The sequence below is a fragment of the Moschus berezovskii genome, chromosome 27, assembly GCF_049115385.1.
Source record: "Moschus berezovskii isolate FMDL1 chromosome 27, NW_MosBer_1.0, whole genome shotgun sequence".
Taxonomy (NCBI): domain Eukaryota; kingdom Metazoa; phylum Chordata; class Mammalia; order Artiodactyla; family Moschidae; genus Moschus; species Moschus berezovskii.
Window position 1 is genome coordinate 6,482,720 of NC_142486.1, and position 67,499 is coordinate 6,550,218.

At 53.8% G+C, this 67,499-nt stretch overlaps 5 protein-coding genes across 13 annotated transcripts; 3 read left to right on the top strand and 2 right to left on the bottom strand.

The window, feature by feature from the left end:
- Positions 1-1,183: 1,183 nt before the first annotated feature.
- Positions 1,184-10,784, top strand: SLC12A9 (solute carrier family 12 member 9). Of its 3 annotated transcripts, none has more exons than XM_055410151.2 (15): positions 1,201-1,332; positions 1,647-1,778; positions 2,072-2,294; positions 2,511-2,645; positions 3,095-3,226; positions 3,857-4,165; positions 4,994-5,101; positions 5,220-5,331; positions 5,892-6,049; positions 6,162-6,244; positions 6,410-6,534; positions 6,675-6,867; positions 7,040-7,214; positions 7,425-7,571; positions 9,502-10,784. In XM_055410151.2, the coding sequence occupies exons 3-15, from the start codon at positions 2,114-2,116 to the stop codon at positions 10,383-10,385; spliced, it is 2,742 nt and encodes a 913-aa protein (XP_055266126.2). In that variant the 5' UTR covers positions 1,201-1,332; positions 1,647-1,778; positions 2,072-2,113; the 3' UTR covers positions 10,386-10,784. The 3 variants fall into 3 exon arrangements, with proteins under 3 accessions (XP_055266124.2, XP_055266126.2, XP_055266125.2); XM_055410150.2 differs by having other exon boundaries at positions 1,647-1,703; XM_055410149.2 differs by lacking the exon at positions 1,647-1,778 and having other exon boundaries at positions 1,184-1,332.
- A 253-nt stretch (positions 10,785-11,037) lies between these two features.
- Positions 11,038-14,959, top strand: TRIP6 (thyroid hormone receptor interactor 6). The gene is made up of 9 exons (XM_055410146.2): positions 11,038-11,367; positions 11,618-11,745; positions 11,836-11,961; positions 12,213-12,599; positions 12,919-13,012; positions 13,120-13,289; positions 13,996-14,174; positions 14,432-14,552; positions 14,689-14,959. Exons 1-9 carry the CDS (start codon positions 11,079-11,081, stop codon positions 14,818-14,820), a joined length of 1,626 nt encoding a protein of 541 aa, XP_055266121.1. The 5' UTR covers positions 11,038-11,078; the 3' UTR covers positions 14,821-14,959.
- An 890-nt stretch (positions 14,960-15,849) lies between these two features.
- On the top strand, positions 15,850-31,054 carry SRRT (serrate, RNA effector molecule). Of its 2 annotated transcripts, none has more exons than XM_055410140.2 (20): positions 15,850-16,148; positions 16,414-16,553; positions 23,664-23,792; positions 24,033-24,179; positions 24,432-24,620; positions 26,448-26,617; positions 26,739-26,923; positions 27,099-27,197; positions 27,275-27,392; positions 27,583-27,740; positions 28,063-28,124; positions 28,236-28,314; positions 28,612-28,800; positions 29,160-29,333; positions 29,428-29,581; positions 29,705-29,898; positions 30,088-30,244; positions 30,430-30,519; positions 30,627-30,753; positions 30,855-31,054. In XM_055410140.2, the coding sequence occupies exons 2-20, from the start codon at positions 16,432-16,434 to the stop codon at positions 30,928-30,930; spliced, it is 2,619 nt and encodes an 872-aa protein (XP_055266115.1). In that variant the 5' UTR covers positions 15,850-16,148; positions 16,414-16,431; the 3' UTR covers positions 30,931-31,054. The 2 variants fall into 2 exon arrangements, with proteins under 2 accessions (XP_055266115.1, XP_055266114.1); XM_055410139.2 differs by having other exon boundaries at positions 15,851-16,148; positions 30,418-30,519.
- Positions 31,055-31,177: 123 nt separating this feature from the next.
- On the bottom strand, positions 31,178-32,126 carry UFSP1 (UFM1 specific peptidase 1). The gene has a single exon (XM_055410148.2). The coding sequence runs from the start codon at positions 31,852-31,854 to the stop codon at positions 31,426-31,428; it is 429 nt and encodes a 142-aa protein (XP_055266123.2). The 5' UTR covers positions 31,855-32,126; the 3' UTR covers positions 31,178-31,425.
- Positions 32,127-32,390: 264 nt separating this feature from the next.
- Positions 32,391-38,350, bottom strand: ACHE (acetylcholinesterase (Yt blood group)). Of its 6 annotated transcripts, XM_055410145.2 has the most exons (6): positions 38,217-38,350; positions 36,954-37,115; positions 35,563-36,652; positions 34,711-35,195; positions 33,769-33,938; positions 32,393-33,643 (listed from the first exon to the last, which is right to left on the bottom strand). In XM_055410145.2, exons 3-6 carry the CDS (start codon positions 36,625-36,627, stop codon positions 33,516-33,518), a joined length of 1,848 nt encoding a protein of 615 aa, XP_055266120.1. In that variant the 5' UTR covers positions 36,628-36,652; positions 36,954-37,115; positions 38,217-38,350; the 3' UTR covers positions 32,393-33,515. The 6 variants fall into 6 exon arrangements, with proteins under 6 accessions (XP_088689401.1, XP_055266120.1, XP_088689402.1 ...); XM_088833275.1 differs by having other exon boundaries at positions 32,391-33,643; positions 36,954-38,321; XM_088833276.1 differs by having other exon boundaries at positions 35,563-36,649; positions 36,954-38,321.
- Positions 38,351-67,499: the final 29,149 nt, after the last annotated feature.

Sequence of the window (67,499 nt, forward strand, 5' to 3'; positions counted from 1 at the left end):
GTAACCACAAAGGCCTCTATGAAAGTTAGGAAATTATTACTGAAGTTCTAAAAGCTTCAATTTCCTATTGTGAAAAATGGAAATCATAGCAGGATCCACCTCACGATTAAATATGCATATTTAATACAGTATGCAGATAGTTCATTGAGCATTTCAGTATTGTTCTTAAGTGCCTACTCAAGTTTATTGAACTCGAAGAGCAGTGTTATGCAGGAGGGTCTATCTATAGTTGACGGATGGGATGTTGCCAAGTAGTGCCAATCTTGACCATACCTGTAAAGACTTGAGGTGGGCGGTGGTGGTTTAGTCACTAAGTGGTGTCTGACTCTTGCAAGCCCACGGACTGTAGCCTGCCAGGCTTTTCTTGTCCATGGGATTTCCCCAGCAAGAATACTGGAATGGTTTGCCATTTTCATCTGCAGGGAATCTTCCATTTCTTTCACCAGGGGATCTTCCCGTCCCAGGGATTGAATCCGCGTCTCCGTCTCCTGCATTGCAGGCGGATTCTATATCGCTGAGCCACCTGGGAAGGCCGTAAAGAGTTAGGAGGGGAATCCTGACTCCTGAAGGTTCACAAGTTCTGTAATCCCTGCTGGAGGGGGCAACCTCGCAGGGAACCACGAGAGCGGGCGGGGGATGAGACTGAACCAAGGCCAGCGCCTCCAGGGCTCGCTCGGATCGGCAGCCAATGGCGCCCTCAGGTGGTGGAAGCGAGGAGAGCAGCCGGTGGGCTGGACCCGGCGCTGGGGGGGGCGCCGCAGGGGTGAGGGCTGGGGCTGGAACCTGGTGCCCTGGACGGGGATCCCGGAGGCTGGGAGAGGCGGGCCCCTTAAGGCTTAGGCCGAGAGGGCCCCGCCTTCCTAGCGGCGCACCTGGGCCAGGTGTCGTGGCCCCGCCCATCTGCCAGAGGCCTTCCGCCGTCGGGACACGCCCCTTTCAGCAGCGTCACCGCCCAGCTCCGAGTGGGGGCCCGCCCACGCGGCGGGCGCTCGTTTGCACCAGGGTGAGCGGTGCAATGGGAGCTGTGGCCCACACCGCGCCGGAGACGTGCGTGTGAGGGGCGACCCTTGGCAGCACCCCGATCGCACGTGGGGCGGGGAACCGCGCTGCCGGCGTGGGCCCGGTGGGGCGGCGCTTCCCCCGGGCGCGCCCACGGGGCGGGGCCGGGCTCGGGGACCAATGGGGCGCGTGTGTGCTGGTGGTGGGGGCAGGCTCCGGGCCTGGCATCCCGGTAGCCGCAGCTGTCTTTTCCGGCACCCGCGCCCCCTCAGCCAGTAGCAGACCCCTCCCGCTCTCGGGGGATCACCCCCGAGCGGCTGCGTCCTCCAGTGGGTGAGTGAGCGCGCTGCCACACCCGGGCCGTGAGGGTGCTCCTGGCCGGGGAAAAGCGAATCTCGGTCCGCTTCAACCCGCCCCGGGGAGAAAGTGGGGAGGAACCGGTGCAGGAAGGAAGACCACCTTGTGTGGCCGGCCGATGATGTTTTTGTTTTGGTCGTCGGGGCGTGGCGGGGACGGTAGAGTTTGGGGGATGCCTTGTGTGGGTGGGAGGAATCTGGTAAGGTTAGAGAGGAGGCTGAGATGGGTTGAGGGAAGAGGGTTGATGGAGGGCGGGGTTTTGGAAGATTGAGAAATTTCCTATTACCCAGGGATGAGTTGACTGCATGGAGGATCTTGGGGGGCAGCTCAGGACCCCGGAGGAACGGGTGAGGATGGCCTCCTGTCCATAACTCACTTCCCCTTTGAGGGATTTGCTTCCTCTTGTGCTGCTAGTTAAGAAGGTAGAGGATCTTTGCACCTTTCCAGAGCCGCTGCCATCCCTCCTCTCAGGGATATGGGGGAAGCTGGGAGGGGCCTTCAGTACCCAGTCCTGAGGCTTGGAGCCTGCCATTGGTGGGGCAGTGGCCAGGATCAGCCTGCCCACCCCACCCCCCCATTAACTCTTGGAGTTGCTAGTGAACGTGAGTGTGAGTGTGAGTGTGTGTTTCCTTTTGGAGGAAGTTTCTGGGTGTTTGATTAGAGGTGTTTTGTGGGGTCTCCACAGAGCTGCTTCCATTCAGCAAACTCTTTGCAGGCCTGGTAACCCGTTGGTGGCTTCCTCTGCCAGCTCTCGACCATGGCCAGTGAGAACTCTCCTCTGCTGGCCTACCGGCTCCTGGGGGAGGAGGGGGTCTCCTTCCCTGCCAATGGGGCCGGAGGCCCTGGAGGGGCACCGGCCCGGAAACTCTCCACCTTCCTGGGTGTGGTGGTGCCCACGGTCCTGTCCATGTTCAGTATAGTGGTCTTCTTGAGGATTGGTGAGTTGGTGCTGGTTTACTCAGTGGTGGGACTGGAATGAGGTTGGGGAAGGGCCCTGGGAGAAGCTGGTGAATGAAGGGCTTGGGGGAGGGGCCCCCTGTGGCCTTGGGCTTAGCTCTGCCCTGAGGTAACTGATGACCAGGTGGGGATGGGAGGGACGGGAGGGGCGGGAGGGGTGAGCCACCGTCTGACCTGCTTTGCCACTCCTGTCCCAGGGTTTGTGGTGGGTCATGCTGGTCTGCTTCAGGCTTTGGCCATGCTCCTGGTTGCCTACGTCATCCTGGCCCTCACCGTGCTCTCCGTCTGTGCCATCGCCACCAATGGAGCTGTGCGAGGGGGCGGGGCCTACTGTATCCTCAACCGTGGGTGGGTGGACGGTGGTCTGGGCTCTTCTGTCTCATGGGGGGAGGACAGGGCCCCTGCGTCTCCTGGGGGCAGGCCAGTTCTAATGAACATCCAGTGGACAGGTTGGTATGGAGGTCACCAGCGCGGCCTTACACAGAGCCACTGTCGTCGAGTCCACCAGGTGTCTCCCTGGCTGCCATTTTGGTTCTAACAGTCCTGTCAGATAGTCTTCATCTTATGAGCAAGGACATTCTAGAGTACTAGTGACTTGGACAGAGAGCCACGTGGCTTGGGAGTGGCTGCACTGGGACACACCACCTCTGGGAACAGTCCCATGTGTTCAGGGAGAGAAGGCCTGGAGGGCCAGCTGCACGGTTCTTTGTGCCTGAGCCCTGCCTCCCATTCTGGTTCAGTTTCTTTTCCCTTAACACTCACCCCCTACTTCCACTTTCAGTCATGATCAGTCGGACTCTGGGGCCTGAGGTTGGCGGCAGCATCGGCCTGATGTTCTACCTGGCTAACGTCTGTGGCTGCGCTGTCTCCCTGCTGGGGCTGGTGGAGGCCATACTTGACGTCTTCGGGGCTGGTCTGTGCGCCCCAGTCTGGTCTGGGTGGCCCTGAGGATTTGCAGGATCTGGGCTTCTGGGATCACGGCAGGGGGAGAAGCCCTCTCCCAGGAGAGACGCACTTTCTTGAGTGCCTGCTGTGTGCCCAGCCTCATGCAGACATCCTAGAGAATGTACTGTCCCACGAGGAGCTCCCCAACTAGTCGGGGGGGAGGGCAGGCTGACACTCTGGAAATGGACAAGGCAAGATTGCCGGTACCCCCCCAGGGAGGGCTAGGATGCTGGAGTACAGTTGGGTGAAGTGTTAGTCTCTCAGTCATGTCTGACTCTTTGTGACCCTGTGGACTGTAGCCCACCAGGCTCCTCTGTCCATGGGATTCTCCAGGCAAGAATACTAGAGTGGGTTGCCATGCCCTCCTCCAGGGGATATTCCTGATCCAGGGATGGAACCTGGGTCTCTTGCATTACAGGTGGATTTGTTACCATCTGAGCTACCAGGGGAGTCCAGTTGGGTGGGGGAGTGGGAAAGATGGCCTATCTTTCCCACTGGGCCATCTATGCCAAAGATGGGGTCTCTGCCTGCTCTGAGTCATGACTGGGGTCCCTCCTTGGAGGCGTGGCCATCTAACTCTCTTCCTTCCTCTCTGCAGATGCCTCGGGGTCCAGTGGCTTCCGGGTCCTGCCCCAGGGCTACGGCTGGAGCCTGCTCTATGGCTCCCTGCTGCTGGGCCTGGTGGGTGGGGTCTGTACCCTGGGGGCCGGCCTCTACGCCCGGGCCTCTTTCCTCACATTCCTGCTGGTCTCCGGTTCCCTGGCCTCTGTGCTGGTCAGCTTTGTGGCTGTAGGGCCCAGGGACATCCCGTTGGCCCCTCGGCCTGGCCCCAATGGCTCCTCCCTGCCGCCCCAGGTCGGCCACTTTACTGGCTTCAACAGCAGCACCCTGAAGGCTAATCTGGATGGTGAGCTGGGTGCAGGGGTCCTGGGGTTCTCAGGGCGAGGGGTGAGCCCATGGTGGGGGTAGCTTGAAATCTGTGGATGAGAACAGATGTCAGAGATCATCAGTGGTGAGAGGTCTGGACCTGGAGCAGCGCAGGTTGATTAGAATCTGCTGGGCATGTGTTGGCCGCTGTTTGGTCCAGCAAGAATGACCACAAGACAGTCTCTGCCTTAGAGGAACTTGTTTAATTGGAGAGATAAGATGTACATTCAGGAAACAAATTGCATATTAGGATGGGGTATGATTCATGGAGATAAGAATCACAGAGGAGTCCAGAGGAGGAAGACCTGGGTATGGGCTGGGTGGGGAGGGGGTCGGCGAGAGCCGGTGGAGCTAGAAGTGGCCTGAATGGGCCTGGGAAATTCATTTCTGTTTGTTTTGCTGTGCTGGGTCTTACTTGTGGCATGTGAGATCTAGTTCCTTGACCAAGGATTGAATCCGGGCCCCCTCTTTTGGGAGCTTGGAGTCAGTCATTGGACCAGCAGGGAAATCCCAGGGGTTGGAAAATTCAGATAGGAGGACGAGGGAAGGCAGCTAGGAAAGAGCCGAAGGTGTGGAGGGAAGAACAGAGGCACGTGGGGAGAAGGAGGAGATGAAGTCCGCTGAGCCCGGGCCAGAGATGGTGGTGGTGGGGGTATCAGGGCTGGGGTCTTGGCGAGCTGGTCAGGGTGGCGGGGAGGCAGGGGGTGTGTTTTAGAATAGGAGGGGAGGGAGGCGGGGCCAAAACGCCTGGATCCCTAGGAGGGATGCTGACATCCTTTTGTCCCTGGGAATGATCCCTGCTCCTCAGCTGGCTACGCCAAGGACTACACCACGGGGTCCATGATGACCTTTGCCAGCGTCTTTGCCGTTCTTTTTAACGGCTGCACGGGCATCATGGCTGGGGCCAACATGTCAGGTGAGTGTCCCTGGGGGAGGGGGCTACCTTGCTACCTGGTGCCCCTGCAAGGTGCTGCGGGGGCTCAGGGATGCAGGGGCTGGTGGAGGACCTACCCCCTCTGCTCCCTTTCCTCCAGGGGAGCTGAAAGACCCCAGCCGGGCCATTCCTCTGGGCACGATCGTTGCTGTTGCCTATACCTTTTTCATCTACATCCTGCTTTTCTTCCTCTCCAGCTTCACATGTGACAGGTGCCTGGGCACGGGGAGGAGTGGGGTGTAGGAATGGAATTGTCACACCTGGTTCACCAAGTGAAGCGCTGGCTGGGGGGGGGCGGGAGATGCTCACATGGTTGGGGTGCGTGGAAAACGGGGAGTGAGTACATGGTTGTGGTGTGTAGAAAACGGGGAGTGTCAGAGCTGATGCCTGAAATGGGGAGGGCTGGCGACATGGCAAGGGCCCACCGGAAGCCAGCATTTGGTTCCTGCCTGGCGCTGCTGTCAGTACTTGGCCTGGGGGTGGGGCTTGCCAGTCAAGCTGTGGCTCTATAAATATGTGGCCTCTTGTGCCTATACCGTTAGGAACGTCCACCCTGTGATTAAATCCATAGCAGCCCAATGACAACAAGTAGAATGCCCAGTCTGACCCCCAGGCCCACTGGATCTATCAGTATGATCCTTGAGGTCAGGGCTGGGGTCAGTCCAGAACACCCAGCAATGAACCTGCCTGGTGTTGAGAGCACTGTTCTCACCAGATCCCTGGGGGTGGACGCACCTTGATTTCCACCTCCTCCTCCTCTCCTTGCTTGTAGGGTGCTGCTGCAGGAGGACTATGGCTTCTTCCGAGCCATCAGCCTGTGGCCCCCGCTGGTGCTGATCGGGATCTACGCCACGTCTCTTTCCGCCTCCATGAGCTCCCTCATTGGCGCCTCCCGCATCCTCCACGCCCTGGCCCAGGACGACCTCTTCGGTGGGCTTCCCCTGCCTGGTGCGGGACTCTGAGCGCACCTTCCCGCGCCTGTCTCTGTCCCCTGCTCGGCTCCAGGCTCACCTTTCTGCCTGCCGCCTTTCTGTTTGCACAGGAGTGATCCTGGCGCCGGCCAAGGTGGTATCCCGAGGGGGGAACCCCTGGGGGGCTGTGCTGTATTCCTGGGGCCTCGTGCAGGTAAGCCTGCCTCCTCAAGCTGCCCTCACCCTCAGCCCCTCCGGTTACACTCCTGGGGCCGGGGAGGGTTGGGCATGCGGGCGGGGAGCCATGCCAGAGGAGGCAGGATGGGTTGGCGTTTGATGGGGGCGGGGGCCGATGCCCAGCCTCTTGGTCCTCATCCAGCTGGTGCTCCTGGCTGGAAAGCTGAACACGCTGGCCGCTGTGGTCACCGTCTTCTACTTGGTGGCCTACGCTGCCGTGGACCTGTCCTGTCTGAGCCTGGAGTGGGCCTCGGCCCCCAACTTCCGGTGAGAGAAGGAGCTGCCTGTGTCCCCAGAGGAAGGGCGGGAAGGCCTGGGACCAAGCGGGGAGATTTGGGGTGGGAGCGGAGGTGACGATGTAATGTCGGGGCTGCCCCGAGTGCTCTTCCTTCTCTGTTGGCCCCCAGCCCCACCTTCAACCTCTTCTCCTGGCACACCTGCTTGCTGGGGGTGGCCTCCTGCCTGCTCATGATGTTCCTCATCAGCCCCGGGGCCGCCGGTGGCTCCCTGCTCCTCATGGGCCTGCTTTCTGCCCTGCTCACAGCTCGAGGAGGGCCCAGCAGCTGGGGCTACGTCAGCCAGGCCCTGCTTTTCCACCAGGTCCGGGGAACTGGCGGTGCGGAGCGTGGGGCGGGTTGGGGAGGGGAGGAGGCGGGTTGGGAACACCCCTGCTCCAGGGAGACCTCGGGTTTGATTCCCGTCCCAGGTGATGGATGGGGGCCGCCCACCAGAGCCTTTCCTCCCCCCTCCCCCCGCCTCACCTTGACCTCAGGTGCGGAAGTACCTGCTCCGGCTGGACGTCCGGAAGGACCACGTGAAGTTCTGGCGGCCGCAGCTGCTGCTCCTGGTGGGGAACCCCCGGGGCGCCCTGCCTTTGCTGCGATTGGCCAACCAGCTCAAGAAAGGGGGTCTCTATGTGCTGGGCCACGTCACCCTGGGAGACCTCGGTCAGTCGCCCTCCACTCGCACCCCGTTTCGCCACACCCGCTCTCTCTCCCTCTGGTTTCCAGACGCTCTTTGTGTTCTCGGTGTCCCCAAGACCTCCTGCAGTCTTCCCAGATCGCCCTTCCTACCGGCTGCATCCCTGCCCACGTGGGATCTGGACTCGAGGAGAAACACGAGTCTGGCCCACACGTGCTTGCCTGCCTTCTCCGCAGACTCTCTGCCCTCGGACCCTGTGCAGCCGCAGTACGGGGCGTGGCTGAGCCTGGTGGACCGGGCCCAAGTGAAGGCCTTTGTGGACCTCACCCTCTCACCCTCCGTACGCCAGGGGGCTCAGCACTTGCTGCGGATCTCCGGTCTTGGTGAGCTACCCTCGGCCCCCACTGTGGCCCCTCTCAGTCTCTGCTCCCCTCCCCGCGAGAGTAAACCACAGATTGCAGACTCCGAAAGGAACCCACCGTCTCGTGCAGATAGGACTTGATTCTCAAAAGTGTGTGAGGAGGTCTCCGAGGCCGCCTTAGGACTAGAGATGGAAGGTCACGGCTTTTTTGGTTTCTTTCTGACCCATGATTGGGGCACAGGCTCTGAAGAGCGTGTTGTTTTCCTGGGGACGATGGGAGAAGGATTTGAGGCTGGGCGTTGCCCCCATCAAAATCCAGGGCAGATCCTTTCTAACCACTGGAGTTCAGAAAGAGGAAGACCGCGGTCACTGATGTGGTGGACAAGGTTTTGCGATGAGATAGTATCTCAGCTGAGCCTCGAGCAGAGAAGGGGGAAGTGATGTAACTAGCGAGGCCCCCAGACACGATAAAGGGTGCGAGGGTGGCCGGGGAGTGGCTGATGCTCTCCGATGGAGTGGAGTGTTCCCGGCTGTGTGACCGTGTCCTCTGGCCCAGCACCTCACCTTCCTCCGAACCCCAGCTGAGCTGCCTCCTTCTTTCTCAGTCTCGGGACTACGTTTGTGCCCTCCCTGAGTGCATGCTTCCTGTCCCATTACAGTCTGGCTAAAGTTCAGGTGTTGGACGTTGCCCTGCTCGTTTGGTTGGTTTCAATGAGAACCCTGGAAAATGCTCAGGATGGGGTGTGACTAGTTTAATTTGCAAGATTGATTGGAGTTCCCACCTGGTAAGGAGTTCTAGGGGTGTTAGCAAGCGTTATCAGATAGTATCAGATAGACCTCGCAGCATCTCCTCCAGTCCCATCTTTCGTGGGGGAGCCCGGACCTAGAGACCACTCCTTTCGTGTAATTCATCCCGCTGAAAATAACTCACATAAAAAGGGAAAGGTTTCCTTTAAGCAGTCAGTTCCCCAGCAAGGAGAATTTGATTTACTGGTAGATTTTGAGTAAACCATTTGCCCCTTGAGAATGGGTCTTAGAAGAGGTCTGAGTCTTCTGTAAACTCAACCCTGCCACAGGGGAAATGATCCCATCCCACATTGGTTGTTCAGATGCTAAAGCCCAGGAGTGTCAGCAGGGACTGGGGGCTTTGTGGTTGGCGCACCACCCAGTTAGTGGCTAAGAGAATGGGTTCTGGTGCCCAAGACATCATGGTCATTTACTGGCCCCAGTGTCTACCAGCCATGAGCCCTTGGGCTAGTGACTTCACTGCTCTGGGTCTCAGGTTCCTTATCTGTAAGAGAGGGTGAGTAATCATCTCTACTTCATAGCATTGCTTCAGGGATCTGATGAGTTAAAAATATGAAGTCCTTTCAACAGGACAGGGCCCCCGGTCAGTGTGCAGATGGTAAGCTCACTGGGGACCGTGCTTTGGACAGGCCATCATTAGGACTCTGCAGTCCTAGAAATGGATTGTAGCTCCCCCGTCCTGAGCTTTCATCCTCCAATTGCAGGGTCTTAGCATTATCTCCCTGGGAGTCGAGGCCATGAGCTTGGTTAATCGGGGGGTCCTGTCTGCCAGTGGAGTCAGACTTACCTCCCATCACGAAAAGGTGTGCGGCTTGAAGCCTGGAATGAATGCATCCTACTGCCATGGACCGATGTGCTCCTTAGTTAAAGCAAGCTTTAGGGCGCACTTTGCCTATTTTGGTGGGGGAGATTAGTCACGGAGATAAACCAAATAAATGCATGTGAAAGTGTTTGGGAACACGGAAAGTCATTATGCAAATGTACATAATGTGGCCTTAAGAGGCCAAGCACAGTGCACATGTCATGCCTGATGGCTGACACACAGCGCTGTCAGCATGGGAGTGGGCGTCCATTAGCGTGCTGTGAACTCAGCCCATCTGTCTGATTCCCCTGGGTTCCTTCCCACCTACCTCTCTGCCCTGCAGGTGGCATGAAGCCCAACACGCTGGTCCTGGGTTTCTACGATGATGCTGCACCCCAGGATCACTTTCTGACTGACCCGGCTTTCTCTGAGCCTGCAGATGGCACCCAGGAGGCTGGGGCCCCGGCCCTGAGCACCCTGTTCCCTCCACCCCGGGCTCCTGGGAGCCCCCGGGCTCTCAGTCCCCAGGACTATGTGGCCACTGTGGCAGACGCCCTGAAGATGAACAAGAACGTGGTCCTGGCCCGGGCCTGTGGGGCCCTGCCCATCGAGCGGCTGAGCCGGGGGTCTGGGGGCACCTCCCAGCCACACTGTGTGGACGTGTGGCCCCTCAACCTGCTGCGGCCGCGGGGTGGGCCTGGCTACGTGGACGTGTGTGGCCTCTTCCTGCTGCAGATGGCGACCATCTTGGGCATGGTGCCCGCCTGGCACAGTGCCCGCCTCCGGATCTTCTTGTGCTTGGGGCCTCGGGAGGCCCCGGGGGCAGCTGAGGGGCGACTGCGGGCACTGCTGAGCCAACTGAGGATCCGGGCTGAGGTGCGGGAAGTGGTGTGGGGTGAAGGGGCTGCCTCCGAGGAGCCGGAGGAGGAGGAAGGGGACTTTGTGAACGGCAGGCGGGGAGACGCCGAGGCAGAGGCCCTGGCATGCAGCGCCAACGCCCTGGTTCGGGCCCAGCAGGGGCGTGGTAGAGGAGGGCCCGGTGGGCCTGAGGAAGGGGATGGCGAGGTGGGGCCCGCCACCGCCCTCACCTTCTTGTACCTGCCGCGGCCACCTGCTGATTCTGCCCGCTACCTGCGCTACCTGGCACTCCTGGAGATTCTGAGCCGCGATCTGGGCCCCACACTGCTCGTTCATGGTGTCACCCCTGTCACTTGCACTGATCTCTGATGCCCATGCCAAGCAGAGAGAGCGTCCAGGTTGGGTGGCCCACCTTGAGTAAAGGGTGAGAAGGGGAAGTGCTGCCTTGCACCAGCCTCGCACGTGGGACTCGGCCCCTGGTGGATGTATTAGGGCATCCTGGTCTCCGGGCCCCCGGGTGCAGTTACTAACGCAGGGCAGCTGTCCCCACCACCTTCCCAGGGAAGGCGTCCACGGCCCTCCCTGCGGGCCTCCCTCCCTTCACCCGTGCCTTGAAGGGGGCTGGGTCTCCGCTTGTGACTCTAGGCTACCTCAGTCTCCCCCGCCCCACCTCGCCCAACGGACACCCCCCCACCCCTGAGGTTGTGACGTTTTTGTTCTGTTTTATTTTTCTAATTGCTCAATGTGAATAAAAGATCAAAACACTAAGTGCCGGCTGAGCATTTCTGGAAGTGGGGGTGGGTACGTGGGATGGAAAGAGGGAGAAATCTGTATGGGGGACAGAGGGGCGTTGGAGAGACTCCCAGCAGGGAGGGGGCCACGTGCGGGACCCGGGACGCCGGCCTGGGGGTTAGGGGGCGCTGCTGGAGATGCAGGCTGCCGGCAGCCCGTAGACTCGGGGCTCCCGAGGAAAGCGCGCCCTGCTCGCAGGAGGGGGCCCGACTCGGGGAGGGACGGCAGTTTAGGGCCTAGGGGGCCACGTGACCCTCCCCCAGGAATGCGATGATGTCACCGGGGGCGTGGCCATCCCCAAAATTAGGGAGGAAGGGGAAAAAAAAAAGTCAGAAAAAGTTTCTTTCCTGGAGTCCCAAGCAAGGTGTGCGACGGAAGAAGGGATCCAAGTCAGAGCCCCGGGGCTTCGTGGGGGCCCGACCCGCTGTCTGCAGTCCCCCTTTCCAGACCATGTCCGGGCCCACCTGGCTCCCCCCGAAGCAGCCGGAGCCCGCTCGAGCCCCTCAGGGGAGAGCGCTCCCCCGAGGGGCCTCGGGGCCGGCCCTGGCCCACGGAGCAGGTAAGTCAGCCCCAGTGAGGCCCAGAGGCCCCCGGGCCACCAGCGCTCTGAGCGCTGCCTTGCACCTCCGCGCCCGGCTGAGCAGGCCCCTGCCGCCCCTTCCCCTCGCAGCCCTCCCTGCCCCCGGCCCCATTCGCGGACCCCAGGTGCAGGGCGGGGCGCGAAGACGGACCCAAGACGGTGGCCTCCGCAGGCGTCGTCACTCTGCCCTTCCTCACCCCCGCCTTGGCTCTCTCTTCCCTCACCCCAGCGCTCCAGCCCCACCCCCGGGTCAATTTTTGCCCCCTCCCATCCGAGCAGTGTTACCAGACCCCCGGGGGACCGGAGGAGCGGGGGCTGGCCTGGGTGGGGTGCCACGGAGCACCCCAGCACTCACAGGTGAGCAGGGGCACGGGGGCTGGGGCGATTCGGGGCTGGAGGGGAGACCGTGTGATTTGCATTTCTCCCTGCTTTTTGCTCCCTCCCCAGGGCCTCCCCCCAGATAGGGGGGGCTTGCGCCCGGGAAGTCTGGATGCTGAGATAGACTCCCTGACCAGCATGCTGGCTGAGTTGGACGGGGGTCGAGGTCACGCCCCGCGGCGACCTGACCGGCAGGTGATTCCCCTGTCCTGCCCCTGCCCCTTCGGATCCTTGACCCCGCCCCTCCCCCCACAGCCTGGTCCCTACTCTGAATCCCCCCCAATCCCAACCCCCCCCACCCGCCCACACACCCCATGTGAGGGATGCTTACTCCAGGCCCTTGTCAAAGCTAGTTCTTACCTGGGTGCCCCAAGGGGTGGGGGGTTCCTACAGATGGGTATCCTGGAAATGGGCCCAGCTTACTCCCGCTCTGTGTCTCTCCCCAGGCATACGAGCCCCCTGAGCCCCCTGCCTACCGCTCAGGCTCAGGCCCCCTGAGGCCGAATGGAGGGGTGCTGCCTCCCCAGCCGCTCCCAGGGTCCCCCTATGGGGGCCCCACTCCGGCCTCCTATGCTACGGCCAGCACCCCTGCCGGCCCTGCCTTCCCTGTGCAAGTAAAGGTGGCCCAACCTGTGAGAGGCTGCGGCCCTCCCAGGCGGGGGGCCTCTCAGGCCTCTGGGCCCTCCCCGGGCCCCCACTTTCCTCTCCCAGGCCGAGGTGAAGTCTGGGGGGCTGGTTACAGGAGCCACCGTGAGCCAGGGCCGGGGGTTAAGGAGGAGGCCCTGGGGGTCTCTGGCCCTGCAGGCGCAAGAGGAGGCGGGTACGGGTCCCAGGTAAGCCCTGGGCCCTGGGATTTCGGGTCCATCAAAAACAACTGGATGCTGACTGGTTGGGGTGCGGTGGAGGGGGTGTTAATGTTGGAGGTCTGGGATGTTGGGCTCTGGATTCCCTGTGAATGTGGGACAGGTCAGGACTAAAAGATGGAAGGGCCTAGATCTATACCCTGGATGCCAGAGGGGCTCCCCTGGCCCCTGGGCTGGGACTTGTTTTGTGATAAGCTTTCTGGGTAGAACGGTCTGGTCACCCTCGGGACTCTCAGTGACAGCACTGGGAGCTAGAAGTAGGGCCAAACCCTTAAGTCTCATCTCCCAGGTCCCCCTGAGCCAGCCTCCCGAGGAGGAGCTTGAGAGGCTGACCAAGAAGCTGGTGCACGACATGAACCACCCGCCCAGCGAGGAGTACTTCGGTGAGCTGACCCCCGACCTCGGGGAGGTGGGACTGCAGAGTCAGATGGACAGCGGATCCGGCTTCCCAGCCTGTGAGAGGGTTGACCCTGTCCCTCCCCGTCCCCAGGCCGCTGCGGTGGCTGTGGAGAAGACGTGGTCGGGGATGGGGCCGGGGTTGTGGCCCTGGATCGCGTCTTCCACGTGGGCTGCTTTGTGTGTTCTGCGTGCCGAGCCCAGCTCCGGGGCCAGCATTTCTACGCCGTGGAGAGGAGGGCGTATTGTGAGAGCTGCTATGTGGTGAGTGGTTGGGGGCCAGGAGGGCTTCCATCCAACTAGAATAAATGAGTTGGAAACTAGAGGAATAGGGCTTGAAGCAGGGGAACTGACACTGATAAACGAGATGAAGGGATGAAAGGAGTAAGGAGCCACATGCTGCCTGCTGGAGAGGAAGGACGAAATTCCCTCATGCGTCTGAAGCATTTATTTATTTTTGGCTGCGCTGGGACTTCGTTGTTGCCAGCCGGCTTTCTCTAGCTGCGGTGCGCGGGCTTCTCATGGCAGCGGCTTCTCTTGTTGCAGACCATGGGCTCTGGAGTGTAGGCTCAGTAGTTGTGGCACATGGGGTTAGTTGTTGTGAGGCGAATGGGATCTTCCCAGACCAGGGATCGAACTCATGTCCCCTGCCTTGCAGGCAGATTCTTAACCACTGGACCGCCAGTGAAGTCCCAGGCATTTATTTTAGATTTACAGGAAGGTGCTAAGTTCCCACAATATCCCAGTGAAGCAGCTACTACTGTTGAAGGAAAATGAAGCTCAGAGAGGTTAAATAACTGGTCCAGGAAGCTGCAGGGCTGGGGTCAGTACTCAGATCTGTTCAAGGTCACCTTTCACTGAATCCCATGCAGGGGGCTGCAGAAATAAGATGGATGGGCTGGCTGGGATGCCTGTAAGGGCTCCTGTGGGTCTCCCCAGCCCCCGACCTTCCTGCCCTCTTTCCCGCCAGGCCACCCTGGAGAAGTGCTCCACGTGCTCCCAGCCCATCCTGGATCGGATTCTGCGGGCTATGGGGAAGGCCTACCACCCAGGCTGCTTCACCTGTGTGGTGTGCCACCGCGGCCTCGACGGCATTCCTTTCACTGTGGATGCCACAAGCCAGATCCACTGCATCGAGGACTTCCACAGGTCAGCTGGGTCCCCAGCTTTTCTCTCAGGGTGTCTGGGCTGGCCTTTCCCATCTTCCTCATGATTCCTTCCTATTGCAGTACGAGCCTTTCCTGTTTGGCAACCCTGGCTGTGCCTCTTTCTTTTCCTAAGATCCCAAACCCTACCTACCTTTGACCTCTCCCATCCCCTGCCTGGTCCCGCCTTCTTTGGGATCCATTGTTAGTCCCCTCCAACCCTGGGGCTTGACAGCCTCCTGGATTCCCTTCTGCCCCCAGGAAGTTTGCCCCAAGATGCTCAGTATGTGGTGGGGCCATCATGCCTGAGCCAGGTCAGGAGGAGACCGTGCGAATCGTGGCTCTGGATCGCAGTTTTCACATTGGCTGTTACAAGTGTGAGGTAGCGGGGCCTGGGTGACAGGGGGTGGGGAGGGGAAGGGTTATTGGGGTCTGGGGCGCTGGGTGTGGTAAAGCATGATGGAGAAGGATCTCAGGGGTCTGGGCCTGATGGAAAGCTATTGTTTCTTTCTGAACAGGAGTGTGGGCTGCTGCTCTCCTCTGAGGGTGAGTGTCAGGGCTGCTACCCGCTGGATGGGCACATCTTGTGCAAGGCCTGCAGTGCCTGGCGGATCCAGGAGCTCTCGGCCACCGTCACCACCGACTGCTGAGTCTCCCCAGGAACACCTGCTGTGCCCTCCCTTCCCATCCACCACCCTCCCCGACAACTGCCTTTATAACTTTGTCACCAAATTCTGTCTCCTCGTCCTCCAGTCATGAAATAACAACCCTGCCAGAGTTTACAAAACACTTTGAAGTCTGTTGTCTCATCTGATATTCTCACATCAGCCCAGCACAATTTTAGCCTGCAATTTTAGCTGAGAAGTGACTTCAGGTTGCATCGCTCCCAAATGGCAGAACCAAGATTGGAAGGGTCTTCCTAGTCCAGGGCCAGTTTTTTGCAACTCCATTGTACACTCTTTTAAAAATAGTTTCTGTAAAGACACTCCCCCCTCCCAACCCCCCCACAAGCCCTGGGAACAAGGCTACAGTATGTGCAAGAAAGGCAGCATTTCCTAAAGTCTTCACATTCAACTCACTAAACAAGGACTTTTTTGTTATCCCTGGGGTGGGGGTGCATTTAATCTGGGGCAGCCCAGATTCTGCTTGGCGGTCAGGATCACAACCTATAACCGATCTCATCAAGGTGCTGTTTTGGGGTCTAACACTTTTTACTTAAAGATGGGGTACCTTTGTGGAAGAAGAGCAGGAACAATGGGTTTTGCAGGTAGCGCATACTGACTACCAATAACGGCTGGTTCTCTGGTGGGATCACAAAATGGTGGGAAATGCTTTAAAATGGTTGCTGTATCCGCGAAAACGGAAGAGTCCCTAAACCTCTGCCCTGCGCAAAGAGAGGGGAGAACCATTCCTGATGAAGTCGGGGGGCTCCGTAATTAAACATAGGGGAAAAGCAGCGGAATGCCAACCGGTTTAGACTCCGGATACATCCGGGGAAGGGTGACCTTCGACCTCGGCGGGAGGAAGCGCTCCCTCACGGCCAGAGGCGGGAGGGGGGTGGTCTAGCGCCCTCCCGAGGCTTGGTCCCGCCCGGCTTCCGTAGCTCCTCTCGCCCGCACAGTTCTCGTTCCGCAGAACGCGCGAGACTTCTGGGTGCCCGCCCCTTCCCATCAGCCCCCGGTGCTCCCCGCCTTTCCCTCTCCGAGTTCGTTCTCCATCAGGCCCTGCTGGGTGCAGTTTGGGGTTCCGGGCGCTGTTCTGCGGGAGACGCAGGCGCACTTCGAGCTGCGCGCGCCGACCGTCCATTCTCGGCTGTCCCGGTTTCTTCGCGTTTATTCGGCCCGGTCGCAAAGAGCCCCTAGTTTCCCTCTCACCCTCCTCGCAGTCCCCGTCGCGCGCCCGAGGCAAGGGGCGGGCCCAGATCTCCCAGAGAACCTGCTGGCTGGACCGCGAGACTAACGGCCGCGACCGTTTCCAGGTAGGGGAGGGGCCTGGAGCGGGAAGAGCCGGGCTGGGGCGGGAAGCAGGGAGAGGGGCTGCGGGTGGGCGGGGAGGCCGCTGGGGGCGACTGGAGAGTCGGAGGCCTCCAGCCGCAGGGGCCGAGGCCTTATGATGGCGGGGTCGGCGGAGGGCTGGCCTTTGTGGAGGGAGGCGGGCATGCTGCTGCAAAGGGGGGTTAGGGTGGGGTCCTCTGCTCCTGCCGTCATTGTTGAACGCCCAGATTATCCCTCTCCGGATTCCAGGCCCCCTCAGCCAGCGCCATGGGTGACAGTGATGACGAGTATGATCGAAGGCGCAGGGACAAGTTTAGACGAGAGCGCAGCGACTACGACCGTTCCCGGGAGAGAGATGAAAGACGTCGAGGGGATGATTGGAATGACCGGTAAGACACAGTTTTTTTCTTAATTTCATCTCCCTGTTTTATTGTCGGGCATTCAAGTTTCATTGCATTTTTCTTAAAACTTTATTAGGTCGAGCCATATGAAATCGCTCGTTCTTGACTGTTTCATGTGGTTCGACTTCATTGCTCTATGGCTTAATGTTTGAAATGTCCGGAAGATTAGAGCAACTGAGGTAAGAGTTTGAGTAGGAAAAAGCAGTGTTTGTGTGTGCATTCTATTGTTTGTAAATCATACTCCTGGAAAGTTGACTCACAAAAAGCAATAAGACAGAGTTGGCTTGATTAGAAAGGTTATCAGACTAGTTCTCTATCAGGATATGATTAAATTTCTTGTAATAGTGTAGCCTGGAATCAGAGTTATTTGAACAGTCATCAGTTCAGTTCAGTTGCTCAGTAGGGTCTGACTCTTTGCGACCCCATGGACTGCAGCATAACAGGCTTCCGTGTCCATCACCAGCTCCTGAAGATTGCTCAAACTCTTTGAGTTGGTGATGCCATCCCTGATCCATGGATGGGATTAATTGATTAGGTTTGACATAGCTAGTGATTAGTTTTCTGGAGTAGATTAGAGTTGAGGTTTTTCCGTTAAATAGTTGCTATTTAAAGGAATTGAAGATTTTTATCTAAGGAACTTCACAAGTATCAGGTCAGTGAGTTGATATCACAGACTTGATTTGGGAACAGGTTATGAGGAAAAAAGTTTGAGATGGCTTATTGCGGTAGCGTTTATTCATTTAGTGTCATCTTGAAAAAGAAGTTCAGTAAACTGTTCAGTGTTTCACTCAATGTATCTCTTCACTGTGGAGACTGTCTGCGGCACCTTGTTTTCTTTAGTATTTTTCTAAGAAAGTCAGAAGATGCTTTTTTGGTAAGCAGCCTGGGGTGACCTCTAAAAATGGTGTGCTATTCACTTGACCCAGAAAACCCCACAAAATCATGCAGATCAAAAGGTTCATATCTTCGTGTTCACTTTAAGAACGCTCATGAAACTGCCCAGGCAGTTAAGGGTATGCGTATCTGAAAAGCCATCAAGTATCCGAAGGATGTCACTTTAAAGAAGCGATGTGTGCCATTCCACCGTAACGGTGGAGTTGGTAGGTGTGCCCAGGCCAAGCAGTGAGGCTGGACACAGGGTTGGTGGCCCAGAAAGAGTGCTGAATTTTTACTGTATATGCTCAAAAATGCAGAGAGTGATGCTGAACTTGCGGGCTTAGATGTAGATTCTGTCGTCATTGAACACATCCAGGTGAACAAAGCCCCCAGGATGCTGTGCAGGACTTACAGAGCTCATGGTTGGATCAACCTGTACATGAGCTGTCCTTGCCACGCTGAGGTGATCCTTCCTGAAAAAGAACAGCTTGTTTCTAAACCAGAAGAGGAGGCTGCCCAGAAGAAAAAGATATCCCAGAAGAAACTGAAGAAACAAAAACTTATGGCACAGGAATAAATGCCACAAAAAATTAATGCAAATAAAGGTGTAAAAAAATAAAAGTCAGAAGACAATCAAAGGCATTCTTCTGAATTCTGAAGATGGCCAAGGGATAGTTGTCTTTAAAGAGTTGACAGTCAGGGGCTTGGAGTGTGGGGCAAAATGGCCTTGGCTGTATGCTGTAAATGAATATATTTATCTATGAGAGGTCATGATGAAGAAGATGTGAAATGTTGAGGGAACAGATCTGAGGGAGGTGAGATGTGGAGATGATGTAGGGGAGGGTGACAGGAAGGGGACACTTAGCAAGGTTTGGAAAGATTAGTGGGAATTCCTCAGACACAGATGGGGTGTACAGCTTGGAGTTGGGGACATAATGTAGTTCACAGAAAAGAACATAGGTTCTAGTTTTTTTAGAGTAGTCGTTCTCAAAATCCCTCAGAGGTCTGTGAGCCTACAACTGTTTCTTATCTTTTAAAATTTTTTGTTCTTTTTTAAAAATTGTTTTTCATTATGGTTTATCACAGAGTACTAAATAGTTTCCTGTGCTATACAGTAAAACTTGTCGCTTACCAGTTCTATATATAATAGCTTGCACTTGCTAATGCCAAACTCCCACTCCATTCCTCTCCCGCCTTGGCAACCACAAGTCTGTCCTCTGTCTATGAGTATGTTTCTGTTTCATAGATATGTTCATTTATGTTATATTTTAGATTCAATATGTAAGTGATATCATATAGTATTTGTCTTTCTGAGTTACTTCACCTACTATGGTAATCTCTAGGTCCATCCATGTTGCTGCAATGGCATTATTTCATTCCTTTCTATGGCTAAGTGGTATTTCTTTGTGAATACTATACACCATGTCGGTTTATCCATCCGTCTGTAGGTGGTCATTTAGATTGTTTCCATGTCTTGGCTACTGTAAATAGTGCTGCTGTGAACATAGGGTTGCATTTATCTTTTTGAGTTACAGTTTTGTCTGAGTGATGCCCAGTAGTAGGCCTTCTCTGGTGGCTCAGACGGTAAAGAATCCGCTTGTAATGTGGGAGATCTGGGTTGGGAAGATCCTTGGAGGAGGGCATGGCAACCCAGTCCAGTATTCTTGCTTGGAGAATCCCCATGGACAGAGGAGCCTGGTGGGCTGCAGTCTGTGGGTTTGCAAAGAGTTGAACACGACTGGGTGACTAAGCAGGATTGCTAGATCATATGGCAGGTGTAATATCAGTCTTTTGAGGAACCTCCATCCTGTTTTCCGTGGTGGCTGCAGACAGGTTACATTCCTGCTAGCAGTGTAGGGGGGAGGTTCCCCTTTCTCTACACCCTTCCAAGTATTTGTTATTAGCTTGCAACTTTTTATAGCGACACTAAGGTAGTATCGCTTCTCTCATTGCATTGACAGTTGGTGCTTTAACAGTGGTGAGTGAAACCGCTGGTGCCCTGGCACAAATCAAAGCAGCAGCACCAGTTTTTAGTAAAAAGTTTCATGTACTGTCACTGATGAAGCAATAACAATTTTAAACTTCATTAAGTTAATTCTTCTTAATACAGTTTTTAATACGTGTGATGAATAGAAAGTATTTATAAAGCACTTCTGCATATAGTATCCCCTGGGCTTCCCAGGTGGCGCAGTGGTAAAGAATTGCCTGCAAGGACGGGGTTTGATCCCTGGGTTGGGAAGTTCCCCTGGAGTAGGAAATGGCAACCCACTCCAGGATTCTTATCTGGAAAATCCCATGGACAGAGGAATCGGGTGGGATACAGTCCATGGGGTGGAAAAGAATCAGACACGACTCGGCGACTAAACCTGCATGCCTGTAGTATAGTGGTTATCTCGAGGAGGAGCCTTTGTGGGATTTTGTTGCGAGCTGAATTAACAACACTGACCCCCCCTCCCCAACCTGTGAGATGCTGTTTTTGTTTTTTACTTGAATGGACGGCTGTCAAACAGCGCTTATTCATATTTGGGTTTTTGGTAGACATTTTCTTGGGAATAAAAGCTAAGAGAACTTGCTACTCTTGTTGTTTAGTCACTAGGTCATTTCTGACTCTGACCCCATGGACTGCAGTATACCAGGCTTCTCTGTCCCTCACTGTCTCCCGGAGTGTGCTCAAATTCATATCCATTGAGTTGGTGCTGTTGTCTAACCACTTGTTACTTTAGGGAAAATTGTCAGTTTTGTTGCCAATAAGAAAGTGGAACTTTCCAGTGAAAACTAAAATTCTGGAAAACTTTTGTCTACCAATGTCAATTTGTCAGCTTCCCATTGCTTTAAAGACTTTTATGGTGAGATAGGTAGTGATAGGCTTGATAAAGGACAGAAGTGGTATGGACCTAACAGAAGCAGAAGATATTAAGAAGAGGTGGCAAGAATACACAGAAGAACTGTACAAAAAAGGTCTTCATGACCAAGATAATCACAATGGCGTGATCACTGACCTAGAGCCAGACATCTTGGAATGTGAAGTCAAGTGGGCCTTAGAGAGCGTCACTACGAACAAAGCTAGTGGAGGTGATGGAATTCCAGTTGAGCTATTTCAAATCCTGAAAGATGATGCTGTGAAAGTGCTGCACTCAATATGCCAGCAAATTTGGAAAACTCAGCAGTGGCCACAGGACTGGAAAAGGTCAGTCTTCATTCCAATCCCAAAGAAAGGCAATGCCAAAGAATGCTCAAACTACCGCACAATTGCACTCATCTCACACGCTAGTAAAGTCATGCTCAAAATTCTCCAAGCCAGGCTTCAGCAATATGTGAACCGTGAACTTTCAGATGTTCAAGCAGGTTTTAGAAAAGGCAGAGGCACCAGAGATCAAATTGCCAACATCCGCTGGATCATGGAGAAAGCAAGAGAGTTTCAGAAAAACATCTATTTCTGCTTCATTGACTATACCAAAGCCTTTGACTGTGTGGATTACAATAAACTGCAACATTCTGAAAGAGATGGGAATACTAGGCAACCTGACCTGCCTCTTGAGAAACCTGTATGCAGGTCAGGGAGCAACAGTTAGAACTGGACATGGAACAACAGACTGGTTGCAAATAGGAAAGGGAGTGCGTCAAGGTTGTATATTGTCACCTTGCTTATTTAACTGATATGCAGAGTACATCATGAGGAACACTGGGCTGGAAGAAGCACAAGCTGGAATCAAGATTGCTGGGAGAAATATCAATAACCTCAGATATGCAGATGACACCACCCTTATGGCAGAAAGTGAAGAGGAACTCAAAAGCCTCTTGATGAAAGTGAAAGAGGAGAGTGAAAAGGTTGGCTTGAAGCTCAACATTCAGAAAACTAAGATCATGGCATCTGGTCCCATCACTTCATGGGAAATAGATGGGGAAACAGTGGAAACAGTGTCAGACTTTATTTTTTTGGGCTCCAAAATCACTGCAGATGCTGATTGCAGCCAGGAAATTAAAAGACGCTTACTCCTTGGAAGGAAAGTTATGACCAACCTTGATAGTATATTAAAAAGCAGAGACATTACTTTGCCAACCTGTTTAGTCAAGGCTGTGGTTTTTCCCGTGTATGGATGTGAGTTGGACTTTGAAGAAAGAAAGCTGATTGCCGAAGAATTGATGCTTTTGAACTGTGGTGCTGGAGAAGACTCTTGAGAGTCCCTTGGACTGCAAGGAGATCCAACCAGTCCATTCTAGAGGAGATCAATCCTGGGTGTTCATTGGAAGGACTGATGCTAAAGCTGAAACTCCAATACTTTGGCCACCTCATGCGACGAGTTGACTCACTGGAAAAGAGTCTGATACTGGGAGGGATTGGGGGCGGGAGGAGACTGGGACGACAGAATGAGATGGCTGGATGGCATCACCGACTCGCTGGACATGAGTTTGAGTGAACCCCAGGAGCTGGTGATGGACAGGGAGGCCTGGCGTGCTGTGATTCATGGGGTCGCAGAGAGTCGGACACGACTGAGCGACTTGAACTGAACTGAGGTAGTGATACTAAATGATTATATTTCAATACTATGTAATGAGATGTGCCAAGGTCCATAAAAGAGCAAAGTAGAACAATGAATTTTAATGTAGCAGAGTACAAAATATTCATTGATTTGGTTTCAGATTCAACATTGCAACTAGCCTTTAAGATACTATCTCTTACCAAATTTGGGGGAGTGTCAAAAACAGTGAATAGGGAATTCCCTGGCAGTCAGTGGTTGGTGACTCTGGGCTGCATTGCCGAGAGCCCAGGTTGGATTTCTGATTGGGGAACTAAGATCTCAAAAGCTGCATGGCACAGCCAAACCAAACAAACAGAATATCCCCAATAATCTGAAAAGGTTATTAAAGTACTCCCTTTTTGAAGTACGTATCACTGTGAGGCCAGATCTTCACATTTTCCAACCAAACAACATATCTTAACAGGTTGAATGGAGAAGCATATACCATGAGAATCCAGTTGTTTCCTTTAAAATTAACCAGACCTTGAAAAAATTTGTAAATAAAAAAAAAACAGTGCAACTTTTTTCATGGGTTTTTTTTTTTTTTTTTTGGAAAATAGCCATTTCTTGTACAAATATATAATTTGTATTACTGTGTAACTTAAAAGTTAATAGTATTTTTTTTCTAATTTTGAATACAGTTAAATGTTGATAAATATAACTCACATAAGTAAAAGCTCTTTAATTATTAAGAGTGTAAGGAGGTACCAAGACTGGACTACTGAGTTATCGCAGAGGATTTTCTTTCATTAAGATGGAGATGGGGTTCACTGGTGATTGGTAGAGAGTCTGGAATGGTCACCAGGAACCGAAGTGTTGAATTTAAGCAAGGGCATGACATGTTTGCATTTGTGTTTGAGAAAGAGCCCTTTGACCTTGGAGAGGAGGAATGGGAGACACCAGAGGTAGGGAATACAAACCAAGGCTACACTTAAAAGGAGAAGTGGCCAGGACCAGGGCATATGGACCTGGGCTGAGTTTATGGGAATGGCAGGGAAAAGGACAGCCTTTGTTGGGTTTGAGGCAGAGAATTAATAAGCTGATAACAAGTTAGTGGGGAGAGTGAACCTTGATAACTGGATGCGGGGCAATATGTTGGTGCAGCTGAAAGTGGGAAACTCTGAGGGCAGGGGGGCGGCAAGTTTGGGCCCATAGTGATGGAAATAACAGGTTTGATTCTGGTCACGTTGAATTGGAGGTGTCGGTAATAGGGGTTGGTAATGTTGGTCTGGAGTTCAAAAAAGGCCAAGCTGGAGGAAGAGTTGACGAGCCATCAGTTTGTGAGTAGTGGCTGCAGTGATGGAAGTGGACAAGTCTTTCCGCTTAGAGTGTTATTTTGGAATAGTTTCCAGCTTTTAGTCTGGGTGTCTCAGATCTAGTCCTTCAGCTACCTGATGCAAAGAGCCTACTCATTGGAAAAGACCCTAATGCTGGGAAAGATTCAAGGCCAAAGTAGAAGGGGCAGCAGAGGGTGAGAAGATTAGAGAGCATCATCGACTCAGTGGGCCTGGATTTGAGCAAACCAAGAGATAGTGAAGGGCAGAGGGGCACGGCGTGCTGCAGTGCGTGAGGTTGCAAAGAGTTGGACACGACTTAGCGACTGAACAACAAGTCGGATAGGATAGAAAGAGCCCATCCAGGACTGTGATCTTGGGATACCCAGCTGTGTCGTCGTGTTTACTGCCACTTCTTCTACCTCCAGAGAGTGGGACCGTGGCCGGGAGCGCCGCAGTCGGGGCGAGTATCGTGACTATGATCGGAACCGGCGAGAGCGCTTTTCCCCTCCCCGGCACGAGCTCAGCCCCCCGCAGAAGCGCATGCGGCGAGACTGGTGAGATGGCGGCGGTCTCTCTGTCTTCTCTGCGGGCCTCAGCTCTCCTCCCTCACTTCCGCTGAGAACTTTCTCAGTCATTTCCTTTGCTCAGAGTTCCCCTCAAGTCATCTCTTTTGGTTCCCTTAAGCCCTTGTGGGAGAGACCGCAGTCCACGTGCACCCCTCCCTCGGTCCCGTCCTCTGTCCTCTGGAGAGATGCTTGCCTTCTCCGCCTGACTTTTGTGTCCCCCACCCTCAGGGATGAGCACAGCTCTGACCCATACCACAGTGGCTATGAGATGCCCTATGCTGGGGGGGGTGGGGGCCCAGCTTACGGCCCCCCTCAGCCCTGGGGCCACCCAGACGTCCACATCGTGCAGCACCCTGTTCTGCCTATCCAGGCCAGGTGAGACCTGCGCTTCTGGGGGGGCCCGGGAGAAGGGGGGTCCACACTTGGGGATGGATTGGGGTGGCTGAAGCCAGGAGAATTAGGTTGGGCACATAAGAGCGCCAGTGGGTGGTGGCAGCCGTTGGTGCCTTGGGTGATGGTCTTGGTGGGTAAAGGGAGAGGGCAGCTGGCTGCCTTGGCCCCCCCATTCCCCCACCCTCTTCCTCCACATCCAAGACTTCCTGACTGATGCGTCCCCCGCCCCTGCAGGCTGGGCAGCATAGCAGAGATCGACTTGGGCGTGCCGCCCCCCGTGATGAAGACTTTCAAGGAATTCCTCCTGTCCCTGGACGACGCTGTGGATGAGACCGAGGCGGTCAAGCGCTACAACGACTACAAGCTGGACTTCCGGAGGCAGCAGATGCAGGACTTCTTCCTGGCTCACAAGGATGAGGAGTGGTGAGTGCCCCTCCTCGCCTGCCGTCCTGTCCCTGGCATGTTTCCCCTGGCCCTGCCAGCGGAGCCTGCAGCCCTGTCCTCTCCCCGTCTCCCCCAATCCAGCACTTCTGGGGGTGGGGGAGGGGAGTGTGCCAGCCCTGGCTGATGGGTCTCCTCACCTCCACGTCCGCCACAGCCCCCCCATCTCCCTTCCCCGCCATCCTCGGTGAGTGAGCCACCTCCAGGCAGCTGGCCAGAGCCACCTTTTCCTCTGGGGCGGCAGACACACCGCCTTTCCCTTGCCGTTCGGGGTCACCGCCATCCCTGATCGCTGGGACCCTGTGTGGCGGTGGCATTCTCCCAAAAGCAACGAGTGAATCCAGACAAGAAAAGCAAAGCTCTCAGGATCGTTTGACAGAAAAAGAATTTTGATTTTTTTTCCTTTTGTGGATGTTTTAATTTTAATCAACCATCTTTTCCCCCCTTCCTGCTCCTCCTCCTCCTCATCCTCTTTCTGCTCCTCCTCCTTGAAAAGAGCCAGAACTGGGAACTACACCCGCTCATCGACGGAGCTCGGAGCAAACCCACCTCCACCCCCACCATACCCAGCCCATACATGAGCCCCCTGGGCTGACCGCGCTGCCCGGGCCAGGCAGACAGGCAGGGCACCGTTGTGCACAATGCAGCGGTTTAGCTGAATGTGATTGCTCAGGCAGCTAGTCAGTCAGGGCCCCCACCGCGGAGTCCCGCGGGGGTGGGGCACCCGGGCCGGGCGCCCCAGCCAGGAGCCAGCCGGTGGCCCACCAGCCAGCATGGGCCCTGGGCGCGGCTAGTTAAATCTTGAGCTCTGTTTGACCAAGCAGCCAAGGTAAAGATCCTGGAGGTGACGCCTGCGGCTTTCCCTTCCTCTCTGCTCAACTTGTGGTTCTGTTCTGTCTCTGTCTCCTCTTTCTTCTTAACCCATGTCTGTGTCTTACTCGCTCATAAACCTGTCATTCTTTCTCTGCCCCCGTTCTTGCTCCTGTCTAACACTTCTTTCCCCTGGGTTTTTGTTTTTTCCTACTTTTCGTTTGGTCTTTAGTTTTTCTCCTTTTGTTCTGGGACTTTCTCACACTTTGCCCTTTCTTCTTTGCATATCCTAATTTCTTCTGTCCTTCCCACCCCTCCTGCCCAGGGTCCTATTTTAAGTGTTTTCTTTTTCATGCTCTAACCTAACCCTCTGTCCCTGTCCTCTCTTGACCCCTGTGGGCAGTGCCTGAGGTTATAAGGGCACTTCAGTTTCTCCCTTGGTCTCTCCTTGTCCCTTCACCAGCTGCTTATCTTCCCTAGGGGGGAGAAAGGTGTTCTGCCTTTTGTGGCTTTTCCTTTCTGGTGATTTCAGGTTTCCCTGTCTTCCACCAAGGGATGGAGGGAGCTGGTGGGAGCAGTCCTTTTAATGATTTTAGTCTGGGGTTGGCAAGGAGAGGGAGGTTCTTTGGGACCTACTGTTTCTTTAGTGTTAGTTACTCTGGGAAACTGTGGGAAACTACACTCCTTAAACTTTGTGTTTCCCAGACACTTTGGGCAGTCAGTCTGCTTCCAGCCCTGATGCCCCCTGTAGTCATACTCTTTCCAAATCCAGAGCTCTGAGTCCCTGGCTTGCCCCCAGATCTTCTCAGAGCATAACCTCTGGTTCCTTCCGGGGGGGTGGGTGGTTCAGGTGCACCCCCTCCCCCGATCTCAGCTTTTACGGCCTTCTATGGGTGTGAGAGGATGGGGGCTGTGCCCTGGCTTTCCCGGGCCCCTCCCCATGTCCTGGCTCTGGCCCCCAGTGACTGTTTGGCTCTTCCCTCCCCGCTCCTTTCTCAGGTTTCGGTCTAAGTACCACCCAGATGAGGTGGGGAAGCGTCGGCAGGAGGCCCGAGGGGCCCTGCAAAACCGACTGAGGGTGTTCCTGTCCCTCATGGAGAGTGGCTGGTTTGATAATCTTCTGCTGGACATAGACAAAGCTGACGCCATTGTCAAGATGCTGGATGCAGGTGTGTGGATTGGGAGGGGTGGACTTGTCTGGTGACCAGGGTCTTGGCTGAAGATGAAAGCTGATAGAAAGCCAGAAGGCCAGGACCCTTGGATTGTGACCTCTGCTCCCTGTGTTGGTAGCTGTGATTAAGATGGAAGGAGGTACAGAGAATGATCTGCGGATCCTGGAGCAGGAGGAGGAGGAGGAACAGGCAGGAAAGCCTGGGGAGCCCAGCAAGAAAGAGGAAGGCCGGGTTGGACCAGGCCTGGGTGATGGAGAGCGCAAGGCCAATGAAAAGGACGACAAGAAAGAAGATGGCAAACAGGTCTCAGTGCTGGGGCTTCTGGCGCTGTCTGTGAGGCCTGGGGGGTGGGAAATGGGGCCTCTTCAGGGGGTGGGCGAGAGGCGAACTTGTGGGCTGAGCTGCTGGAGGGTGGGCAGAGCCCTCTGAAAAAGGCTGAAGGAGAGAGATGTTCCTGGTGATTTGTCTCTACCTATAGGCTGAAAATGACAGTTCCAGTGATGACAAAGCTAAGAAATCTGAAGGCGATGGGGACAAAGAAGAGAAGAAGGAAGACTCTGAGAAAGAAGCCAAAAAGGTAGCTTCTCGCTTGGATAAGGTTGCAGTCGGGGCTGGGTCCTGGTACCTGACTCCCCTTTGCTGTGGGTCTCACAGAGCAGCAAGAAGCGGAACAGGAAGCACAGTGGCGATGACAGCTTTGACGAAGGCAGTGTGTCCGAGTCGGAGTCAGAGTCTGAGAGTGGCCAGGCCGAGGAGGAGAAGGAGGAGGCTGGTAGGTTTTATTTTCAGTCTCTTCCTACTGACGGTGCTGGGGAGGGTGGGGGGCTGGTGTGGAGGCGAGAGGTGGGTGAAATTGATAAAGAGGGGGCCTTTTGGGAGAGACTGGCTGGGGGAGGCTTACCAACCTCTCCTCCCCTCACCCAACAATCAATGTTTGCCAACTCCCACTGCTCCCTGCATAGATGAAACACTCAAGGAAAAGGAGAAGCCCAAGGAAGAAGAGAGGGAGAAGCCTAAGGACGCCCCTGGACTGGAATGCAAACCCCGACCCCTGCATAAAACATGCTCTCTCTTCATGCGCAACATCGCGCCCAACATTTCCCGGGCTGAGATCATTTCTGTGAGTGGGGCAGGGATGACATCCAGGCTTTGGGTGGGGACGGCAGGGAGAAGAGGACATGGCACTGCTTCTGATGTACATACATCCCTATTTCGCTAACAGGGAGGTCCCTTTCCTCTGGGCCCATGGCCTTCAAAGAGGCCAGCCCTGACTGCAGCATTTGCTTTCAATTGCTGCTATTCTTAAGCCCTTGTATTGTTTTTTTTCCTCCTCCAAGGATAGATGAAAAGGCAGTTCCCCAGGGTTCTAAGGACATAGGGATTGGAGGAAGAAGGAAATTGTTGAATCACTAGGTAGGGTTTCTGTTTCTTTGCTTTTCCAGCTTTGTAAACGATATCCAGGCTTTATGCGTGTGGCGTTATCGGAGCCCCAGCCGGAGAGGAGGTAAGGACGGCGGGGAGGTGTGACCCTGGATACCTTGAGGAAAAGGTTTGGGGAAGATGAGTGGCCAACATCACCTCCATCCCAGGATTATGTGGGCATTTTCTTGTTCAGGTTTTTCCGCCGTGGTTGGGTGACCTTTGACCGCAGTGTGAACATTAAGGAGATCTGTTGGAACCTGCAGAATATCCGAGTGAGTGCTGGGAGTGGGGCTGTTGAGGAGGAGAAAGTAGGGCCTTGCGTGCTCCGCAGTCTCGTTCCTTTGTTCATTGACGGCTTCATCCATCCAGTCCGTACTTCATGCATGCTGTCTGCTCGCATGGACTGCGTGCAGTTGTCTCTGGGTGTGGCCCTGAGACTGTTTGGAGTGAACAAGAGATCCTAGTTCCTGTCCTCAGGGGGCTCAGTCTGATCACTAGCGTGCTCAGTTGGGCCAGTCTTTTAGTGGCTTTTCTCGGGCGAGTGTTGGTGAGCTTTCGGTTCCCTCCAGCTCCGGGAGTGTGAGCTGAGCCCTGGCGTGAACAGAGACCTGACTCGTCGCGTCCGCAACATCAATGGTATCACCCAGCACAAGCAGATCGTGCGCAACGACATCAAGCTGGCAGCCAAGCTGGTCCACACACTGGACGACAGGACCCAGCTCTGGGCCCCGGAGCCCGGGACTCCTGCCCTGCCAGCGGTCAGTGACGACTCGGGGAGGTTTTTACCACCTTGTCAGCTGTGGGCACCTCTGGCCTTACCTGATCTGTAGCACTGACCCCTTGTACGCACCCACGTCTTTGCCCTTCTCCTGGGCAGCATCTTCAGCTCCAGTGAAACAGATTGACGTTAGTGATTATTTATGGGCTAAGGCAGAACAGACACGTAAATGTAATATTATTTATTATAAATATACTATATTAGATATAATAAGGGAGAGGTAGCAGACCAGCTGAGTCCTGAGCTCCTCTCTGCCCCACTTTGCCGTTTCCAATGCGAAGGTCCCTAGGCTGCCCTGTGTTTTGTCTGCCTCTCTCACGTCACCTCTCACCCTTCTAGAGTCTGCCCTCGCAGAACCCGATCTTGAAGAATATCACTGACTACCTGATTGAGGAGGTGAGCGCTGAGGAGGAGGAGCTGCTGGGGAGCAGTGGGGGGGCCCCTCCCGAGGAGCCTCCCAAGGAAGGGAACCCTGCAGAGATCAACGTGGAGCGGGATGAGAAGCTGATCAAGGTGCCAGTGGGAGTGGAGCATGGGGCATGGGAGAGCCTGGCTCGGGCAGTAAAGGGGCAGGAGTCATGAACTCACTGCTTCTCATTTTTCTTAGGTTTTGGACAAACTCCTTCTCTATTTGCGCATCGTGCATTCCCTGGATTATTATAACACGTGCGAGTACCCCAATGAGGATGAAATGCCCAACCGTTGTGGCATCATTCACGTTCGAGGGCCCATGCCACCCAACCGCATCAGTCATGGGGAAGGTGAGTTCCCCGCCCCCCATCCTGGTTTCTCTTGCTCTCAGCTGCCTCTGGCCTTGGTTCTGCCCTGGTAGTAGTGCTCTGGCTCCCTTCTCCAACCTGCTCCTGTCTGTATCCCAACCACAGTCCTAGAGTGGCAGAAGACATTTGAGGAGAAACTGACTCCACTGCTGAGTGTGCGAGAATCTCTCTCAGAGGAAGAGGCCCAGAAGATGGGTCGCAAAGACCCTGAACAGGAAGTGGAAAAGTTTGTGACTTCCAACACCCAGGAACTGGGCAAGGATAAGTGGTTATGCCCTCTCAGTGGCAAGAAATTCAAGGTCTGTGATGACAGAGTTGTGTTGTTAGGACAGTGGGAAGAGAGGGTTGAGCCAGGAAGCCTCCTCAAGCCTGGGGAGGAAGTGCTCGCTGGGATTGGGGAGGGGAGGACTGTCCTTGAAGCTTGGGTCTGGGCAGTGGGGGAGCCCACACTGTTCAGTCTGCCCTGATCCCCTCTTCTCTTCACCCAGGGCCCCGAGTTTGTACGTAAACATATCTTCAATAAGCACGCAGAAAAGATAGAGGAAGTGAAGAAGGAGGTAGCCTTTTTTAACAACTTTCTCACTGATGCCAAGCGCCCCGCTCTGCCCGAGATCAAGCCGGCTCAGCCACCAGGCCCTGCCCAGAGTAAGATACGATCCGTGAGGGTCTGACCCATTCCCTGTCCCTTGACTGTTCAGACTCCTGGTTCTAACTGGTGAGACCTAAGTTTCTACCCCACTCTCAGGCCATATTACTAAAAGCGAGTTCTCTCCCCCGCCCCCCCCCCCCCGCAGTAATTCATGTTCCTGTCCTTGTTGTACTCCCCCCAGGTCTGACCCCGGGACTTCCCTACCCACACCAGACTCCCCAGGGCCTGATGCCCTATGGTCAGCCCAGGCCCCCCATCTTGGGCTATGGAGGTAAGTGTAAGAGGGAGTTGAAGGACTTTAACTGGCTCTGGGAGAAAGAAAACTTAGGGTATAGTTGAGGTCACAGTGTGTCAACTCTGTACTGGTCTTTCTCCTAGCTGGTGCTGTTCGCCCTGCAGTCCCCACCGGAGGACCCCCATACCCCCATGCTCCCTATGGTGCTGGCCGAGGGAACTATGATGCCTTCCGGGGCCAGGGAGGTTACCCTGGGAAACCTCGAAACAGGTGAGAATGGGCTAAGATGGTTACATTTTCTTGGCCCTCTGCAAACTCCCTTTCAGAGACCCTCAGCTCTAACCCCACCTGAACTCTTTGCGACCGCACAGGATGGTCCGTGGAGACCCACGGGCCATTGTGGAGTACCGTGACCTGGATGCCCCAGATGATGTGGACTTCTTCTGACTCACCTACTTTTCCTCACTCCTGGCATCATCTGAACTTGTGGCTGCCTTGTCTTACCCAGCCCTGAGAAGTTTTTGTACGTTCAGCCCTACTGCCAGTAAAAGCACTTGCGTGGTGACTCTTGGCTTAGTATATATGAGGTGTTCATTGCTCAGTTGTGTTTGACTCTTTGTGACCCCAGTTCTCCAGGCAAGAATACTGCAGTGGCTTGCCATGCTCTTCTCCAGGGGACCTTCCTGACCTAGGGATCGAACCTGGGTCTCTCGCATTGCAGGCAGAATATATATATATATATATAGTACAATATAGACCTCCCCGAATTCTCCAAAATTGCAGGGGCTGTGGTTAGCTGGGTCTTGCCCATTTATTGACAATAAAGGTCCCAGGCTTTGCTGGGACATCCTGGGGTTCTGACATTAGGCAGCCTCTGCCTTTGAGATGAGGGTGGATGAATGTGTACAGCGCTAGAGGCTGCTCAGTGCTGGGAACTTAGCCTCAGTCCAGGGCATGGTTCTGCTCTTCGGAGTTACAGCTGGTCATGCACAGGTTGTAGAAGGAGTGGGGGTCAAAGGCTGTGCTTACCTCTTGCCAGCCCACCCAACCAGCAGCCTGTAGTTCACTGGGGTCCTTCGGAGCACCCCAGCAGTGAGGGTCCAACACCAGGACATAGGCTTCGGTGCCTGGGCCCAGGCATACTCCCAGCAAGGCCTTGGACTGGGCATCTGCATCCCCGCCAACCATTACAGGCCCCCCGCCCCCCGCGAAGTGGGAGTACAGCCTCTCCAGTTCCCCCTGAAGCCCTGCTCCACGGGGAATGTGACACAGCCGCCCTTGGGGCCCCCCGAAGTGGTCCAGGCAGAGGCTGGCTTCTACACAGCCGATCCAGCTCTGAGAGCCCCGGAACCCGGGTGGCTTGTCGCCCATGTCCTCCAGGGCCGCCTGCACTGCACCCAGTTCGGGTACGCCCACGGGCCGGCCCTCTGGCCACGAGAACAGCGTCTGCAGGGTGCGGTAGCCACATCCCCAGCCGCGGTCGTCCACTCCGTCGCAGCCATAGTGGTAGTAGAGGTAGTGGCCCGAGAGGAGGGCCAGGCGGGTGGGGCAGCGGTTGGGCAGGGCCAGGCCCAAGTGGACGTCCTTCAGCAGCTCCAGGGCGGTGGGCGGGAGCGGCGGTTGTCGGGCCAGGCAGGTGCGTCCTCCAGGCAGCGCAGCGCGAACACCAGGTTCCAGCACTCCTCCTCCGCCCCGAGTCTAGTGCTGACCGCAGGCAGCACCGGCGCAAGGGCCCCGGGATCGCTCGTCCGGCCCCTGGTAGCAGCGCATGGCGCGATCGCGGCGGTGAGGACCAAGTAGGTCCTCGGGTCTCCCACAATGCACCGCCTCGCCCGCGCCGGCCGGCCTCACTGCGCAGGCGCGAGCTCCTACCCGCGGGCGGGCCCTACCGGCTGCGACGGGGAAGACTACGCTGTGCCCAGCATCCTCTCCCCGCTCCGACTTTAGCACCCACCCCTTTATTCACTCCGCCCCAGTGGTTGGAGCATTCTGCCCGGACCCCGGCTCCCCAGTCGCGCACACTCCCGTGGCTGTTAACAGTTTATTGGCAGCCCAGAGGGCGAAGGCACCGCAGGGGAGGGGGCTCGGCCCGAGGCATGCAGAGGGCCGGGAGCCCCAGGGGAAAGTCGGGGGTGGGTGGGCAGGGTCTAGGTATCCTCCGTGTAATAGCCCAGCCCATAAATAAATAGTATATACAGCTGAGGGGCCAGGCGGAGCGGGCAGGGCAGGGGATGTGGGGGTCCCGCCTGGGTCACAGGTCTGAGCAGCGATCCTGCTTGCTGTAATGGTCAAACTGGTTCTTCCAGTGCACCATGTAGGAGCTCCAGCGATGGAACTCGGCCTTCCACTGGCGCTCCGCCTCGTCCAGCGTGTCTGCGGCCAGAGTGCCCGGCAAGTGGGGGGGAGAGGACATGGGGAAGAACGGGAACGAACATGCGGGGATTGGAGAGGGGGTAGCGTGAGTTCAGAGAGGACACGGAGAATGCAGGCGACCACGTCGGGTGGTGGAAAGAGGATCAGGAGAATATGCGAAAGACAAGACCAGAGGGCGGGCGAGGGTAGAGGCGGAGCCAGAGAAGGATGGCGGTAAGCAGGAGGGAGAGGAAGAAGATGACCGGAAGACAGGAGGACCGAAGGGATCAGAGGAGGAGGTCCGTGGGTTGGTGGGGAAAAGAGAAGAGACAGAAATGGTTGGCGTTTATAGCTCCACTAGGGGGTGCTATCTAGCCCCAGGGCCTCCCTCACCCCCCAACACCGAGCTCAGGCTCCAGAGAATAATTTTATAAAAAAAAAAAAAAATTGGCTTTTTCATTTCCATTTAAACAATGACGGTGTGTGGGTCCCTGAGATGGGTCGCCGGTGTACCGCCCCCCCCGCCCCTCCCGCCATTCCCTGTCTAGTTTCAGTTTCTCGGTTTGAGGAGGGAGGGGGCGCTGGGTCTGAGATCCCTGAATGAGGCCCTTCCCCACGATCCGACCACTCTTAGAGGAGGGGGTGGGGGGCCCTGAGGCCTGAGCGGGGACAGGCCGTGGTCACAGCCGCAGGAGCCGGGAGAGGAAGAGAAAGAGGAGGAGAAGGAGGGGCAGGGGGAGGCCGGGCGTGGGCCTCGGGGCCGCCTCCCCGTGGGCGGGGCCTGAGCAGGTGCAGGGGGCCTCCGAGGCTGGGGGGAGAAGAGAGGGGTTACACCCGGCCGGCTCCCAGCCCCTCTCTCTCTTTCTCCACGCCCCTTTACGCCCCCCGCCCCCCCCCGCTCCGCCCCGCCCCTGCCCGCAGGCCCCGGCGTACCGGTGGCGCTGAGCAGTTTGGGCAGGAAGCGATTCCAGAAAGCGCAGGCCTGGGCTCGCAGCCCTCGCCGCACCTCTAGCGGCCGCAGATTCAGGCTTACGTACTGCTGCGCTCCCGCCGTGTACGGTGGCCACTGTGGGGCTTTGGGGTCCCGTGGGTCATTGGGGTCTCTGCGGAAGGAAAGGGGAGGCTCAGCCCCTGGGGGCTGGGGAATGGAGATGGGGAGTAGGAGGGGGCAGCCTGCTTCCTGACCCCTGCCCTGCCCTCTTAGGCTCCGGGGAGAGCCCATCCCCTCCCTCCCGCCACCTCATTAATGCTTTCTCTTTTCCAATATGCTCTGTCTTCTGGGCTCTTTCCCTCCCTCCTGCCCTCTCTTCTGTTGTTCCTATTCTTGTTCTTTGGGTTTTTTTGGCCACACTCTGCATACAGTAGTTCCACACCCTCTGCTGTGGAAGCCGGAGGTCTTAACCACTGGACCATCAGGGAACTCCCCGTTGTTCCTCTTCTTTACCCTCAATTATTTCTGCTTCATCTTTGTTTCTCCCATTTAAACAATTGCTATGGTTTACTGAGCCCTTTCTCTATGGCCAGGCCCAGTCACAGCTCTAGGAGCATCATTACTTGTGCCGACACCCAGGTGATGGGGATATTCGACAGCTAATAAAGTCATCACCGGCCCAGCTGGTCCGGTTCTACGGTTCTACATGCTCCTGTCTGCTACGGTGACTCCCTCACCCCTCCGCTCTGTCCTTGTATCACCAGGACCTTGCCTTCCTCCTTCCCTTCTCTCGGGGTCTCCTTTATCAGTCTCTCTCTGCCTCTTTGTCTCCTTTCCTTTGTGAACTTGCCCTCTCTCTTTGGCTCTTTGTTTCTGTGTCAGCTTATCTCCCTCTCTGTTTATCCCTGGCTCCTGGAGGCCCTCCTTCCCTCAGCACCACTGACCCTGTGCGGGCAAAGTTGGCCCAGTATCTCATCAGTCGCTGGGCAAAGGTTCTCTCCTCGACGGTGTAGTTGAGTGAGGGTTCCAGGGGGAGCCCGAAGATGAACTCGATCTCGTAGCCGTGTGGCACCCCCATCCAGAGGGGCCAGGAGAGCGTGGATGCACGGTGTTCAAAGATGTAGGCATAGACGCGAGCGCCCTGAGCGGCCAGTCGCCCAGCCAGCTGGGCCACGGGGCACACGACATTGTGGTCGCCCACCACGTCACTCAAGGCCTCCCTCAGGCGTGCTGGGTCCTCAGGGTGCAGCCAGTCTGTGTAATGCAGGACCACAGCCTCGGCAGCCAGGTCACTTGCCTGGGGGACCCCGACCCGCACCCCAGCCAGGAACTGGGCCCGGCTGATGAGAGACTCGTTGTCTTTGCTGAAGCCTGGGGCCCCATAAACCAGAAAATAGGAGCCCTCATCCTTCACCACACCCACCAGCACCTGGGGGGACAGGATGGAGGGATGCGGGGGGCAGGGGAAGCACAGACAGACAGGCAGACAGAAACAGATGGACAAAGAGCCAGAGAGACGAAGAGTTATAGACCCAGAACCAGGGAGGAAGAGAGTTTGAGATTGGGGAAGGGAAAGAGAGAAAGAAAAATATACCCACATTTCCTTTCCTCTCTGTCCCTCTGACCACCCTGGGATGGAGCCCTTAGGGAAGAGGAGGGGGCCATGGGGCCCAGAAGCCCAGGGCTCTGGAAGTGGGTCTGGAGGCACCCTCAGGCCTGGGTCCCCAGGGGGAGGGGCGGGTGGGAGGACAGGCCTAGTTGAACCAACCAGCTCCACCTCTCTAGCCACTAGTCACCTGCAGGCCGTGGAAGTCGCCAGCATCGATGAGGGCCTCGGGTGTGTCACTGAGGAAGTCTCCATCCACCACAGGCACGAAGGAGAAGCGGAAGACGCTTTCCTGAGGCAGCACGTGCCACTCGTGGTCCACCAGGTCCTGAGCTGGCCGTGTCCGCAGGCAGGCCACCAGCTCTGTGTCATTGCCACCAGCCCCACCCGGGGGACAGCCCACGAGGCGGGCCAGCAGCGTGGCCCTGCGGCGGGCCTCTCCTACGCCCACCGTGGCCCAGGGCCCATTGGGTGCCCCGCTCTGCAGCACGGCCCTGTGGAACAGGCCCCGGCTGGGTGGGGACAGCAGGTGCATGCCCACGGAGGCTGCACCTGCACTTTCCCCAAACAGAGTCACTGATGTTGGGTCCCCCCCGAAGGCTGCCACATTCTCCTGCACCCACTGCAGTGCCAGCCTCTGATCCAGTAGCCCCACATTGCCTGGGGCCTCCCGGCTCCCCGGCAGGGCCAAGAAGCCAAAGGCGCCCACCCGGTAGTTCATGGACACCAGCACAGTCCCCTCGGCCTGGGTCAGGAAGCGGCCATCGTACACGTCCAGGGAGGAGGCCCCGCTGTAGAAGCCACCCCCGTAGATCCAGACGAGGACAGGGGTGGGGGATGAAGGCCGGGGGTATGGTGTCCACACGTTGAGGTAGAGGCAGTCCTCGCTCAGCTCCCGGTTGGGGTTCCACATCTCGGTGCCCTCAAAGCCAGGGTACAAGGTGTCCACGTACTGGTAGCAGACGCGTTGGAAGGCTGTGGCATTCAGCACCCCTGGCCAGGGCCGCTTGGGCTCCGGCGGCAGAAAGCGACGGGGGCCCACAGGTGGCTCTGCGAAGGGGATGCCCAGAAAAGCAGAGACAGGGCCCCTGGGGGCCATTAGGCGGAGGCCCCGCAGCCGGCCCCCACGCACCATCACCAGCAGCTCTGGGTCCTCCGGGCCCTCAGCCTCTGCCCCTCCTCCCAGAAGGAAGAGGAAGAGAAGGAGCGGGGAAGCCAGGGAGGGCGTGTGCAGGGGACACCACGGGGGCCTCATGGCTGCCAGGGCAGGCAGGCGTCTGCTGGGAGAAAGAAAGGCAGAGGGTGAAGGCTCAAGGATGCCAGGAGAGAGGAGATGATTAGGTAACACTCTTGCCCAGGGGTTATCACTGAGCTGCAGAGGAGGTGGGGCAGTTTGGCAGAGAGGAGGAGAGAGTGGAGGGAGGGAGGAAGACAGACAGAGACAAGGACATAGAAGCTAGAGGGGACAGAGATCAGGCACACGCACGCGTGCACACACACACACACACAAATGCAGGGAACAGAGACAGACCTGCCCAGCAATACCCTCCTCCCCTGCAAGGCAGAACCCACTGCCCTCACCTCCTTCCCCCAGTGGAGCGCCTTGGGCCCAGTGGAGGCACCACAACTAGAGGCGGCGGGCCACCGACAGGGGCGGGGCCCTCACTGACGGGAGGCGCCCGATGGGGGAACTTGAGGTGGCGTGAAGGCGCAGCCTCTCCTGCAGTTGGCCAGGGCCGGGCCCTGGAGGGGTATGGGTTGGGCATTCACGGTGTGGGAGTCACAGGCCCCGGGGTACCCCAAATCCTGCCTACTCCATACCCTGCTCCACCCAGCCCCGCCTCATCCACTGTCTGACACAGCGCACTGGTACCGGCGGGTGCCCGTCTACTGCGCACCCCTCTCGCCTAGCTTCAGACAACAGGCTCGCCAGCCCTGGCCCCCCAGGTCTTAAGTCCTCCATCCATCCGATGCTGCGGTGCACGCTGCCGCCGGCGGGGGGCAGTAGAGACCGAGAAAAGGACGGCGCTCCCCGCCCCGAGTCCAGGAGCCGGGAACTTGGGGCGAGGGTCTGGGGGCTCGCGAGCATTGCCGAGGGCTCTGAAGGGCGAGCTGGGACGCCTGTATTCTCGAAGCTCCGGAGATCCCCGGCTGCAGGGGCAGGGGCTCTATTTTGGGGCAGCAGCTGCTGCGGTTCCGGCATCTCCAGCCAAGGGATCAAAATTCCCCGGGTCGGAACTCCCCCCCTCTCCCGCCGGTCACCCCTCACCCAGCCCTCGCCGTCCTGAGCTGGGTGGTGGTGATGGAGATTAACTAGGAAACCCGAGTGGGGCTAATTATAACTCGGGGCTTCCGCTAAGCCTCCCCTATCCCCAAAATAGAGACGGAGTCCCCGCGGGAGGGGGACGTCTGCGTCTGGGAGGGGGCTTCGGCTGGCGCTGCGCAGGGGCACTGGGGTCGCGGGATCCCGGAGGACCCAGCCGCGCTCCAGGAACCTGCGCAGCTCAGATTCCGCCCCCAAGCTGGGGGCGTCTTCCGGGGGGCTCCCGATTTGGGAGAGCGGGGGCAGCGGCGGTCGGGGGTCCCCACAGGAACCCGGGAGCAGAGGCGGCGGCGGGCCCTGCGGGCTGCCTGCTCCCGCGCGGGCAACCGTAAGTATGCGGCGGCGGCGAGGGAAGAGTTAAGGATGAGTGTGGGGCGGCGGGGGGCGTCGCTGGGCAGGCCCTGGGGCGCGGGGGGCGTCCCGTTTGGGGGCCTGGGTCCCTCGGGGAGCTCGCCGTACCCGGGCCGCGGGATGGACCGCTGCCGGGAGTGGTGGGGTCCCGGGTGGGGCGGGAGACTCACCTGAGGCGGCCGGGCCGGGCCGGGCCGGGCCACGCCGGGAGCTGGAGGCGGCCGATGTTCCCCGGCGCAGGCTGAGCCGACTCTGACAGCCGCCGCCTCCGGCCCCCCGCACACACCCCCTCCGGGCCGCTCGGCGCCCCCGCCCGCCCCCGCCCCTTGTCTCCGCCCCCGCCCCTCCCCGCCTCCCCCGGCTGCCACCTCCCCTCCTCTCCCTCCCTCCGAGCCCAGACCCAGAGACCCCGGGGCCCAGACGGGCTCCAGTGACAGGCGCCGACAGACGGACAGACACGCGCTGACAGACACGACCGAAAGCGCCTCAGCGGCGGGGCAGACACCCACAGGGACAGGCAGACGGACAGAAGCCCGCGGAGACAGACACGTGCGGACGGCCTCCCGCAGTGACAGCCGGAGACAAACGCAGTGACCGACACTCGCGGACGGACGGACACACTTGGACAAGTCGGGGCTGGGGGCCAAATAAATGAGCATCCCTGGCCACGACAGCGCGGGGGTGGCGTGGGAGGACCAGCACGCGGAAACTTGGCTGACGACCCTCTCAGGGGGCCGGGAAACACTAGCGGAGGAAAGGTGACACCTGTGGGAATAAGGCTATGAACAGCAGATCAGAACGGGATAGGGAGTGGACCCCTCAAGAGGGAGGCGACCCCTCTCGGGAGGGAGAGGTGACCCCGGGACGCCCGACAAGGCAGGCCAATGTGGTGGCACGCGAAGAGGCTGCGGGGCGAGGCGGCATTCCGCCGCCGCCGCAGTGGAAACTTCCGGAACCCCCGCGGGTGGGTTCGCGCCGGTTCCCTGACGGGTGACCTCGGACTTTCGTCACGAGGGTCCGCTCGGGGCATGACATCACCAGGCCAGGCTCTCATTGGTCGCCGCGGCCGGCAGGTGGGAGCGGCCTGGCCCGGGCGCCCCCAGCCGGGTCGGAGGCGCCTGGGCCGCACAGACCACCCGCCCCCCTGCCCCCACCCAGGTCCCGCCCTACAGGGAGTCACCCATGGGGACGGTGCGGCCACGGCGGCGTCCCCGCGCCCGAGGTGAGGTGGGAAAAGTGGGCAGCGGTGTGCTCACGCGAGCGCGCCGCACGTGAGCCCCTTCCTCTCCTGGGGCCGCCGGCTCGGGAGCCCGCTGACTGCGTGGGAGAACGGCCAGCGCGGGCGAGCTTTGGGGTGAGCGTGCGCGCGCGCGCGGCGGTGCGGGGCGATGCGTGGGGTGGGCGCGCGCGCGCACGCTCACTTGGCCGCCGAGCTCTCCTCAGCGCCCCAAGTCGCCGTCAGCCGTCGCTAGGGGCCGAGGGGGCGGGGCAGGGCGCGGGGTCTCGGGGTCTCGCGAGGACCGCGGGAATCCAGAGCTGTGCCCCGCCCGGGGCCGCTCGTTCACGGCTCTCCAAGCTGGGCGGCCCCCAGTCTGCCCGCCCATCACGCGGGAACAAGCACCGGCCCTTGCTAGCGCGGGACCCGGCGCTGGGTCCACGTTCCGCTTGCGGGCGGCGGCCGCCAGGTGGCGCAGAATGCTGCCGCTCCGGCCTCGGAAACTCGAGGCCTTTGCGGGTGGTGGGGGTGCCGCGTCTGTGCCACGCGGGCGCCTCACTTGACTTCTCTAGTCATGAGGTCCTAGGCACGGAGATAAGGGAGGTGAAGCACAGCTTATAGCCTGGGCTTGTGAACTAGTGATAGCTTAGAAAGTGAAAAGACAAGGGCGTGTTCTCAGAGTTGACTGCTTGCTCTTGCCCACTTGTAGGGCAGTACCTGTGGAGTAATCCATGGCGGGTAAGGCCAAGGCAGGTTGTGGAGCTTTCTGAAGCCAGTCAGAACTTTATTTTTGGGGGGAGGGGGTGGAATATTTCCGGTCAGCCAGTAGGAGAGGGAAGGGGAAGTTGCCTCTGAAGATGCTTGAGATTCGAGATTCCGGGGGCGGGAAGGGATTGCAACGTTATGTCATCACTCCTCCTACCCCAGGCGTGGGGAGGGCAGGGCCAGAGGGAGATGGAAGGAAGGGCAGGCAGGCAGGCCGGTAGAGGGGGTAGGTGGGGGATCCGAGGAGGGTGTTCAGTTCTTGGAGCCCCTACTGTGCTTCCCCAGGCGCTAGGGGGAAGTTGAATGTCCAGTCAGAGGAATCTGCAAGTCCTGGGGCTCGCAGGCCCTGTGCCTGAGCAGTAGGTGCTGCAGAAAGAGACCCCTGCTCTGGGAGATGTGCAAGGGGCCACCCGGCATCCTCAGCCTGCAGTCTGTCCTAGGATTGTGAGGATGGAGGAGACCATACAGGTTGTGTCCCCATCTCAGAGAATTTTAAAATTAGTAGCGGACAGCCAGAGAGAGCCAGGATAAAGGGTGCAGGTGTCGGGAGATCCACAGGGCACTGGAGCCAGCCCTGGACCGGGTTCTCACTCAGTGTTCTGCTGACTGGCAGGGAGGTCTCTGCAGGGGCCCCACTCCTCTGGGCCTCAGTTTCCCAACTTGTCAAAAGGTGGAGTGGACCTGAGTGTATGTCAGACTCACAGGGCCACTTAGAGGGGCTGATCCATCGGGTATTAAGTGGAGTCCTTAAGTAGGCATTTTTAACAAGGGGCCAGGGCAGATCCCTGAGGAGAGGACCACAGGAGGACAAATGCTGGATGAGGTGCCCCCCCCCCAGTGGGGCCAGACTGACTTCCTCAGGATCAACAGGCTGTGTAGGTCAGTAGAAGGTGCTGTGGGCAGTCGGAGGGTATAAGAACTAACAGGGAGTCCTCCGGCCACCAAGCTAGATGGACAAGGACTTGAGCCAGTTCTTTAAATTGGTTGGAACTTCTGGGAACAATGCCTCTTTTTACCTTGAGCCTCTCCCCAGCCTTTGTCAACATGGGGACCTCACCTGTCTAGCCATGACACCTGTCCCTCCCTAGTGTCCTCTGTGACCCCACTCTCATGCAACCACCACTACAGAGATGTCCTGATCCATTTCTTCCTTCACCATGTCTGTTTATTCAGGAATCAATCAGGCTCCTACCACCAGTGATGCCCATTCTACTTCCCTTGCACCTCTGTCTCCCATGTTTGCTAGCACAGGGCACCCCTACTTCCATTACAGTCCTTGCCCCACCTCTGCCAACAAAAAGGATTTTCATGTCCTCTGCTTATCGGTTAGGATTTGGTTCAGGTATGTGAGACAGAAAACCACACTATATGGCTTGAATGAAATGTAAGGGAAATGTATTTCTCTCTTAGATAAAAGGGACCCAGAAGTAGGCCATTAAGGGTTGGCGGGCTGTCCTTTACAGAGAATTTTGTTACCTGTCTTCAGTATGTAGCTTCCACTGCATGGTATAATATGGCTGCTGGAGCATCAGCCATCACATCTACATTCCCAGCCAGCAGGAAGGAGGAAGGTCCGAAGAAAAGGTCATTGCTCCTCCCTTTAAGGACATTTCTTGGGAATCATAGACACAGCACTTCGGTTTATATCCCACTGGCCAGAACTTAATCCTAAGGTCATAACTGGCTATACAGGAAGTTAGAGATATAGTTTTTGTTCTGGATGACTGTCTACTCATCTAAGACATGGCTGTCCCGCTACTAAGGAAGAAGGGGGAGCAGATACCAGGGATACTGAGGTTTGCCAAACCCCATGATGGCCTCCTTCGCCTCCATCAGTGCAAGACTGAAACACACTTCTAAAATGTTTCAACTCAGGGATGATATCTCCCACCCTGTACCCCCATCCTCACCCCCTTTCTTTTTGGCCATACCCCAAGACTTACAGGATATAAGATCCGTAACCAAGGATTGAACGCTGAGCCAAGGGCAATGAAAGCAGGAAGTCCTAACCACTGGACCTCCAGGGAATCCTGCCCATCCCACTTCTTTCATGAACATCCCCACCCTGCAATTTCTGTGACTTGGGACCTCTGCTAAATCCGGCTGCTTCTCCAGGGATACGTACTGGTCCTTGGGCAAGGGTCTGGCGGAGGCTGGGGTGCTGCTGCCACAGCTGCTGGTAGCAATGAGCTGAGGGACTCGGTGACGTGCTCCTTCTCCCAGAGGAGGCCGGTGAGTGCGCTGGGGGTGGGGATGAGGGTGGCAAAGGGGTTCCAGATGCTGAGCTCACACTCGGGTCCTCCCATCATCCCCGTGCTCGTGCTCAGAGCGAGGCTGTGCTGCAGGTTCAGGCCAAGGACGTCCTCTAGGACTGCCCCCACCTCAGGCTGGAGGGTGCCTGACGTGACCTCTGCCCCGACCCACATTAAGCGGGGTGGTTGACCCCCAGAGTTGGGGTCCTAAGCCGGGCAAGAAAGAGACCCTTCTCTCCTCTCTCCACCCTGCCCTGCGACGCTATCTGAAGGTTGGCCTAAAATTCATTCTTGCTCCAAGTTACATCATTTCATGATTCCTCGTTGAATTCATTCATCCATCCTGTTAGTACCTTTTTCCTCTTTTGGTAGTTTTGAGCATTTCACACTTTTAGTCAGTCTCTGGATAGTCTAATTTTATTTTCACATTTCTGTTAACTATTTAACTTGTTTAGTTGCTAAGTTGTGTCTGACTCTTTGCCACCCTATGGACAGTGGGCCGCCAGGCTCCTCTGTCCATGGAATTTCCCAGGGAAGAATACTGGAGTGGGTTGCCATTTCCTTCTCCAGGGGATCTGCCTGACCCAGGGATCAAACCTACATCTCCTGTGTTGGGAGGCGGATTCTTTACTGCTGAGCCAGCAGGGAAGCCTGATATTTAACTATTTTATAGTATGTCCCATGCAGTTCATCAAACATCCTTTATTCGCCTTCGCTTCCTAGCTGAGGGCAGGGTAAGTGGGGGTTTCATATCTTTCACCCAGATTGATTAGTTATATAAACAACAGTATGCTTCTCGGCTACTGATTTCTATCCAGAAACATGCAGGTTCCAAAAGAAGTGAAATGTGTAATTTAATTCACAGTGAATGCATTTAGCCTCAGGTTATCATTTATCTGCTCTGTGTCAGAATCCTGAAGGAACTCAGGATCTAGGAGTGTGACTCAGCACCCATCTGATGGCTCCTGGAGCTCTGACCTGTTGCCTTCTCAGCTCCATGTTTCAAACAGGCTCCAGCCAACCCTGATGATGGCTTTGGTTTAAATGTTAGCAGCGTATCTTGGCTGACTCCTTGGGAACAGCTGGCAAGGTTGAACGAGGTACCACCTATATCTGACACTCAGGGAGCTCCTGTAAATGTTCCCAGCCGCTCCTGGCAGCCAGCCAGTGAGAGTCATCCCAAAGCAGAGGTTTCTTGAATGAACCTGGCTGTGGTCCACGGACACTGAGCATTGGACCCAGGAGTGGTGCAGAGGACAGCAGGGCCTGTCTGGGGCTGACTGCAGAGTTAGCCTCATGGCCAGTGGTCCTTTGGACAGCTGGAGTCCCAAGTTGAACGTCCATAACATCGGGGACACGAGAGTGGGGTTGGTGAGTAGCCCAAACTCAGCTTTACTTCCACATCAGCATTTACTGGGTGCTTGATTGCTAGCCGCTGGCCTGACCGCTTGGCAAAGCATCACTGTATTTAATTCTTGCTCACAACATCCCAAAGGAATACACCCTGTAATCCTTAGAAGGTAACAGACAGGAAACTGAAATGGACACACAGAGAGGTTAAGCTTTGCTTCCTTTCCTCAGCTGGTCAGAGGAGGCCCTGGGTTTTGGATGGGAACTCTGGCCTGTGATGGAGTTGGCATGCTTTGGAGCCAGTCTCTTTTCTGTGACTTACCATATGACCCATTGATCCCTCTCCTGGGTGCTGGCACTAGAAAAGTAAAATTTTCTGTTCTCACAGAAATGCCACACATTGGAAACGATCCAAATGTTCATCTAGCAGTGAATGACTAAATACACTGTGGTATAGCCACACCACAGAATAAGTCCGCGATAAAATGAAAGAAGTATTGTGCTCAGTCAGTCATGTCTGACTCTTTGCAACCCCAGGGACTGTAGCCTGCCAGGCTCCTCTGTCCCTGGGATTTCCCAGGCAAGAATACTGGAGTGAGTTGCCATTTCCCACTCCAGGGGATCTTCCCCACCCAGGGGTCGAGCCCGTGTCTCTTGCATCTCCTGCATTGGCAGGTGTATTCTTTACCACTAGTGCCACCTGGAATGCCCAAATTGATATACCAATAACTTGGATGACCCTCAAAGGCATTATGCTGAGTGAAAGAAGGCAACCTCAAACGCTTCATTTATATGACTTCTCACAAAGACAAAGCTGCAGGAATAGCGGACAGATTAGTAGTTTTCAGAAGCTCGGGGTGGGAAGAGGTTGTGACAGACTGCTGGAGGGAGGTCTTTGTGTGTTCTGAGTTTTTTCACCACGTGCCATGTGGCATCCTAGTCCCCCACCAGGGGTTGCGCCCACAACCCGTCTCACCGTAATTTTGATGTAAGAGTTGTAACCAGGATACTCTTTGGTTCTCAGATTCTTTCTCTTTTCCTTTCTATTGCAACTGTGTCTGTGAATCCACACACTGGATCTTTGCTGTTTTCAAAACATTGTGTTCTAACTTCTGGCACACAGATTGTCAAAACTCTTAGCCTTGGATACCCTGGCAGATATTCCAAAGGAAAAAAAAATTTATAGAAAGGAAATAAGGAATAAAAGGATTATAATAAACGAGACTAATATTATGACCTTCACTTTCTCATTTGCATAAGTTTCGGAATCGAGAAAAGAATTTAAAAAGAGTGAGCATATGTATTTACGTAACTGAATCACTTTGCTATACACTTGAAACCAACGCAACATTTTAAAGCAACTGTACTCCAATAAGATTAAAATATTCCAAAACGTTTCTGAATCCCTTTGAGATGTATCTTTATATATAGCAGAGTTGGGGTTTTCTTTGTGTGCCAGTGTTAAAAGTCTTTGAAATATAGGTGAACTCAATTCATATTCTTTTATTATTTGACAGTTTTTTTTCCCTTACATTTTCTCCCCTATTTTTTATAACTTAAAAACACTTTTGTTGTTTGGACTCTGCTTTATTTTGTGTATGTCTCTTCTGGTAATTTGCAATATTAAGTTATTTAACAATGGTTAATGTTATAGGGTATGTAACTTATAGCTGTAATTCTGTTTCTTTAGGAATTAATTCCCTACTATGAGCAATATCTTGATACTTTTCTTCTTCTGCCTTCCTGCCCTTCCTTTGTTTCTATTTATTATCTTTTTAACACAATTTTTAAGTTTTTTAGTATAGTGGTTTTACAGTGTTCTGTTAGATTCTGGTGTACAGCAAAGTGATTCAGTTATATATATATATATATACACACACATATATTTTCACATTCTTTTTCACTACAGGCTATTACAAGATACTGAATATAGTTCCCTATGCCTTACAGCAGGACCTTATTGTTTATCTTCTTACCTGTTTTAACATTTTCCTTTGAACTGTTAAGTAGTTTTATAAGTTTAGTACTTGTTAATTACTTTTAAATGACATGTATCCAGGAAATATTCGTGGTGACAGAATACACACCCACTGAGTTTTGGATATAGGTGCCAAATTTCAGCTAAAGTCCAGGGAGAGTTAGCAGGCATGGCTGGCGCGGTCATGGGATGAGAGGTGATGGTTTCCCTGGCCCGGTGGAGGCAGAGACAATGTGCAGCACCGACACTCGAGCCTCCGACAAGCCTGTGGGAGGCTCGAGGTCCTCACTCCCTTAGAGACTGGATTATTCTACCTGGCAGGGAGGCTGGCTCAGCGAGAGGGACCTTCTTGGGCATGTGAGACTCTGGAAATCTATAGAGGAGGCGCAGCAAATTCATAGGAAGTTGGGAATGAGGCAGGCAGTCTGTGTGCCTGCACCCTTTTCAAATTCATTTTTTATTTGTCTGTTCTGGGTCTCGGTTGCAGCATATGGGGGTCTAGCTCCCTGGCCAGGGCGTGAACCTAGGCCCCCTGCACTGGGAGTATGGAGTCTTAACCACTGGACCACCTGGGACATCCGTTATTTATTTGGCTGCACTGAGTCTTAGTTGCACATTGCCCCTGTCTTCAAAGGCCCTGATTGGACCACCTTCACTGCAAGAATGAGAGCTAAGATGCTCCCATCCACCCCCACTACCTCGTGTGGGAAGGGTTAGCCATGCTGAGCCCAGTTGTGACTCATGATATTTATGATGTTGGGCAACCCATTGCTGATCTGGAGGAAACTGACAAATCCCAGGAATGGGTGCAGGCTGGGGGAAAGACCAGAGATGGAGAAGGGGCTAAGAAAGCCAAAGGGGTTATCCTAATGGGCTCTAAAGGGTCAGGGGAAAATGACCTGGAAGCACATGTGGTTTGACCTCACGGCTACGGGGACCCACCTGAAGAGCTGGACTAACAGCACATTGTTGAGTGGGTCAACCTGTGGAAAGTCTTAAAACCTGGACAACAGGAACTTCCCTGATGGTCCAGTGGTTCAGACTCCATGTTCCCAGTGCAGAGGGTCTGCGTTCGATCACTGGTCAGGAAACTAGATCCCACATGTCACAACTAAAGATCTGTGTGCCCCAACGGACCTGGTGCAGCCAAATAAAAAACAAAACCTGAACAACACATCAGGCCTACCCCCTCCGCCCCCACCATCCCTGAGTCCCCGCCTACTCCAGCAGAGCCTTCAGGGGTATAGTCTTGTTCTTTTCTCCTAATACAAAGAACATGGTAGCTCAGCTGGTAAAGAATCTGCCTGCAATGCAGGAGACCCTGGTTTGATTCCTGGGTCGGGAAGATCCCCTGGAGAAGGGATAGGCTACCCACTCCAGTATTCTTGGGCTTCCCTGGTGGCTCAGACGGTAAAGAATCTGCCTGCAATGCAGGAGACTTGGGTTTGATCCCAGGGTTGGGAAGATCACCTGGAGGAGGGTGTAGCAACCCACTCCAGTATTCTTGCCTGGAGAATCAGCACGGACAGAAGAGCCTGGCAGGCTGCAGCCCACGGGGTCTCAAATAGTCAGACACGACTGAGCGACACAACACACAATACAAAGAACATATACTTTGGCACCCTGCACGGTCAGACTCTGCCACCTCTATCAGTGAATTCTGCCCCTGGGTTTATCAAACCAGAGCTGAAGGAAAATAGCAACTGGGAGCTGGTAGGCTTGTCCCTCCTTGTGCTACCAGGTAAAGAAAGGACATATGGAACTGGGGATCAGAGCAGAGTACCACTTTTGAGAAGGCAAAATACAAGTGAAATAGCTCAGGGTATCTCTCTAGCAGGGCTGCCATTTGCATTAGATGGGTCTGTGACTCTGGAAGGTATGGTTCAGACACTGTGGCACAGACAGCAGAAGGGGAGGAGTCCCCTGGGATTTTGGTCCCAGCTCTGGAAGGGGACAGAAACCCCATACACTTCCGCAGAGTCACAGCTCCTAGCAGTGTACACGTGCTTCTCCAGGCGGAGCTCTCAGAAGGGAGTAAACCATAGCCACCAATGGGCTGACCTCAGAGTGGGCTGGCTGGTTGTTAGCTCTTTGAGCTGGGCAGTTCTAAAGAGATTAACGCTATGGCTTGGACAATGGGAAGCCAAGAAGTGGATGATTCGTGAGTGGGCACTTTTTGGGGTCAGGGTGTGTGGTGGGAAAGTGAAATGGAGCAGGACTCTATGGTCCTTGCCATGTCTTCTGCCTGCCTTTTGCCTGTGGAAAACTTTAGTCAAAAAATAAGTTTAACCAGAGAAGTGAAAAGTGCTGAAACAAAGGAAAACAGTCTAAAGAGACTAAATAATAATAATGTAGTCACTAAGCATGGTCAAGGACCCTTAGTTCTTTCTCAAGGGCTACAGATAATATTGTGAGCCATATCCTGTGAGCTGTCATATAGATACCAAAATATGAGGTAGAAAAGTTAACTACGTGATGACCAGACTGTACCCAGGACTTGAGCTGCCACAGTTCTGAGAACTGACTGCAAAGAAATTCAAACAGGTGCACCCTGGAACTAAAGATTAACTGTACCTAAAACAACCAAGGTGATGCTAGTCAGACCACTGATGACCGATTTGAAAGTGACTATTAGAGATGACTGTGCTGTTTCTGCATGGACCCCTCCCGCCACTCACCCCCCTCCCCATCTATAAAAGCTCTCACCCCCTGTTTGTTGGGGGTGGGGAGAGTCAGCCTTTGGGCAGATGTCCATCACCCTCTCCTGACTAGTTGCCGGCATCTGAAATAAAGCGAACTTTCCTTTCCATCAACCTGGCCTGTTTACTGGCTTTTGAGTGGTGAGCAGCTGACCTCCGACGTGTACCTTTCAGTAACAAAAGGACATCTGGGTTTGCCTGCAAGGGTCTGAGGCCATCTTTTTTCCCCCCACATCCCAGCTCATAAGGCACTGGTTAATCAATTCCTCACCAATTGGAACCCTAGTGGATGGCCCCAGACTTTTGGTTGCCTTGGGTGTTTGGAACTCATAGGACATGCTGTTACTGCACTAACCAAGTCACTGTATCTCAAGAGTAACCCAACACCCTTGGCAATACGCAATCCCACCTGGGCACTGCATTGGTTACTCTTTTAGTCTCTCCTTGCCCTGCATGTATGGCATTTAGTTTTTAATCCAAAAAGGAAACCAGTCCATTTCATCTGGGGAGAAGGAAGTAGCAACCCACTTGAGTATTCTTGCCTGGAGAATCCTGTGGACAGAGGAGCCTGGAGGGCTGCTGTCCATGGGGTCTCAGAGTTGGACACGACTGAAGTGACTTAGCATGCATGCACGCATTGGAGAAGGAAATGGCAACCCACTCCAGTATTCTTGCCTGGAGAATCCCAGGGACAGAGGAGCCTGGTGGGCTGTCTATGGGGTCACACAGAGTCAGACATGACTGAAGGGACTTAGCAGCAGCAGCAGCAGCTATTTCACCTGTGTTATCAAATTTGTGGGCATAGAGTTATTCTTAGTATTCCTTTATTATCTTTTTAATGTCCAGGGGATCTGTAGTGATGTCCCCTCTTTCATTTCTGATATTAGTAATTTGTGCCCTTTCTCTTTTTCTCTTAAAACTACTTTTATTTATTTATTTGGCTGTGCTGGGTCTTAGTTGTGGCATGTGGGATCTAGTTTCCCGACCAGGGATTGAACCTGGGCCCCCTGTATTGGGAGTGTGAAGTCTTAGTCACTGGACCACTGGGGAAGTCCCTCTCTTTTTCTTAGTTAGCCTGGCTAGAGGCTTATTGACTTTATTGATCTTTTCAAAGAACCAGCTTTTGCTTAATTGATTTTTTCTCTTGATTTCCTGTGTTCAGTTACATTGACTTCTGCTCTAATTCTTATTGTTTCTTTTCTTCAGCTTGCTTTGCATTTAACTTGCTCTTCTTTTTCTGAATTCTTAAGGTAGAAACATAGATGATTAAGTTTAGATCTTCTTTTCTAATACATGTATTCAATGCTATACATTTCCTTCTAAAGCACTGCTTTCACTGTGTTCCACAAATTTTGATAAATTGTGTTTTCATTTAGTTCAAAATATTTTTAAATTTCTCTTGAGATTTCTTCTTTGACTTGTGTTATTTAGAAGTGGGTTGTTTAATCTTCATGTAGTATGATTGTTTTTCTAGTTATCTTTCTATTAGTGATTTCCAGTTTAATTCCATTGTGGTCTGAGAGCAGACATTGTATGATTTCTATTTTAAATACATTCAGGTGTGTTTTATGGCCGAGAACGTGGTCTATCTTGGTGAATGAATGTTCCATGTAAACTTGAGGAATAGTAGTTTGCTTTTAACAGTCCAATCAACAATGTTTTATTTTAAACCCATTAAATGAAATTTCCTGTAGTATAAAGTGTAAGAATGGTACTGGACCTGGTAATATTTTTTAAAATATGGCATTCATTCACGTCATAAAAGTGGAATGAATTGTAAAAGCACTACCCAGAAATGAAAAGTGTGACCCAAAAGCTACCTATAACAGTTACTGAGTAATCCATCATTGTGTACCACAAGCCAAGTTTTCTAGATATCTATGTGTTTAGTATATATTTTATCTTAAATTTTAATTATGAATAAAATGCACACTTGAACCAATTCACCATGGTTAGATGCTATAGCTACTTCAGATTGCAGAGAACAGAACTATTAAAATAAAAACTCCTAAGATAGTTTTTTTTTTTTTAAGGTTTTCCTGGTGGTTCAGTGGTAAAGAATCTGCCTGCTGGTGCAGGAGATGGGGTTTGATTGCTGGGTCGGGGAGATTCTCTGGAGAAAGAAATGGCAACCCACTCCAGTATTCTTGCCTGGGAAACCCCATGGACAGAGGAGCCTGCTGGGCTACAGCCCATGGGGTCTCAAAAGAGTCAGACATGATTTAGTGACTAAACAACAAAAAGGATAGTTTTTAAGATCACCGACATGGAAAAAACAGTTTTTACTTCTGAAACATTCCTAAGACTTGGAAGCAAAAGGGTTTCTTAGTGTAGTTTGAGTTGGAGGTTGGTCTAGATATCAGAATTGAAAAGCAAACAAACCCCAAACTCAGCAAGAACTGAGGTTCATCAAAGCCAGAAGATGACTTGCACATTAACTTTTTAAACAAACAAACAAAAAACCAAATCCTAAGAGCAAATTCTATGGAGCATATAGTCCATGGGGTCTCAAAGAGTTGGACATGACTGAGTGACTTTCACTATTAAGAACAAATCTGTACTTATAAATGCGTAGTTTTACAAAAGCAACTTTTCCAACCAGAAAACAAAGGCAAACAAACAAACAAAAAACCCCGAGAGCTTCGAAGCAACAAGACTGTAACTAACAGGAAGTAAAAACTGAGTGACAGATTATGGTTTGGGGTACTTAGCACACAGAGGTCTTTCAGTTCCATCAGTTTTGGTCCAAAGCTTCAGATACATTTTAGTTGAGTGTTTACTGTTCAGTATTCTGTTGGCATTATAGTGAAAGTCGCTCAGTCATGTCCGACTCTTTGCAAACCCATGGACTATACACTCCATGGAATTTTCCAGGCCAGAATGGAGTGCGTAGCCATTCCCTTCTCCAGGGGATCTGCCCAACCCAGGGATTGAACCGTGGTCTCCTGCATTGCAGGCGGATTCTTTACCAGCTGAGCCACCAGGGAAGCCCATTGGCATTATAAGTCGTAGGGCAATAGTGCCCTCCACATTTATAGTTGTTCCTGGACTGACTGTATCGGGTAGGCTAGTGTTAACAGAACTTTCTAATACACCAGACTTTAGGAAGGTGACTAAGAGAAGGAATAAATGCTAGGGAAAGGTGAGACCACATTTCCTTGAGTTGAATCGTTTTGGTGAACCTTCAGAAGTCCTCAAGCTGACTTGGTCTTCCTTATACACAGCCCCCAGAAGTCAGGTGTCATGTGAGAAATACTTGCACAAGCTTCCTGTGAGGTTTTTATTTGAAACTCATAAATCTATAAATGGTGGCATTCATTCCTCTAACTTAATGTGAGCATTCCTCCTAAGAGGATAAACCTCATACTGAAATTAATTAGGGTGTTAGTCCTCATTAGAATGAAAATGATGGCAATAATATCAAGTCATATTGCAAACAGAAACTGGCAAACTCTTGTTCTCTTACTCCCTCCCCGTCCCCCCACCCCCTGCTTGCTTTTTCTCAGGCTAAAGTGTTTGCGTTAAATCATAAAGCTTATATAATGGATTTATAGGAACTACATTAAAGCGGTGGTGATAAAATAAAACTGCCAACACGAAACTTAAGAACAGAACTGGCTGCTACTTGAAATGCCACTTTATGATCTTGGGTACATGAATAGGGTAAGCTGGGTACTCCTTTCTTAGGAATCACTGTGCATACATAAAACAAGGACGAGGAGAGAAGCGGGGGTGAGGAGAGAAGGGGGATATTGATTAAGGGGGAAAATTTCACAAGGAACAAACTTCACATGGAAACAGAAGTTTCAAAAATATGCTGAAAAGCATTTTACCCACGACATTCCTATATCATAAACATACTACAGATACACAGAGAGGTACAAGAAAATGTGCTCAGCATCATTGATCACCAGGGATACGCAAATCAAAAGCACAGTGAGATATCACTTTAACACCCGTTAGAATGGCTGTTATCAAAAGACAAGCGATAACAAGTGTTGGAGAGGATGTGGAAAAGAGGGAGCCCCTGTGTACTGTTGGTGGGAGTGTAAATTGGTGCAACCACTATGGAAAAAAGTATGGAGGATCCTTGGAAACATCAAAAGTAGAATTACCATATGATCTAGCATTTCCACTTCTGAGTATTCATTCAAGGAAGATAGCCTAGTAACTTGAAAAGATACCTGCACCTTCATATTCACTGCAGTATTATTTACAATAGCCAAGACAGAGAAATGTCCATTCATGAATGAATGGAAAAGGAAATGTGTGTGTGTGTGTATATATATATATTATTCTAATATCACAATCTGGTATTATTTAGCCATAAAAAGAAATCCTGACACTTGCAACATCATGGATGGACCTTGAGGGCATTATGCTAAGTGAAATAACTCAGACAGAAAATGACAAATACTGCATGATCTCACTTAGATGTGGAATCTAAAACCAAGACAAAACCCACTGATACAGAGAACAGATTGATGGAGTCTTCTGTAGTTCCATATACATTTTAGAACATTTGGTTCTATTTCTGTGAAAAATACTGTTGGGGTTTTGGTGGCTCAGAGGTTAAAGCGTCTGCCTCCAATGCGGGAGACCCGGGTTCGATCCCTGGGTCGGGAAGATCCCCTGGAGAAGGAAATGGTAACCCACTCCAGTATTCTTGCCTGGAGAATCCCATGGGCAGAGAAGCCTGGTATAGGCTACAGTCCTTGGGGTCGCAAAGAGTTGGACACGACTGAGCGACTGAACGGAATGGAACACTGGCTGGATGGCATCACTGACTCGATGGACATGAGTTTGAGTGAATTCTGGGAGTTGGTGATGGACAGGGAGGACTGGTGTGCTGCGATTCATGGGGTCGCAAAGAGTCGGACACGACTGAACGACTGAACTGAACTGAACTGAACTGACACTGAATCTGTAGATTGCATTAGGTAGTGTGAACATTTTAACAATGTGAATTCTTCTAATCCATGAGTACAGAATACCTTTAAAAAATGAATATGCATATGACACGCTGGGGTCAACGGAAGGGAACTTGGGGATGGCTATATGGGGCATGAGCACAGAATATCTTTCCATTTCTCTGTGTCTTCTTCAATTTCTTTCAGCAGTGTTTTACAGTTTTCATCATGCAGGTCTTTCACTTGGTTAAATTTAGTCCTAGTATTTTACTCTTTTTGCTATGATTATAAATGGGATTGTTTCTTTAATTTTTCAGTTAGTTGTTAGAATATAGAAATGTAACATATTTTTGTATATTGGTTTCATTCCCTGCACTTTACTGTATTCATTTATTTTTTCAAATAATTTTTTTGGTGGAGTCTTTAGGCTTTTCTATATATAAAATCATGTCACTGGCAACTAGTGAAAGTTTTACTTCTTCTCTTCCAATATGGAGCCTTTTCTTTTTCTTGCCTAATTGCTTTGCCTAGGATTTCCAATACTATGTTGAATAAGAGGAGCAAGAGTGGGCATCCTTGTTCTGTTCCTGATCTTAAAGAGGTAGTTTTCAGTTTTTCACCATTGAGTATGATGTTTGCTGTGGACTTGTCATAGAAGGCCTTTGTTATTTTGAGGTATATTACTTTCATACCCATTTTATTGAGAGGTTTTTAAAAAATCTTAAGTTGTTGAATTTTGTCAAGTGCTTTTTCTGCATCTAATGAGATGATCATATGATTTTTATCTTTCACTTTGTTAATGTGGTATATCATGTTGATTGTTTTGCAGATGTGGACTCATTCTTGCATCCCTGGAATAAATCCCACTCCATCATGGTATGTAATCCTTTCAATGCAATATTGAATTTGGTTTGCTAATGTTTTGTTTCTTGTTGAACAATAAATATTTGAATCTAATAGTGTGGCAACTCTAGAAATCAGATTCTCCTCCTTCCTTAGGGTCTGTTGTTTTCTTTTATTGTTTTCGTTTATTTTTTGATTATTGTGCTCTGTCTCTGTGCCAAGGATCTCAGCATAATATATAAATTAAAATCTTGTCAGGTCTTTTCTAATACTTCCCCTGGGCACGCATGGCCAGTTTCAAATCTTCCCCATATATGCAGTTGTTTTTGAATGTCCGCCTAAGACTCTATATGTTGGTAACCTTTACAGAGATGTCACAGAAGCTCTAATTCTCCAGCTCTTTAGCCAGATTGGATCTTGTAAAAACTGCAAAATGATTATGAATGTAAGGGAATTTTACTTAGTTAACTTTCTTTTTTTTTTTCTTAATACATTCTTTAAATCCATTACTTCCAGGATCTCTTATATTGGTTTATACAGTCTAAATTCATAAAGGTTTTAGTAAATTTGTAATAAGTCCATTTTGGCCACCAAGTTTGTTTTACTCAGTAAAGAGAGACTAGATCTAATCATTGGAGAAGGCAATGGCACCCCACTCCAGTACTCTTGCCTGGAAAATCCCATGGACGGAGGAGCCTGGTAGGCTGCAGTCCATGGGGTCACTAAGAGTCAGACATGACTGAGCGACTTCACTTTCACTTTTCACTTTCATGCATTGGAGAAGGAAATGGCAACCCACTCCAGTGTTCTTGCCTGGAGAATCCCAGGGATGAGGTAGCCTGGTGGGCTGCTGTCTCTGGGGTCGCACAGAGTCAGACACGACTGAAGCGACTTAGCATCAGCAGCATCAGCAGTCTTTAATATGGCAACCCACTCCAGTGTTCTTGCCTGGAGAATCCCAGGGACAGGGGAGCCTGGTGGGCTGCTGTCTATGGGGTCGCACAGAGTCGGACATGACTGAAGCAACTTAGCAGCAGCAGCAGTCTTTAATATCTGACTCTCAAAAGGAGAAAAGACAAAAAAAATGAAGGGGGGAGGGCTGTTGGCCCTTTAAATCACCCAGAAGTCATTTCAGGTGGAGAGGAGGGGCTTGTAAGAATGCAGAAGTGCAACAACTATGGCCATCTACCTCTTTTCCTGCACCTATGTGAACAGCAGCAATCAGTGGATCAGAGAACAGATCCTTGACATTTGGAGTACATGGTCCTTTTTGCCTCCCCTAGCTCCCACAAGCTGTGTGTGAGCAACTCCAGGAACACAGGCATAGCTGCCAGCCATGTGGCTGGAGGTGTTGAATGGGTAGCTGCTACTGTGCTAAGAACTAAAACTGACCAAAATTTGCAATTTACTATCCAGGTCTTCCCCTGCAAGTTTCAAGCCTTTAACAGACTCTAAAATTCCAAAATAGTTAGATCAGACAGATTCTGCTAATGCAGTTGTTGTCTACTTGGGAAGATGAAGCCCTGGTGTGTCCTAGCCCACAGCCTTCCCAGAAAGTTCCTCTAAAGGATTTTTTAATTACCTTTAAAAACATATTCTCCAAGTTGTCAAAGATAAACAAAGCCAGACATTAAAGTGGTAAGGACAGATCTTATTCAGTAATATACCATTTCAATAGGAAAAAGAGTCTAGCATAAACTGAATTCCATTTAGATTTGCACAGAAGTGATACTTTAAAGGGTTTCCCAGGTGACGCTAGTGGTAAAGAACCCGCCTGCCAATGCAGGAGACATATGAGACATGGGTTCGAACCCTGGGTCAGGAAGATCCCCTGGAGGAGGGCCTGGCAACTCATTCCAGTATTCTTGCCTGGAGAACCTCATGCACAGAGGAGCTTGGTGGGCTGCAGTCCATGGGGCCCAAAGAGTTGGATGTGACTGAAGTGACTTAGCACATGTGCGTGATATTTTAAAGGGAGTGTGAAAGTGTAGGCAAGAGGGCAAGCAAGGGCTCAGCAGTGTTGGGAAAGTGAAAAATTCCCCCAAGGGGTGAGTAGTCCATGTGAAACTCATCTTGATTTGCTACCTGGCTTCCCAGGTGGCTCAGTGGTAAAGACTCCAGCTGCCAAAGCAGGAGGCACAGGAGAACGGGTTTGATCTCTGGGTCGGGAAGATCCCCTGAAGGAGGAAATAGCAACCCACTCCAGTATTCTGCTTGTAGAATCCCATGGACAGAGGAGCCTGGCAGGTTCATAGGGTCTCACAGAATTGGACATGACTGAAGCGGCTGAGCATGTGTGCATGAGCAATGCATTCTTATTCCTTCTTATACATTTAGGCTCCTATCCTTCACAAAGACCAGGTGACAGGAGCCTGATCCTCAGCTGTTGGCTAGAACAATTAGTAAGTTCTTCTGACAGCCTTGAGTTTTCTTAGATCAGCACTTTTAAGGAGGGCTGGGGTCATCCTAGGGACCTTGAGTGGTTAGAAACTCTGTTAGTGTCTGTCCAAGTCTTTATAGTTCAAGGTTGAGGCTTAGCAGAGAAGGAGACTCAGGGGAGCCAGGCTAGAGTCTGGTCAAGGAGACAATGCTTGTCAAAGTAAAAACTACAGATAGGGCCAGAGTCACCTGACAATCATTCCCACCATTAGTTCCTTTATGCTTCTTTGAGCTAACCTTACCTCTGTTATTGGAGTGAGTCTTTCCAAAGTTTGAATGCACTTATACATATGTATGTGTATACGTGTGTGTCTGTATTCATAGCAAACATATATGTGTGTGTGTTTTAACAAAACTGTGTACTGGATTCACTGTGTAAACCATTCTTAGAGCCTTGCCATGACAGTACCATTATTTCTGATTTGAACATGGTAGTCTGTGTTATGACTTGTCCATAGTCCTTCTAGTTTCCTATGGAGGGCTATTTGGGTTGTTTCCAATTTCTACTGGAAGTGCAATAAACTGGATGGCAATAAACACTGTCATGAATGCCTCCTTAAAGTGCTTCTTGAACACTGAGATGGAAAGTTGGAGTTACTGGGTCCTTGAACATGCATTTAAAATTTTAATAGATGCCACCAAATTGCCCTTTTAAAGCAGCCCAACCCACTTATACTCCTGCCAGCCAGGTAAAAGTGTTTATTCTTCCCAGTTTGCCCAACACTGGATAGAATCAAAGTTCCTAGTACTTGCTAATCTGCTAGGTCAAAAGTAGTCGTTTTATTTGATTGTTTCCACTAGCCATTTGCGTTTCCTTTTCTGAGACCTGGACCAAGTCTTCAGATATTAAAATGACTTCTGATGAAATTCTGCACTGTTCCGCAGCTCTAGTGGTGGGGTCATAGCCCCGAGTCATGCTAAGGGCAAGATGCAGAGGGGGAAGAGAGAGGGGCAGAGGGAGTGAAGAAGAACACATTTTCCTCTTTCCCGAGGGCAAGAAAGTGAAAAGTGAAAGTGAAGTCGCTCAGTAGTGTCTGACTCTGCAACCCCATGAACTGTAGCCTACCAGGCTCCTCATCCATGGGATTTTCCAGGCAAGTGGGTTGCCATTTCCTTCTCCAGGGGATCTTCCTGACCCAGGGATTGAACCCAGGTATCGCGCATTGCAGGCAGACACTTTACTGTCTAAACCAATGGGGGTGAAACTAAGGAGAGGCCCCAGACTCCAGAGTCCAAGGTCTTGGCCAAGTGAGTTCACCGTCCAGTCTTGCTAGTTCTTGGTGGGGGGCCGGTAGAGGGAAGGGTCCAGTCTTGCTAGTTCTTGGTGGGGGGCCGGTAGAGGGAAGGGCAATGTCCTAGGAACTGCTCTGAGTGGCCAGGCAGCCTGGGGTTGGAGCTCTTCCCTGCTGACGCCTCCTGGACTTGTCTTATCTTCTAGCTAGTCCGCCCTCCCTGCAGCAACATCAGATCCAGGGAGGAGGGGGGAAAGGGGGAAGGTGGAGCCCTGCAAAGGTGAAGCTGTGTTCAGCCCCCACGCCCAGCAGGGCAGATAACTTCATCTGGTGCTGCAGTGCACACGTGTGGCCTCCCCACTGCGGTCCCCCGTGCTGGCGCTGGCCTGCTCCCAGCCTCCGTGGCGCCTCTGGACCCATGCAGCTGTTCAGGGTGCTGCGTCTCCTCTGGATGCTCAGGGCCTTCCTGGGGTCCACAGGTGAGGAGGCGCGGTGGGGGCGGGCTGCGGAGACCATCCTGATGTCCCAGGGAGAGTGTGTGTGTGTGTGTGTTTGGGGGGACTCTGGGGTCTAGGGAGCCTGAGGAGGGGTCCCTCAGAGCTCTCTGTGTGAGAAGAACCGAGGCAGGGGGAGGGGAGGGAAGCTGGGTCCCAGGGGTGTGGCTCTCCCCCTGGGACTGAGCGGGTTTGCAGGAGTGCGCGTGCATCAGTTGGATGGGATGCCCTCTTTCTGGAAGAGTGCTCTTCCCGCTTGGACTCAGCTTTCGGAGCCCCCTTGGTCCCGTTGCTCCTGCCCCCCAGCTCTGATGCTTCCTGCATCCTGGACTCTCTCCCTTTGTGCGTGCCTGCTCAGTCGCCTCAGTGTTGTCTGCCTCTTGGAGACCCCATGGGCTGTAGCCTGTCGGACTTCTCTGTCCACGGGATTTCCCAGGCAAGAATACTGGAGTGGGTTGCCATTTCCTTCTCCAGGGGATCTTCCCAATGCAGGGACTGAACCCACGCCTCCTGGCTCCTGCCTTGCAGGCAGATTCTTTACCACTGAGTCCCCGGGGAAGCCCCATCCCTCCATTTACTTCCGTCCATTCAGCCCTCCTGAGGGACCTGCGTCTGCCCTGGGAACCCCTCCTTTCTCTGGGGCATCTCCACTTTTGGTCACGGTGGCCCCTCCTCCAGCTCTGCCCTGACTCTCCCACCCCGACCCAGCCAATGTTTCTGGACACAGCTGTCCTTGACAGGGTGGTGGTGGGAGATCCTGATGGCCCCAAAGACGTGCTGAGTCTAGTTGAGGACACTAACCCCAGAGAGGGCAGGGGGTCTGGGTGTTGCCTGCTCGCAACTGCTGTCTCTGCTGGTCACCCTCAGCATCATGAGATCTTTCAGCCTCACTCTGGTGAGAGTGGTAACCTGTAAAATGGGGTTGAGGATACCATATCTATAGAGAGAAGGGCTCGTATTTGTAGACTAGTTAATCGAGATAGAATAGGTAATAGAAAATACATCTTTTTGGTACCTTTTTAAAAAGAATATTATTTATTTGGTTGTGCTGTGTCTTAGTTTCAGCTTGAGGGGCCTAGTTCCCTGACCAGGGATCAAACCCAGGCCCCCTGAACTGGGAGCATGGAGCCTTAGTCACTGGATCACCGGGGAAGTCTCAAAAACATACCTACATTTGTTATTAACACTCACAGCTACACATTAAGGTCTCCCAGGACTCACGCCTGCCTGCCGAGGTGTCTCTTTCTGGAAGTTTCCTTTTCTGTCCTGTCTCTCAGCCTGTGTGTGGTCCTCTCTCTTGCCCCTCAAACTCAGTGAAGTCTGAGCTTCAGTCTCCATCTCCCCCTTTGGTATTCTCTTGGCAACTTTCTGCTCTCCCTTGCCACCCTGTCTCCCAAAGTCCATGATGGGTCCCCACCCTCAACCCAGGCTTGGCTGGGTTCTCTGTCTCTCTCTCTCTCCAAAGAGGAGAGTCAGCCTAGACAGCAGTGGGTCACAGGGAGAGGGGCAGAGGTGGGCCAGAGGGTGGGGCACAGAACCAGAAGGGATGAAGACTGGGCAGCAGAAGGTGGGAGGAGGGAGCAGAGTCAGGGGAGGAAGGGATGGAAGAGGCGCTGGGAGGAGGCAGCATGCTGAGCCTGCGTGCTCAGCACCACCATTCCAGAACTGTGAGGTCAGTACTCAGACAAGGTGGCCAAGGAATCAAGGCTGTCCCCACTGCCACTTCCCATGGGGAGGCTGCCCTGGGGAGCAGACAGATGTTTTGGCCCTCATTTATTTATTATTATTTTAAAAAATATTTGTGTGTTTGGCTCCGTCCGGTCTTGGTTGCGCCACGTGGAATCTGTAATTGCGACTTGCGAACTCTTAGTTGTGGCACGTGGGATCTAGTTCCTGAACCAGGGATTGAACTTGGTTCCCCTGCATTGGGAGCGCAGAGCCTTAGCCACTGGATCACCAGGGAAGTCCCCAGATGTTGGCCTTTAGAACCTGGAAGGACCCCGGCCCCAAAGTGCTCTGATGGGGGATAAATGATGGCACTTCCTACCTTCTGTGACATGTACCTGGAACATGGGGAAGTGAGTAACCTATGTGGTGTTAAGGTGACACACCGACCTACCACTGAGTTCCTCTGTTCTACACCAATACAGGAACTTCAGCCACGGCCACATCCACCTCTAATGAGCTTTGGCGCACTGCTCTGAGGAATTCCCCACACTCCAAAGACACAGCAAAGTGGCCACCGAACACCCCCAAAACTTCTCCCACTCCTAAGAGTAGGAAAAATATACCTATGACTACTACCACCTCCCCCCACTTGAAATCCATTTCTAAAATATTGCTCAAACCACCCATCAATTCCAACCCCCCAACAAGCCCCATGTCCAAGTTTGTCTTCAAGGTTGAAACCAGCCCACCTACCATGATCGTCTACATGGGCTCGACACAGTGCGTCAATCCAACGAGCCTCATAATCACCACCACTTACCCCACCACCACCTGCGTGAGCCAGACCCACGTGTCCTTCCCCAGCTCTCACACCACCACACCCGGGACAGAGACACCACGGACGACCATCACCAGAACTTACCCCGGGTCAACAACCCAGAGAGTCACCTCCGCCGTGACCGGTCCCCCCACAGTCACCACTGCAGGGAGAACTCCCGCAACCACGGCCCCACCCTCCTTCTCTGTCCCAACCGCACACACAACCCCAGACACTCTGCTCTCCTCTATGACTGGTACCACCACAAGGCCTACCCCAGCCGCTGCAAGTGTCCACACGACGGCGTCTCCTGCCGCAACCATCATGCCCACCTCTGCTACTACCCCTTCTCTGACTGCTAGGAACACCCTGATAACAACAGTGATTGACAAAAGCTTCTCGCCCTCCACGCATACTATGAGCACTACTTCACTTCCAGGCACGCTCAGTACTTTTAGATCATCCACAGCCACCACTCCAGCACCCATTTCAACTGATACGTTAACAACACCGACAACACCAGCTGTCTCTGCTGCTGCTGAAGCAACCACTGGAACAGGCACACCAAACACAACTCCTGTGAACACAGTGGGCTCCGTGGGAACAACACTCATTCCGATGACTGACATTCCCACAGAGACTCTCACTGCCTCAGCTACTTCAGTTTCTCCAGTCATGTCCCCAACCAGTCCTGCCACACTTACCGCATCCAAACCCAGCCCCGCACCAACCAGCACTGACACACACAGGACATCTGCTACCACCGGGCCGCCCGCCCCCACTGCAGAAACAGGCGAGACAAGGGGCCCAACGCCTCACGCTTCTTCCACCGGGAAAACCGCATTTCTTACCACCACCGATGTTTCCACAGAGTCTCCAACGACAGGGATTACTTCTGCGGCCCCAGTCACACCATCAGACACACCTACAAAGACAGCCAATTATCCCACAACCGTTACTTCCACTTCAGTGACCACCAGTACCTTGACATCACCCATCAGTAAGCCTCAGTCTCCATCTGCTTCAACCACAGAGCAGGCCTCCACCTCAACCAGAGACAGGAGCCCTTTCTCCGCTCTAACTACCAGATTCCCTCATACCCACACTACTGCTGTCCTTTCAACTCACAAGAGCAATTCCACTGAATCCAAGACAGAGATCGGCATTCCCATGGACACTGCAGAGCATGGCACTTCAACCACAGCCACTCTGCCTACTCCTTCCAGGACAAAAGCAAATGAGAGTTTGAAAACATACATGTTAACCACACTCACGCCGACCACACCACAGAGTACTCTAGGCAACATACTTAAAACTGTTTCCAAAACACGAAACACAGAAACATCTGCAATAACCTCAGTTTTCCCTAACTCTAGATGGACACAGACAACCACAAAAATAATCCTATATTCTGGTAGTGTGGGTGACAATACCATAATACCAACAACCACTAAACCCCAAACCAGGCAAAGCATTGAAACAATGAAAACAATGAATGACAGTGATTCCAAACTTACTCCATCCAGATTATTGAAAACACAGCATAATAATACTGATTCTTCCTACACCAGCTACAATATTCACAAAATATTAGGAATAATGAACATAAATAATATTACACCTACCATGACATGGAGAACTGCACACACAATCAGGACAAAAACAACCCCTCTAAATCCAAGAAATCCAGTAAGAATGAAGAGGTCTCTTTCAGGAAAAAATAACAAAATAACAACAAATAAGACAATGACCATCAACACAACGACAGAAAGCACAAAAACAGATCAGATGATGTCAGTGACTGATACAAGGAAAAGTTCACAGAAGATCCTCACCACACAGACCAGAGCACCTCACCGATTCACAACACTGGAAAAAGACAAAAACAAACTACATTCTCTAATCAACCAATTATTTCCAGACTCAGTGAAATGGCAAAACTACACATATACACTTCCATTGATTCTGCCCTCTGTGTTTGCTGCAAACACCGCCAGGGCAGCTAGCACCCTCCTGGTGACCACACCCATGCCCACAGCACCGCCCAGCACTCGGGTCCTCACCTCTTCCACCGTCTACTCCAGCAGGAGCACCCTCACTTCCGCATTCACCTCACCCCTCCCGGCCTCTGCCACTCTGCACACATCCACAACTCTCCCTGCCTCCTCGGTCAGGATGGGAGCCCCCAGCTCGACGACCACCGCTACCAAGGCCACATCCACTGGGCCCGCGGGTCCATCCACCACCACCTCTGCAGTGGACCTCAGCTCTACACTCACTCTGGCCAGCACCTCGGCCACACCCACACGCACATCCTTGGCCACAGCATTGGCCACCCCCACCACCGGAATCATCTCCTCCAGCCCAACCACCCAAAACACACAAAGCACCTTCCCAGTTCAGACAACCTTGGCCAGCACGCTGGCCACCATCTCCATATTCACAACTCCATGCAGCACGGCGACTCCCTTCCGCTCCACCAACATTCTGGCCACATCACTAGGCACCTCCTATCCGGCCTCCGGCAGTGCCAGAGTCACTCTGACAGAGGGTACCAGCCCACTTGGCCCGAGTACCAGTGTGCTGCCCCTGCACCCCACCACCATCGGAACTCCTCCCAGTGACTCCCCTAGCCAGCCTATCACCAAGAGGTTGTCCACTCCACCGTCAGTAATACCGTCTTCCACTGGCACCAGCACACTGTATTCTCCAACGTCCAGCACCTCGACTCCCGTTGCCACCAAAACCCTGACCTCGTCCACGAGTGTGCCGTCATTCAGTCCTACCACAACCACAGAGCCAGCCTCCACGTCCACCAGAGACACAAGCCCTCTATCCAGTGTCCCCACTCCCTACACCACTTCTGTCCCTTCACCTCCCACCAGTACTTCCACCATGTCCACGACAGAAATCACCACTCCCAAGGACACTGCAGTCCCCACCTCGACCACGACCCCTCTGCCCTTGCCCTCCAGTGCGGAAACCACGCAGGCTGCTGGCACACACTTGGTGACCACACTCATCCCCACAGCAGGACCAACCACTCCGATCCTCACTTCTTCAACGACCTACTCCACCGGCAGCACGGTCACGTCTGCATTCACTGCATCCCTCCCTGGCTCCACCATCGGGCAGACATCCAAGACTGTACCTCCTTCCTTTGTCAGTACAGAAGCCCCTACCCCGACACCAGCCACCACCGGGTCCAAAACCACCAGTGCCACTGGCTCCCTGAGCTCCACACGTGACCTCAGCTCCACACTTGCGGGGTCTAGCACTTCACCCACCACCACAAATAGCATCCTATCTTCCCCTACCACCCATAATACAGACGCAACCTTCAGTGTTGTCACAGACTCTGTCACTGTGTCTAGGGGGCCATCCACGTCCGCTACCACCCACAGCACAGGGACTCCCTTCCTGTCTACCAGCACTCCAGCTACATCTCTAGGCCCTTCTTCCGTACCTGCCAGCACTGCCAGGACCGTTCAGGCAGAGAGTACCACCTCACCTGCCACAGGCACCAGTGCCCTGCACACAACCACGGTGACGCCTCCCAGTGATACCTCTAGCCAGCCTGTCACCACGGGGGTGCCGTCTCCACCGTCAGTCACATCGTCTGCCACTGCCACCAGCACACTGTATTCTCCAATGTCCACCACCTCGACTCCCGTTGCCACCAACACCATGACCTCGTCCACGGGGGTGCCTTCATTCAGTCCTACCACAACCACAGAGCCAGGCTCCGCGTCAACTAGAAACACGAGCCCTTTACCCAGTGTCCCCACTCCCGACACCACTTCAGTCCCTTCACCTCCCACCAGTACTTCCACCAGGTCCACGACAGAAATCATCACTCCCACGGACACTGCAGGCAACACCTCGACCACAACCCTTCTGCCCTTGCCCTCTAGTGCAGAAACCACCCAGGCTGCTAGCACACACTTGGTGACCACACTCATCCCCACAGCAGGACAAACCACGCCGATCCTCACCACATCAACCACCTACTCCACCAGGAGCACGGTCACGTCTGCATTCACTGCTTCCTCCCCTGGCTCCACCATCGTGCAGACATCCAGGACTGTACCTCCCTCCTCTGTCCGTACAGAAGCCCCTACCCCGACACCAGCCACCACCCCATCCACATCCGCGAGTGCGACTAGCCCATTGAGTTCCACGGGTGACCTCAGCTCCACACTTGTGCTGTCGAGCACTTCAGCCACCACCACAAATAGCATCCTATCTTCCCCTACCACCGATAATACAGAAACAACCTTCCGTGTTGTCACAAACTCAGTCACTGTATCTAATGAGACATCCACGTCCGCTCCCACCCAAGGCACAGTGACTCTCTTCCTCTCCACCAGCACCCCAGCTACACATCTCGGCACTTCTGTGTCTCCCAGCACTACCAGGATGGCTCAGGCAACGAGTACCACCTCACCTGCCTCGAGCACCAGTGCCCTGCACACAACCACAGTGTCTCCACCCAGTGACACCTCTAGCCAGCCTGTCACCACAGGGCTGTCCTCTCCGCCGTCAGTCACATCGTCTGCCACTCCCAGGAGCAGACTCTATTCTCCGGCATCAACCACCTCGACTCCCGTTGCCACCAACACCTTGACTTCGTCCACGAGTGTGCCGTCATTCAGTCCTACCACAACCACAGAGCCAGCCTCCACGTCCACCAGAGACACAAGCCCTCTATCCAGTGTCCCCACTCCCTACACCACTTCTGTCCCTTCACCTCCCACCAGTACTTCCACCATGTCCACGACAGAAATCACCACTCCCAAGGACACTGCAGTCCCCACCTCGACCACGACCCCTCTGCCCTTGCCCTCCAGTGCGGAAACCACGCAGGCTGCTGGCACACACTTGGTGACCACACTCATCCCCACAGCAGGACCAACCACTCCGATCCTCACTTCTTCAACGACCTACTCCACCGGCAGCACGGTCACGTCTGCATTCACTGCATCCCTCCCTGGCTCCACCATCGGGCAGACATCCAAGACTGTACCTCCTTCCTTTGTCAGTACAGAAGCCCCTACCCCGACACCAGCCACCACCGGGTCCAAAACCACCAGTGCCACTGGCTCACTGAGCTCCACACGTGACCTCAGCTCCACACTTGCGGGGTCTAGCACTTCACCCACCACCACAAATAGCATCCTATCTTCCCCTACCACCCATAATACAGACGCAACCTTCAGTGTTGTCACAGACTCTGTCACTGTGTCTAGGGGGCCATCCACGTCCGCTACCACCCACAGCACAGGGACTCCCTTCCTGTCTACCAGCACTCCAGCTACATCTCTAGGCCCTTCTTCCGTACCTGCCAGCACTGCCAGGACCGTTCAGGCAGAGAGTACCACCTCACCTGCCACAGGCACCAGTGCCCTGCACACAACCACGGTGACGCCTCCCAGTGATACCTCTAGCCAGCCTGTCACCACGGGGGTGCCGTCTCCACCGTCAGTCACATCGTCTGCCACTGCCACCAGCACACTGTATTCTCCAATGTCCACCACCTCGACTCCCGTTGCCACCAACACCATGACCTCGTCCACGGGGGTGCCTTCATTCAGTCCTACCACAACCACAGAGCCAGGCTCCGCGTCAACTAGAAACACGAGCCCTTTACCCAGTGTCCCCACTCCCGACACCACTTCAGTCCCTTCACCTCCCACCAGTACTTCCACCAGGTCCACGACAGAAATCATCACTCCCACGGACACTGCAGGCAACACCTCGACCACAACCCTTCTGCCCTTGCCCTCCAGTGCAGAAACCACCCAGGCTGCTAGCACACACTTGGTGACCACACTCATCCCCACAGCAGGACAAACCACGCCGATCCTCACCACATCAACCACCTACTCCACCAGGAGCACGGTCACGTCTGCATTCACTGCTTCCTCCCCTGGCTCCACCATCGTGCAGACATCCAGGACTGTACCTCCCTCCTCTGTCCGTACAGAAGCCCCTACCCCGACACCAGCCACCACCCCATCCACATCCGCGAGTGCGACTAGCCCATTGAGTTCCACGGGTGACCTCAGCTCCACACTTGTGCTGTCGAGCACTTCAGCCACCACCACAAATAGCATCCTATCTTCCCCTACCACCGATAATACAGAAACAACCTTCCGTGTTGTCACAAACTCAGTCACTGTATCTAATGAGACATCCACGTCCGCTCCCACCCAAGGCACAGTGACTCTCTTCCTCTCCACCAGCACCCCAGCTACACATCTCGGCACTTCTGTGTCTCCCAGCACTACCAGGATGGCTCAGGCAACGAGTACCACCTCACCTGCCTCGAGCACCAGTGCCCTGCACACAACCACAGTGTCTCCACCCAGTGACACCTCTAGCCAGCCTGTCACCACAGGGCTGTCCTCTCCGCCGTCAGTCACATCGTCTGCCACTCCCACCAGCGGACTCTATTCTCCGGCATCAACCACCTCGACTCCCGTTGCCACCAACACCTTGACTTCGTCCACGAGTGTGCCGTCATTCAGTCCTACCACAACCACAGAGCCAGCCTCCACGTCCACCAGAGACACAAGCCCTGTATCCAGTGTCCCCACTCCCTACACCACTTCTGTCCCTTCACCTCCCACCAGTACTTCCACCATGTCCACGACAGAAATCACCACTCCCAAGGACACTGCAGGCCCCACCTCGACCACGACCCCTCTGCCCTTGCCCTCCAGTGCGGAAACCACGCAGGCTGCTGGCACACACTTGGTGACCACACTCATCCCCACAGCAGGACCAA

Bases quoted from the DNA above. Each gene is read 5' to 3' on its own strand.
- SRRT (XM_055410139.2), top strand. From the start codon at position 16,432: ATGGGTGACAGTGATGACGAGTATGATCGAAGGCGCAGGGACAAGTTT. The intron at 24,180-24,431 runs GTGAGACCTGCG...CCGCCCCTGCAG, and splicing joins GTTCTGCCTATCCAGGCCAG to GCTGGGCAGCATAGCAGAGA. The intron at 27,198-27,274 runs GTAGCTTCTCGC...TGGGTCTCACAG, and splicing joins CTGAGAAAGAAGCCAAAAAG to AGCAGCAAGAAGCGGAACAG.
- UFSP1 (XM_055410148.2), bottom strand. From the start codon at position 31,854: ATGGGCGACAAGCCACCCGGGTTCCGGGGCTCTCAGAGCTGGATCGGC.
- TRIP6 (XM_055410146.2), top strand. From the start codon at position 11,079: ATGATGTCACCGGGGGCGTGGCCATCCCCAAAATTAGGGAGGAAGGGG. The intron at 13,013-13,119 runs GTGAGCTGACCC...CCCCGTCCCCAG, and splicing joins GCCCAGCGAGGAGTACTTCG to GCCGCTGCGGTGGCTGTGGA. The intron at 14,175-14,431 runs GTCAGCTGGGTC...TTCTGCCCCCAG, and splicing joins TGCATCGAGGACTTCCACAG to GAAGTTTGCCCCAAGATGCT.
- ACHE (XM_088833275.1), bottom strand. From the start codon at position 37,138: ATGCCCAACCCATACCCCTCCAGGGCCCGGCCCTGGCCAACTGCAGGA. The intron at 35,196-35,562 runs GTGACTAGTGGC...CTGTCCCCCCAG, and splicing joins GCGACTTCCACGGCCTGCAG to GTGCTGGTGGGTGTGGTGAA. The intron at 33,939-34,710 runs GTCAGTGGTGCT...TTCCTTCCGCAG, and splicing joins GCCAACTTTGCCCGCACAGG to AGACCCCAATGACCCACGGG.
- SLC12A9 (XM_055410149.2), top strand. From the start codon at position 2,114: ATGGCCAGTGAGAACTCTCCTCTGCTGGCCTACCGGCTCCTGGGGGAG. The intron at 6,050-6,161 runs GTGGGCTTCCCC...CTGTTTGCACAG, and splicing joins GGCCCAGGACGACCTCTTCG to GAGTGATCCTGGCGCCGGCC. The intron at 7,572-9,501 runs GTGAGCTACCCT...TCTGCCCTGCAG, and splicing joins GCTGCGGATCTCCGGTCTTG to GTGGCATGAAGCCCAACACG.